At 49.3% G+C, this 71453-nt stretch overlaps 6 protein-coding genes across 6 annotated transcripts in view; 3 read left to right on the top strand and 3 right to left on the bottom strand.

Moving 5' to 3' along the window:
* The window catches only part of N7446_012167 (type I polyketide synthase), a gene marked incomplete at both ends in the record, with an annotated part of 8406 nt that extends 4305 nt beyond the window's left edge, over positions 1-4101 (top strand). The window contains 9 exons of the mRNA XM_058520909.1: positions 29-241; positions 300-2164; positions 2229-2312; positions 2365-2417; positions 2472-2614; positions 2680-3091; positions 3155-3296; positions 3358-3837; positions 3911-4101. Of these exons, the coding sequence (XP_058366275.1) occupies positions 29-241; positions 300-2164; positions 2229-2312; positions 2365-2417; positions 2472-2614; positions 2680-3091; positions 3155-3296; positions 3358-3837; positions 3911-4101 (3583 nt within the window). The remainder of the gene's footprint in view (positions 1-28; positions 242-299; positions 2165-2228; positions 2313-2364; positions 2418-2471; positions 2615-2679; positions 3092-3154; positions 3297-3357; positions 3838-3910) is intronic.
* Positions 4102-11818: 7717 nt separating this feature from the next.
* N7446_012166 (SDR family oxidoreductase) lies at positions 11819-13200 on the bottom strand (the record flags this gene model as incomplete). Its single annotated transcript, XM_058520908.1, has 4 exons — positions 11819-12397; positions 12449-12631; positions 12704-12831; positions 12900-13200. The coding sequence occupies 4 exons, from the start codon at positions 13198-13200 to the stop codon at positions 11819-11821; spliced, it is 1191 nt and encodes a 396-aa protein (XP_058366274.1).
* Positions 13201-33529: 20329 nt separating this feature from the next.
* N7446_012165 (uncharacterized protein) lies at positions 33530-35899 on the top strand (the record flags this gene model as incomplete). Its single annotated transcript, XM_058520907.1, has 1 exon — positions 33530-35899. One exon carries the CDS (start codon positions 33530-33532, stop codon positions 35897-35899), a length of 2370 nt encoding a protein of 789 aa, XP_058366273.1.
* A 310-nt stretch (positions 35900-36209) lies between these two features.
* Positions 36210-38927, bottom strand: N7446_012164 (ATP-binding protein; the record flags this gene model as incomplete). Its single annotated transcript, XM_058520906.1, has 8 exons — positions 36210-36359; positions 36408-36827; positions 36875-36947; positions 36997-37183; positions 37235-38072; positions 38122-38240; positions 38293-38396; positions 38455-38927. 8 exons carry the CDS (start codon positions 38925-38927, stop codon positions 36210-36212), a joined length of 2364 nt encoding a protein of 787 aa, XP_058366272.1.
* A 569-nt stretch (positions 38928-39496) lies between these two features.
* N7446_012163 (uncharacterized protein) lies at positions 39497-40174 on the top strand (the record flags this gene model as incomplete). Its single annotated transcript, XM_058520905.1, has 1 exon — positions 39497-40174. One exon carries the CDS (start codon positions 39497-39499, stop codon positions 40172-40174), a length of 678 nt encoding a protein of 225 aa, XP_058366271.1.
* Positions 40175-40583: 409 nt separating this feature from the next.
* N7446_012162 (uncharacterized protein) lies at positions 40584-40889 on the bottom strand (the record flags this gene model as incomplete). Its single annotated transcript, XM_058520904.1, has 2 exons — positions 40584-40823; positions 40884-40889. The coding sequence occupies 2 exons, from the start codon at positions 40887-40889 to the stop codon at positions 40584-40586; spliced, it is 246 nt and encodes an 81-aa protein (XP_058366270.1).
* Between the last annotated feature and the right edge of the window lie 30564 nt (positions 40890-71453).

Below are 71453 nucleotides of genomic sequence, written 5' to 3'. Positions count from 1 at the left end.
CTTCAAACTCTACTATGAATGGATGCAGGATATCATCCAGCAATTCCCCCCATTGCCCACCCCCTGCCGCCAGTCTAAACGCAGCAATCCAGGAGGCGCGAGATAGCTGCATTCTGTCCAAGTCGGGGGATATCACAGTGCAGATGGTGGACCGCATCGGACAGAATTTGGAAAGGATCTTCATGCAAGAGATTGAGCCGTTGCAGGTGATGCTCGAAGGCGACCTCCTTTACGATTTTTAGTAAGTCATTCCCTACTGAGTGCTGTACAGGTTGAGCTCTAACCCAGATTGCCAACAGCCGTGGTGCTTTCGGAGCGAGCTTTAACACCAACGTCGCCGAGTACGTCGGTCTGATCGCGGACAAATCCCCCGGTCTTCGAATCCTAGAAATCGGTGCCGGAACTGGTGGTACCACCTACCATGTCCTCGAAAGACTGCGAAATCCCGATGGGACAAGCAAGGCGCGAAACTATACCTTCACCGACATTAGTCCTGGTTTCCTGGCCAAAGCCGCGGAACGGTTCTCCGAGGACGCAGCAATCCTAGAATTTTCGGCGCTGAATATTGAAGAGGATCCCCTGGCGCATGGGTTCCAGACCGAGTCGTTTGACCTGATCGTGTGTGCAAATGTCCTGCACGCCACGCGGTCGATACAGGAGACTTTGGCCCACTGCCGCTGGCTCCTAAAGCCGGAAGGGAAGCTCGTACTATCAGAGGTCACGATCAAGCGGATTTTCTCAGGATTCATCATGGGACCGTTGCCGGGGTGGTGGCTCGGGGAGGACGATGGCCGCAAGGGGGGTCCTCTTCTCAATGCCGAGGAGTGGGATCTGGCCTTGAAACAGGCGGGTTTCTCCGGCGTTGATCTGGATGTTCGAGGAGACTGTGACACCTCTTTAGAACCAGTTTCTTTGCTCGCCTCAACAAAGACATCTGGCCGGCCTAACCCATCGCAGGCATTTGCGATTATCAAACCAGCTGGGGATCCATCGAACAAGCTCGCAGCACATATTGAGACCGCTTTCCAGTACCTCAAATTGGAGGTTTCCGTTTTCGACTGGACTTCGGTGACTGAGTCTGATATCAAAGGCAAATACTGTGTATGCCTGTCCGAGTGGGCAGAGCCTCTGTTAGCAATGATCAGCGACGAAGACTGGAACAAGTTCCGTACGTTAGTCTCGACTGCCAGTGGCGCACTGTGGGTGACAGGTGGAGCGGCAATGGAGTGTTCTAACCCACATGGTGGTTTGATGGTTGGGTTGTCCCGAGCAATACGCAACGAGAACTCAAACTGCTTGCTCGCAACCTTGGATATCGACCCACAGGACTCTACGGTTGATCTCGCAAATTCCGCCTTGGCGATTCGCAATGTCGCCGTCCGCCATAGTTACGGTGATTTGGTTGACCATGAGTTTGCTGCACGTGGACAGACCGTCTACATCCCTCGTGTGGAAAGGGCGCCTCAACTGGACTCTCGCGTACGGCTGTACCAGTCCAAGGGTGAGCCCGAAGAGGTCAACTTTGTCGCATGCCAGCGCCCGTTGAAGCTTACCATCAAAAGCCCCGGTCTTCTGGATTCATTCTTGTTCGAGGAAGACATGGAGTATTATGAGGCTCTACCCGAGGACTGGGTGGAGATCCAAGTGAAGGCCGTGGGACTGAATTTCAAAGATGTGCTGGTCGCTTTGGGCAACCTGAACGAGAACAAGCTTGGCGTCGATGTCAGCGGAGTGGTGACGCGCGTGGGATCCGCCGTGTCCAACATCAGCGTTGGCGATCGTGTCATGACATCTTCGTGCAACACGTTTGCGACATTCGTCCGGTTCCCAATGCAGGGTGTCATTCCTATCCCAGACGATATGAGCTTCGAAGATGCCGCTTCTATGCCACTGATCTTCCTGACGGCTTACTATGCCCTAGTTACCGTCGGTAGACTGCAGCCAGGCGAGACGGTCTTGATCCATGCTGCTGCTGGTGGTGTCGGACAAGCCGCAATTGCCGTCGCCCAGCACATCGGAGCTGAAATCTACGCTACAGTTGGCTCCCCAGAGAAAAGACAGCTCCTCATCGACCAGTATGGTATTCCAGATGACAACATCTTCAGCAGTCGTGATACGAGCTTTGCAAAAGGAGTTATGAGAGCGACAAATGGATCGGGTGTTGGTCAGTACAGTCATTATGATATTTGCTGGGGAAAAAATCGACACTAACAGGAATTGACGAATAGATGTCGTGCTGAATTCTTTAGCCGGCGAGGCACTTCGCCTCTCCTGGAACTGTCTTGCCAAGTTCGGGCGTTTCTTGGAAATTGGTAGGTGATGGTTCGTCCTACAACGCCAGAGTGGGTTCTGACTGTAACACAGGAAAAGCGGATCTCTTTGCAAACACAGGGCTAGACATGTTGCCTTTCCTCGAGGTGAGATCTCCTTTATATCCACGGATTCAGACCCTTCCGCTCACACTTCGACAGAACAAGAGCTACTGTGGTGTGAACCTGATCGACTTCGAGAACAATCCAACACCTCGTGCCGTCGCGCTCTTCCAGAGTGTCGCAGAGCTGATCAAGGATCGTGTCATCAAGCCGGTGAAGCCGGTTCAAGTCTTTTCATTCTCGTAATACCCCCCTTCTCACAAGTGGTATTCGTATCTTTGAAAGATAGCTAATTCTTCATGTGCAGTGAAATTGAAAAAGCCTTCCGTTACATGCAAACCGGCAAACATATGGGCAAAATCGTGGTGCGTGTCGATGAAAATGACCTCGTCCCTGCCATCCCGCTCGTACCAGAAGCACGGATCACCCCTGAAGCCACATATATCCTCGCCGGCGGTCTCGGCGGTATCTGCCGGGAGATCAGTCGCTGGTTAGCGGAGAAGGGTGCGAAGCATCTCGTTTTTCTTTCCAGGTCTGCAGCGACGGGTGACGCAAATATTGCATTTATGAAGAATCTTCGTGAGACGTATGGAGTGAACGCGATTGCGTTTGATTGCGATGTAGCAGATCGGGCTTCCCTGGAGCGTGCTCTTGACGGGTGTAAGGAGCAAGGTCTCCCACCAGTGCGTGGTTGTGTGACAGGAGCAATGGTGCTCAGGGTAAGTGTTCTTGCTTTGCTTTTTACGGTATCCTTTCTCAAATATTGACTCGAATGCACGCAGGATACCCTATTTGACGGCATGACCATCGACCACCTCCGCACGACCGTTGGACCCAAAGTACACGGAACGTGGAATTTGCACGACATGCTTCCCAAGGACCTGGATTTCTTCGTCATGCTAAGTTCATTGGCTGGTGTTATGGGTTCGTACACTCTTCCTTCCCCGGCCGTCCCACTAAAACAATACTCTAATCATTGGTATAGGTCATCGCGGTCAAGGCAACTACGGCGCGGGTAATATTTTCCAAGACTACTTCGCCAGTTTCCGGCGCAGCCAGGGCTTGCGTGCGATGACGATCGATATTGGGTACCTCCTCAGTGTTGGGTTTGTCGCGGAACATGACGAATACGTGGATCATGTCAAGAGTATGGGTCTGAAAGTAATGCAAAACAGCGACCTCCATGCCCTCATGTCCATCGCCATGGAGGACACCCCTGCGCATCCCGCACAAGTGATGTGCGGACTTCCAACGAACGAGTATTCTGAGGCATGGTACTGGATCCAAGACGGGAAATTTGCCTCGCTACTGAATACTGCCCAGGGCGGCAATACCGCAATGGGTTCCTCGATCTCGTTGGGCGTAGAACTCGCCCGTATGACAGATATGACAGCCGCCGTGGATCTTATTCATAAGAGTTTGGTGGAGAAGCTGGCGAAGCTTATGATGGTACCGATGGTGGACAGTAAGTTTGCTCTGTTTGATGTTGCTTGTGACTCCATTATGTTCATGACTAATGAGGTGACTTATTTGCATAGTTGACCCCGGAAAACCACTGAGTGCGTACGGTGTTGACAGTCTTGTTGCCGTAGAGGTGAGGAATTGGATCGCCAAGGAGATTCAGGTAGAGTTGAGCGTGTTTGATATTATGGCTCTTGTGCCAATGAGGCAGCTCGCTGCGGATCTAGCGGCGAAGAGCAAGCTGCTATCACGGGAGGGGATCATGTAGTTATTGAGCGTCAGGCTTCATAGGCCACGATGGTGCGTGGTACGCTCGCTTCGTTGGAGGTGGTGGGACACAATGGATTACTCACTGGATATTGCCGCCAGCCTTCTTGAATATCCGTGATAATCTCCTACCCACAACTTTATGATTTGATAACTACGGCGAATTCCAGATATACTGTCCTTTTGGATCCGATTATCGCAATAGAAAGCAGCATCCTTAAGCTAGCTAAGGCAATATTGAACTGGCATGCTATTTCGTATTTTCCAAGGGGATCGAAATCTTTCTGTAAGTCTACCAACTAGATAGATATAAATTTCTATCTACCACGTTTAAGGTGATATTCGGGGATTTCTTGGTACACCTTCCTTGTTGTGGAGATTCATAATGGGGTCTCTCTGTGTGAGACCCTATCTCAGGATCTCGGTCTCTATGTGGATTCGGGAAATAAACGGAGAAAGCAGTAGCATAGATTTATGCTGAACTAATCGCTAGAGTCTACGACTCTAGCTCCTAGCTATACTTATACTACTTATAGAGTTATATAGCGGGTTAAGCGAGATAATATGATAAGATATATCGTATTTGTCACGGATAACCTTCCTAACAATATAGGAACATAATGTCAGGTGACCTATAGGGATCTATCCCGCCTATCCTTATCTTAGGAATTGTCTGTGAAGCTACCTCGAGTTATCCTCGGAGTATCTCTAAGTCGAGGGCGAATCGCCCTTAGGTTAGAGATCTTACTCCGACCTATCCTCTAGTGTTATAAATAGCCTAGGGCCCCTAGGTCCAAGGATAGTTTTAATAAGATTAGTCTTATATATTACGAGCTAAGTCTTGATAAAAATAAGAGTGTATTTAACGAGAATTCTAAATATAGAAAAGGAAGAGAAAGAGAGTGTTGAAACTTGTGTTGTGATATGAGGCTGGTGCAGATCAGGAACCAAGCCGAACCATCGGAATTAATTCCGAGATATGTATACGAAGAACCAAGTTGATTGGAAATCAACTTGTTCTTCTCGTTGTATATATAGTCTCAAGTTTCCCACCGAATAATAGCTGAATCAATCTTCCTTTTGAATTACAACAACTTGGGATGTCTAATGGTAGGAGATGAATAAAGCATGCAAACAGTCTATTCCAGAGAGGTGTTTAAGTCTGATCTTCCATAGTATGAAAGATCTGCTATATATACGGTCGCACTAGTACTGAACTGGGAGGTGTCAATGTTGACCTAAAGAGATGTGAGGCATCTGAATTGATGCATCAGAATGATGCCTTAAACGCAAGGCATCATACGATGGATCTTGCATCCATCTCAACATATTCATTGGTTGGCCCTCGCAAAGATATATTGTGTGTAAGATATATCGAGAAATATCGCCAATTTCCATAACAGTATACCACTCTCCCTTAGGTTTTTTACCACTACTCGCAGTTCGACGTGAATGACGACGAATCGAAAGGAAAAATAAAAATAAAAGCTTGATTGTTGGTTGGTGGTGAATGAGACAGCAACCAAACGTAGGGATGCACGCCGGCCAAGTCGCGCATTGACCCGACGCTCTGTCTCTAATCAACTCACATTCTACATGCCTCCTCATTCTGGACCATACCATATAACATGCCGATGCTGACATTAAAACCGATCTGTGGGCTCCGTCCAGCCGGAAACACTTCCCCAGGCTCTGCTCTACTGTTACTATTCCTTTCGAGGCCCTCGGCTAGCGCCACGTGACACCCGCCATCGCGAACACGAAAGATTCACAGACCCTGTCGCGCCCAGCCTTGCCGAATTCGGGGACTTATCATAAGCCACAATATCGGCAATAGGGGCCCTAGGTCCCTGAACGGATAACGACTGAGCATGTCGCGTAGGAACGTTAACCTCCTCCCGGTCGGTCATCGAAGAAACGTGTGAAGAACCATCTGAAGCAGCCCTTAATGCGCGAGCGCACCGAGTCTCATATCAAAACGCTCGAGCAGCACCGAGGCCTCACGTCACAAAAGTCCGCGCACTACCACCAGGCTGTTCTCTGGCACAACGAGCAACTCCAGTCAGAGAATAGAGAGCTCCGCCAAGGGTGCGAATATCATACAACTTCCATTTCAGTAAGGACTTCTCGTATTGCGTTTTCTAATCTGAATGTTACACATATCGAATCGATTTCTAGAATAACCAATGAAAGGTAATAGGCCTGTGGTTGAGTGAAACATAGCTTCACAGCACAAAAGCGAGTAGGCCAAGAGGAAAGAGACAATATGCAACTGCAGTGAAGCCTATACCATTGCTTCTCATCTTTGGTAACAGAAAGTGGAAGAACAGTGGAAATCTGGTGCCACTGTACATCTCAAGCACCAGATCAGTCATGGCGAGCATGGTCAAGTGGCCAGCCTTCAGGCGTTAGCTGCCCACAGAACTCAGGGTTATAGACGGTGCTTGTCTTGTCTAGGGGTTTGCCGTGTGTTTTATAGTGGTCATTGAGGTTGTCGCGCCGCGAGAAACTGCGTTGGCACCCAAGGACCCAGCAGACATGAGGTCTCGCTCCTGAATGGCTTGCCAGGTGGCGGTTCAAGGTCTTTTGGCGTTTGAATTGGCGCTTGCATCCCGAAAGCGTGCAATTGAATTGCCGCCCTGGGGTGCTTGCTTGTGAATCTCCGAGACCGAAATCGGAGGGATCTTCCGTGCGGATGGGATTGGGGGATTGTCGGAAGACTTGACAGGCCTCTGCAACCTGCGTATCTTGTCCAATGTGCTGCCCTCCAAGCCGCTCTATCCACGAATCATCGGTATTCTGTGGGGCTGGGAAGGGACCGGTTCCGAATAAATTAGGCACGAGGTCAAAATGGCCAGGGGAAGCCTCCAAGGGTGAGTACGATGGCTCCCAGATAGGCTGGTATCGAAACCAACAGACCACAGGCCGCCATACGGAATGATTCGAACCTGGAATTGAGCAACTCATTTGTTGACAAAGATGACCATGGTCTCTGGTTTGGCTGATGTGCAATGGGTGTGTCGAGCCATGAGAGGTAGAGTCGCCCTTTTCGTGCTGGTGGAACTCCATGCCAAGCTGTTCGATGGGTATGAGATCGGTCAGGTCTTTTTGTTCGCTTCTGTCACCGTAGAAGAGTAGTGTGTCGCTTGGGAACATCATGTCCGTCTTACATGCTTCTGTTTGCGAGGATGTTGTCGTAGCTTGTTGTACTATTTGTGAACTGTCGTCCACACTAAGCATGGATCGGGATTTCTGTGCCGAAAATGAGGCGAAAGTAGGAGGCACTAACCCCACTGTCGAGCGCGATGACTGAGTACGAAAATCGATCAGTCTTTAGAAGGAGTGGCCCATTGAAATAACACGGACGAAACAAAAGGTAGAAAAAGTCAGCAAAACTCGCACAGAAACCTAGAATACCTGAATCATCGCTGCTTGCCCACCCAAGTTACTGAGTTGACCCTCCCTTAACAAATGCTATCGAAAACGAAGTCTTGCCATTTGCTGCGCACGGTTTGATTTCAACGTGATCCTGGACTGTTGAAAAAAATACATGAACGACATATAAAGACGCCTGTTTGTGAGGCGAGATGGTCGTTGAATCAACGCTGACCAGGCACATCCTGTGAGGCTAGTTCAATCCGGGATTTTGCCGCTGACAACTAGGAATCAAGCAGACACGAGTGCTCGGCTTGATACGGAATTCCTAGTCTTTCACCAGTCGCTGACATGGCTGTATCAGTTGTTGCTCACCGGTCGTGGCCAGCCAAATGCTTTCAAATTGAGAAATATAGGGCTTTGAATTTATGTAGTCATTGAAGTTGCGTGACATGATTCAACGCTGCTTGAACAACTTATTTGGCTACTAACATATTTATCAGCATGGGAATAGGGGTGCTCAACGACCGTAAATACCAAATAGCCATCAGAATCAAATAAACGACTGCGTTGAGACCCATACCTCTGTCGTAACACTAACAAGGTGACTACGTGTCTCCAGGTGGACTATAAGAGAGGCTATCATCCTGTGCAGACTAATTTCTTTGAAATCATTTCTTTGCCTATCACGAAATGGATGCTCCAAGGAACGTACTGGACCAAAATAGTGAAGGAGATCATCGGCCGAGTGGACTGCCAATTCAGGTTGATAAAGGCTACCCAAAGGACGCTTCTGATCCCAAGCCACGACAGGTAAGTTAGGTGCATCCCATACAGTATCAGGTCTTTTGGCTGACTACTGGCATTCTCCCTCCCGTAGCTGGAAACCAACCAGAAAGAAACCCTGACGATCGAGCACTTTCAACCCATCTTGGCGACACTAGCAAATCTCGATCGCGACGATCCGAAACTAGCATTTCAAGCGGCTCGGTCCGTGGGGCTCTATCGACGTCTATGTGCATCATGTATGCCTAGGCACCTCAGTGGCGAGGATGTCGACCAGAAGAGTCAATTCTCGAAGGAGGCTAGCAATAACCCGAGCAAAGAGAGGAATGGACCTCAGCTTCCTCATGATGAGCAGCGATTACGACTGCTTTCCTTTGAGCAAGCTTTGGAATCATCGTGGGAACGAATGACTGTCGTGCTCAATGGCTGGAATCAATGCTCGAAAAGTAGTCTGGGCATGTTGGTGGATGCCAAAAGAACCGAGTGAGGGGTTGCCAGTGGGAAGTGTGCCATGTATTCTTTACTGCCATGTAATGAACCAAACAGAGAACAAGTGAAGCCCGCACTCAAACGTAGTGTCAATCCTTTGACGAGGCTTTGTTTTATTTAGAGAATGTCGTACAAAGCACATTGCCATTACCTGACAATTGACGACCTTGCGGACGTTCAGAAAACAATGGAAACACAAGTACAGTCACATGCGTGCGTCACATTCATTTGTAGTTTTCCAGGAGATTATGTACAAAGAACGATGGATCCAGGGATGGCGTCGTGGGTAGTGTCGCTAGCGGGGACAGAGTAGAGTGACCGGAAAACGGTAGAGGTTCTGTGCGCGGCCACAAAGACAATCGGAAGGAAGGACGTATCGCTCCTACAGTGACTAGTGATATGATGTCCAGGATCTGTCGACGCACCCGGCATAGATTCCCCATGGCCGTTTCAACACGGGGCAGGAAGAACAGATGCTCACCCACTGTCTCGCCGGTTAAGTGATCAAATCTTGCAAGCCTCAACTCCACCCAGTAGACCTCTTCAAAAAGAAAGAAAGCTGACATGTAAAGGAAAAGGTCATCAGCTTGAGTGGCGAACGACAGAGGATCTGGACCCGTCCACTTGAAGCCCGACTGGTTATCGTTGTTGGGGTGGAAGAAGCATTCCACCAAGGGGGATCCTTGTCCCTCGTGTGCTACAGACTTTAATCCATTCGGAAAGTCTAGCGCAATATCTTCGTGATCTGCGCAAAGACAAGGAGGCGGCGCCGGTATACAAGAGGATTCTCGCCATATTGCGTGAAGGTCCAGATCGAAGTCGATATCTAGTCTGTTGTGAGCACAGGCATGCGGTGGAGTAAAGTTATGCGAATCACCTTGACCAGGTTTGTCTATCTGCTTCGGAAGTTTCCCGGTATAGTAGTTGTGGTGGAAGTGGCAGCAGCGTTTGAACTGGCAGTGACGGGTTGCTGGAGGTTTAATATAATGGCGGCGGCCAATCATTCTTTCCAATGTGGCAGACAGAGGACCAATAAATCAAACGGCTAATTTACTAAGTCTTCGTGAAGCGTTGATCTTTCACCAGGATAAACGAAATGTCACCGTCGGCCGTATGGCCGCTTCACCGGGTATCCATAAACGCTGAGATATCCTCGGTGAGATGTACCCGTCTACCATCCCACAACACCGGCATTTATATGCACTCGAGGGAGAGATCTCTTTCATCTAACAGCCATCTCTTCACTCTTGAAGCTGTCGACACAGCGACGTGGTGTTGTACCGTAGAACTGGCCCTAGCTACATTGGAAGGAGACCAGCCGGGATGAAGGGTATCTACTCAGGCTACTTAGTTTCGTTCGTTTGTTACCTGAAAGAATCAGAATTGATTTCCAATCTTGCGCAAAGTTATGGTTGCTGAGGCTTAGCTTCAGATAGGGGGCAAGTAGGTGCTGGAAATCCGAGTGGGCGCCCGTCAAACGACAGCTGGCCACGGAAATCTGGATCGTAGTCGGGGCTCGTCTCGTCGAGGGTGGCAACATAACGGTTGCGACCACCCGGTCTCGCATGTGTCTTTGTACAATGGACTTGGAGGTTGTCGCGGCGTGAAAAGGCACGGTGGCATCCAGTCACCCAGCAGACATAGGGCTTTTCCTTCGAGTGACTCCTCGTATGGCGCTCGAGGTGGTCTTGACGCTTGAAGCCCATTCTGCAGCCAATGATGTTGCACTTGAATTTTCGCTTATGCATATCAAATTCCTGGTCCTTAACTTCCGGCTTATGATCAGGCTGCTTGTCATGAACATGACAGTCAGGCAGTGAAAGATCGTTTATGCACGCGCTCTTGTCATGTACTATCTGGGAGTGCCCTGGTGGTTGATCAAGAAACCAAGGGGAGATACCGGTATCAGCGGGGACAGGACGGACTTCAGCAGTCTCGCCAAGATTTGCCGTAAAGCTCAAGGGCTCAGGAGTAGTTGTAAAAGTATTTGGAAAAACCAGTGCAGGGTCGATATTCTGCATTGTCGAGAAATCAGCACCCGGCAGCCGTTCAGCTACATTGGACATTGGGATCGAGTCAATCCGTCGCAACTGACAAAGCCTCAATGGTGGCGGGCAAAATATGGAGGTCGATTCAAGGGAGTGGTCTGCTTCCCGAGGAAGATAGAGGCTGGGAATGCCATGGTCCCTGAGCAAGATTGGCGTATGATGATGAGAAACCGGGGAACAGTAGTAGACCTGGATGACTCCATGCTCTGCCCGATTGCCAGGTTGCAGCGAAGCAGCGTCAGTGCGGTTAGCCTTCCAGATGCTGTCATCGAGGTAGGGCCAGGTTGGCAGGACCTGTGAGTCCAGATAATGGAAAGGATTGGTCGCTAGGGTCGGCGGCTTGACGGTTGAGAATATTCTATCACCATGCTGAACATGTAGCTCAGGAAAAGGCTGAGCCGGCAACAACGGGGGAAGAGGTTTTCTATGTTTCCGAGACATATTACCGGCTGCGATTGGTTATGGTCGATGTATTTTCAAGGAGCTTGTAGAGAACCGGCGCTGCGTAGAAATTTATTGAGAACGACAGAATCTCCTAGGCTCAATTTGAACTGAAAGTAGACCATAATTAACCATGGACTACTAAATAAAGCCAATTGCGCATGTGTACTTTGGCATTGGCCATGATCTTCGCATGATCAAGATGCAAGTAAGTAAGACGCAGAAAGCTGCGTCAATACAGACTACCTTTATAACAGGAATATCCTGTATAGCTAGGGAAATACAATGGATGTACTAGGCGATTGGCGCAACGGAATCAAAAAGGGGAACTACCCAAAATGATGAGATCAAAAGAGTGTTGATTCCTGTCTCCTATCTACTGGGATCGAGGGGGTTAAAATAGCCTCGAGAATACCTGGTATCGAATCCTCTAGAATCCCAGAGGTACCGTTTGGGTCAATACGATGCTGATCACCATTTTCCTGACATAATATATCCATAGAGGGGTTAAACTTAAAGTTATCCAATACTTTCAAATAGACTAAAAGTCTTCATAGACTATACCCAATGGATGTATGACTACAGCATGATCTTCGTATCTCGCACTCGATCAAAAGCGGTATACCACGATTCCTTAGTGGTGAATACTTCTTCAAACCCGATAGACCTCGCTCTACCAAGATCGAAAGGGCGATCGAAATCCATCAGGCGTAGACTGACCATCCGCGACCCAGTGTTGTGCATACTCTTGTAGATGATATCCTCACGAAGGCCCCTCTGACGACAAAGAGCCTGGAGCTCGTCCCGGTGTTGATCAATATACTTCGTGGGGTGTAGGCTTGCATCATCTGGCCCCACGCCCTCCAACCCAAAGTATGCTGCCAAAATTGGCCAGCGCTCAGACCATGAGACAGGGGTTGCACTGTCAGCGATGTTGAAAGCACGTGCATGGACCTTTTCGCGAGACTGCAAGGAAGAAAATATGCAGAATCGGGCAATGATATCTTGGTTAGAATCTGTGGACAAAAGGCGCCATGTAGTGTCGTTTCCAGGGAATGCAACACGAGCCCCTGCTCCTTCAAGAGCTCGGTAGAGTCCAAGGTAAATACCCATTGTCTGAGCCATGCAGTTAGCATTACCAAAAGGAGCGACCCCGACCTAACACAGTTAGACATTTTCTTAGATCAGTAGGGTTGTGACACAACATACAATAACGTCTGGGCGGACTTCACACCATGACCAAGGTTTACCAGCAGATAGCTCGTGAAGAAGGTCTACCTCATGATAGTAGAAAAGGTCTTTGGCATACTCTGCTGGGACGCGTGGGAGATCTTCTTTCAGTGGCACCTGTCCTCGGAAAGGGAACTTATCGAGGAGGTAGACACCATATGCCTAATAAGACAAGAGGGAAGGGTCAGTTTCAAGGATGTTTTTTTTACAGATTGAATATATGTTCTGCTTCACCTTTGTTCCTGTGATCAAGACCACGAAAGCTAATCTGGAGGAGAGGGTCTCTAGCGATTGAACCGCAGCACGCAGCATCTCCTTGTTAAGACGACATTCCTCGGCGGCATGATCACTGGCTCGATACGCTATCAACCAAAAATGAGCATGCGCCGTAAAGATCAGGAAGAGTGGGTACAATCTTTCGGTTCATTACCAGCATAATATACGTGACTTATTGTCTCCACTGAAAGAACTTTTTGTGAAAGGGTCTTTTGCAAAGTAGTGTCATCGCCGCCCAGGAGATCGATCCCAGAGACGATCTGCAGACGATCATCGCGTGGCCATTTAGCCTCTTCAGAAGTAAAAAGCCGATTAGCAACGGCCGTGATCTTCGAAAATGTGTTGGGCGAGGGATATCCCGAGAGCAGTTGATTCACTAAAGCCCAGCCATTGATCCCAGAGCAGCCAAAAACCACAGCATGATTCCCTGCCTGATCTTGGAACTTCTCGGTCATTGTTAAGTAGGGTTCACCAGCTTGCAGGAATAAAATTGCAAGGAATAGAATAACCTATAAAGAAGAAAAGGGGTACAATGAGTGCCAATAAGAGATAGGGGGATTTTCCGATATTTTCCGATAGTACGCGGAATTGTACAGTAACGCAGCAAAAGTTTTTGTCGATTCCAAGAGATACGGTACGCGCTAGTTCTACAACAGACCATTGGTCGGCCTTGATATCATAGAATGAGTGTAAATTCTAGGACAAGCTGATGCTGCGCTATTTAACCAATGCTCATGAAGCGGTGAATGGCTTGGCGAAGTAGCCATTTATACTGTAGCAAATGAGTAAGCAAAAATGGGTGCTGCTAAAACTCGAGTAAGCTAGTACTGTAAGGACCGCTTTTCTTGACACACCCCCTCAGCAGCCATTCTGCTTCTCTTTCATGCCACTTTGTCCTCCACCAAGTGCTTAATGTCGACCAATCCTAGTGTCTGAATGAATTGCGCATGGGACTGTGATGGAAGCAGCTTAGTGAGTCCATCGGCGGCCATTTCGGCTGTGGGAACCCATTTGATTGAGATAGTGCCGGCTTCAACTTCTTGACGAAGCCAGTTATTGTGGATATCGACGTGGCGAAGCTTGGTGCGAAGCTGAGGTTGCTCCTTAGTGAGAAGATCGACGGTTTGCTGATTGTCGCAGTGGATGTCTAGTCCTGATTGATAGTCGAGATTGACTGCGTGAAGTAGCCTTTTCCACCACATAGCTGACTTGCCAGCCTCAGATATAGCTAGCAGCTCGGCTTCAGTTGTCGACGTTGTGACGGTTCGTTGCTTGCTGGCTTTCCAGTCGACTGCTGCTCCAAACAGCTTACAGAGGAAGCCTTCTGAGCTTTTCCGATCAACGTGATCTCCGAATGATGCATCGCTAAAGAAGTGGAGTGCAGACTCCGTGAGAGTTGGATGATACTCGAGAGCAAGGAACCTTGTTTGGTAGAGATACTGGATAAGGCGGTTTGCTGCTTCTCGGTGTTCGGGTCCGGGGTTCGTGAGGAACTCGGCCAAGTGATTTGCTGCTTTGGCAGCATCTGGACGTGTGATGACTGTTGGATAGATGACTGATCCTACCTTCTGCTGGTATTCGTGAATCTGCTCCTTAGTTGCTTGTCCCGTATACCGAGTCATGCGATTGACTGGTAGAGGTGTTGTAACCTTTCGTCCGTTGGTAAGACCATACTTGGCGGCCATTGATGCGATATAGGAATCCTGGCAAAGCCATAGCTTATGCTGCTTAGTATCCCGGAGGATGCGAATGCCGAGAAACCAGCTTGCTTCTCCTATGTCCCGAAGTTCCCAGTGCTCTTTAAGCTGTTGGCGCAGCGTTAAAGCTTCCTGGTATCTCGCTCGGTGGTAGACGATAATTATATCGTCCACATAAAAGAACACAATGACTCCATTTCTCGTGAATAGGCATATATCCTCTGGTACGTGCTGAAATCCAAGCTTTCTAAGAACGCGTGTGGCTTCTTGCTGCCATAGTTTCGGAGACTTGCGTAAGCCATAAAGTGCTTTAAGGAGCTTCCAGACGCTTGTTGAATCGTGGAAACCTTCAGGCATATACGTATACACCTCTTCGTCGAGATCACTATTGAGAAATGCGTTAACAGCGTCGAGTTGGAAGGTTCCTAGGTCAAATGCAGCAACGAGTGCGAATATTGCACGGGCTGTACGGGCAGCAAGCGTGGCGGCTCGCTTGTCGTCTGAGCTAATGGTTTGTAGGTCGCCTCGAACACAGATTCGTGCTTTAAGCTTGGTGAGGAAACCATTGCTGTCATACTTATAGTTGAAAACCCACTTGAGTGGTAGGACCTGAATGCTGCGGTCCTGAGGGCGTGGTTCAACTTTGAATGTTTGACGGAGCTTGATAGATTCCACTTCGAGGCCTGCTGCGGCCATGAAACCGTCCCGAAACGGATGATTAATCATTTCCTTCCAGCTTTGGGGTTCAGGAGTAAGATCATCGCGATGGTAGCGAGGTTCTGGGCGAGTGGATGAGAGCGCGGAAGCAAATGCAGCTAGTACGCCTTCATGGTCATCTTGGTCATCGTACGTGAAGTAACTCGCAAGGTATGGGTCCTTTCTCACTGTCCTTCTTCGAGTGCCTTGGATAACGTTGTCTGTAGAGACGTCTCCGTTAATATCTCGAATGGCTTGGTGACCTTGTGAAGCTGTGGGGAAGCTTCCCGGAACTTGCTGATCTGGAGAGGAGGCCGGTGCTGGACTTGACGGAGTGTAGACAATTGGTCGTACTGGAACTACGTCCACTTGCTTGAATGCTGTTCGTTCTGGTGCTTGCGGATAAGCTGGACGAAGCGCTTGATCCGGTGTAACAGGCTCATATGGAATGGCCGTGAGTGGTGCCGGTAATGGCGAGTTTGGTACGCTGGTCGGCAGCGGCACCTCGCTTGGTATCGGACTTGGCGGAAGACTCGCTGGCAGCGGAGTCATTCGTGGAGTGAGTGACGGGGTCACTTGTTGCCATTGTGGCGAAGTGGATTGTTGAAGTTTTGACACTTGTTGTGATGCTTCGGCTTGTTCAATTGGCATTTGTTGAGATCGGGTCTCAATTGCTTCTTGCGGATCTTGTGGCTCATTTTGTATGATTGGTGATGTAGCAAGTCGGCGTAGGGCCTGCTCAAGCTCTGCTTCAAGCTCTTCCTGATCGAAAACCTCTGTGTAGGGTATCTGGCTGATGATTGGAGCTTCTTTCGGCTGGTGTGAATAGTTCATATTCTCATCGAACACTGCGTCTCGGACGTACTTGCTGGTATTAGACCTAGGAAACCAGATTTTCCAGATGTTGCCTGTTTTATATCCGACCAAGTAGCCAATTTCAGCTCGGCGATGCATTTTATCGGATTGAGGGATCCCCTGAATTCTGACGTAGGTGCGACAACCGTATACTCGAAGATTTGATAGGTTGATCGGAACCCATGTGCTAGTTCCTTGCTGGTGAAACTCCTGTTGTGGGATGATCCAGCGGCCATCATTGAGCTTGGTGGGCGATCTGTTTAGTATATAGATAGCTGCTTGCGCTGCTTCCGGCCAGAGATTCTTAGGGAGCTTAGAGTCTTCGAGAAGTGATCTCATCCTTGCTATTATCACCCCCCCAGATCGCTCGGCAAACGAATTCATTTCAGGAGTGCCGGGGATGCTGTGTTGGATGACGATACCGCAGTGAGTGAGGAAATCCTCGACAGCTCTGCCTGCTGATCTCTCATTATCATAATGAAAGGCACGGATCGGCAAGTTGAACCAAGTCTTCATTTGTGACACGAAGCTAGTGACTGCTTCCTGACAGCCGTTCTTTTGTGGGTGCGTTGCAGCCCAATGGTAGCGGATGCCATCAATATAGAAATGAGTTATCCACCTGTCGCCGTTATAGGCTTCTTGGATCGGAATTAGATCGAAGTGAATTCGACCAAGCGGTCCGAATGTGGCTCCTTGAGCTCTTCGAGACACTTGGCGATGCGCTTTTGTCAACTGACACACTTCGCAGTGCTCAGGATTGTCTTGTTGTGCTTGACCAGTAGGTTTTGTGACTTCGATGCCATCTACCATATCGGCAAGCTTCTCGATACGTTGATCATGCATATGACCAAGTCGGCGATGCCATGTTTCAGCGGTTGCTTTTGAGACAAGCGGTACGGTAGAACGCTTAGTGGTTGAAGCAAATGCAGTTGTTGCGAATGAGGCAGGAAACAGTATGTCTACCTCTGAGAGTGCGAAGAGGTTACCAATTTCCTCTATCTTTGCAATACACTTGCCGGACTGCTTGCTAACGATCGTTAAGTTGTCAAAGTCCGCTATAAAACCTCGCTTCTTGATGATTCCAAGTGAGATCAGGTTTGTGTGAAATCCTGGTGAGTACTCGACGTCGTCAAGCGTAATTGTCACTGGCTTCCCTGTGGTAGGACTAAGTGCCTTGATGCTGACTTTTCCACTTCCTTGAAGGGTGCAGTAGGTGTCTCCGACCTTGATAGTGCCGTTTGATTCCTTAAAATCAGTGAATAGGCTTCGTTTGTTTGAGATATGCCTTGTAGAAGCCGTATCAATTAGCCATCTGTCTTTGATTGATGCTTGCTGTGTGGTAGGGAATGCTGTTATCGGCTTATCATCCCATGTTAGGAAGCTAAAGGGAGATTCGTCCTCTCGAAATTCAGCGAAGTGCGCTTGTGTATCGCTTGCGGTGCTTTCAGCTAGCTTGGCAGTGAGGTCTTTGACTTTTCTTTGAGCTGCTGAAGATAACTTTTCCGTGTTTTGGCTGATCTTCTTCTTGATGCTAGGATCAGGCTTCCATCCTGATGGTCGGACAGCTTTGACGAGATATGGGCAAGCTTGGTAGAGATGCTTATCCTCGCAGACGCAAGTAGGATTGCTAGGCAGTTTCTTTCGGTCATTTCCGCTACCAGCTTTGCGCTGAGGTTGCGGCTTTCCGGCTTCTTCCTGGCCATTTAGCGTAGCGAATGAAGCGTGAGTTGCCTTGAGACCCTTTTTCGGCCGAAAAACGGTCCTCTCCGTTCGGAACGCATTTAGCATGCTCGTGAAGCTTACGTTGCCTTCCTCCCTGAAAGTCTTCTGATACCAAGTGTAGGAGAACTGAGGATCCACTTGCTTGATAGCAGTAAGGAAGTCGTAGATAGCATCATCAGCATCCTTCGTGAATGAGACCTCTGCAGCCTTGCATTCCTGGTATAGGTTTTCCCATCTCATGATCATTGCGTCAAGTCCAGAGTCTTTGACTGGTGTTGAAGCTAGAGCATTCCACTGGGTGCGTAGCTCTTGCTTCCTTTCTCTTTCAGCAAGTGAGAAACGGTCTCGAAGTGCGATAAGGAGGGTATGTACGTCGAATACGTCAACGGTAAGTTGCTGGAGCTCTGGCGCAAGTGAGTTTCGAATTCGCTCGGTGACTCGGTCTATGGCTCGCTTGATAGTGTTGTACTCGGCTAGGTCGGTATCATACTCCTTTCTGTCTTCTTGGTATTCCCGGCGACCCTCCTTCGTGAGCTTATCGCTTGTTTCTGACTCTCTTTCGTAGTCGAATTTGCTCGGTCTCACTGGCTTCGTCGGTAGGGCCGGTGGGTGTTGGTCCTCGGGATCGAGGTATTCCCAGACGTCATTGCCCTTAGCAACTGTCTGGATTTGGCTGTACCAAGTCCTCCACTGGGCGGAGGAGTGTAGCACAATGCTCGCTCGGACTAGGCCGAAGCGTTGAGCGTCGGCGGGCTCATGTCTGTAGAGCTCGTCGTATGGGAGTGACATCTCGGCGTGTTCTCTTGTTTGAATTCGGAGGGAGTTTGTGATGGCTTCAGCGTGCTTGCTCGGAAGCGACTTTGCTGGAAGCGACTTGCTCAGGGGCTCGAAGGCTTGCTCGGAAGGCTTCGAGGTTTGCGATCTCGAATACTGATTTATTCAATGATACGCTTGCTAACCGGGCTCATAACTGTCGATTCCAAGAGATACGGTACGCGCTAGTTCTACAACAGACCATTGGTCGGCCTTGATATCATAGAATGAGTGTAAATTCTAGGACAAGCTGATGCTGCGCTATTTAACCAATGCTCATGAAGCGGTGAATGGCTTGGCGAAGTAGCCATTTATACTGTAGCAAATGAGTAAGCAAAAATGGGTGCTGCTAAAACTCGAGTAAGCTAGTACTGTAAGGACCGCTTTTCTTGACAATAAGTAATTGCTCCCCACTTGGCCCCACTTTATACACCGCCCAATATAGCTAATACCGCCTTCCTAAATGGATCAGCGATCTAACAAAGAAGGGGTTGGTAATTAGCTTCTGTTCAGCGGGCATGGGATTATTGAGTTGTAAAGCATTTGGAGCATCTCTCAGAGATGATGCCGTATTGCCAGGGCTGGTATACACCTTTCCAGTTTAATTACATGAGGTTTATGGCCGGCAGAATGTTATGTAATAAGGAGGTGTGGGGAGGGGGAGCAATTACTTATGTCCAGTCACTGTAAATATAGGAAGATAACCTTGAGTTAGATATTTACTCATGGGGGTCTCATATTAGTGCTAGGGGGTGTCTTTATAGTTATCTAACACTATTGATGGAGATTGCCTCCCTTCAGATGGCTGTTACTGCGGGTTTCTCCAGGACCAGCGTTTGCTGGGTGTTTCCTGTTTCTTTCCAGCGGCCTATATTAGGTTTCTTTCTTGCTCTTCCTCTCGTTCTCTCCTAAAAAGATAGAATTCTCGTGTGTGTTTTCTCTCCTGCTTCCTTTGCGTAGCCACCCATCAACTATTTAGCTAAAAGACTAAAACTCTAAGGCAAGTGAAAGGGAAAAGAGAGAAAGTGTGGTTATATAAGAGCGCCGAAGTACGCTTGGCGAGCGACCACACACAGAATCCCCACTAGTCCCGATCTGGATGCGTCATGTGACCTCGGTCAGGGTGAGCCGTCACAGAACAAACTGGGTCACTTTAAATACATCATCATCATAGACATGATCAGTTGTATCTCCATGCACATAATAACAATGCGCACTAAAAGTGTCCCCCGGATTAAAGAGTCCCAGATCATCAACTCCAGGTCCACCTTGTGCCTTGCAATTTTGGTCGAGCCATTCATGAACATATTTATATGTACATCTGACGTCATTTCTCGACCAGCAGTAACCGACGTACTCCATTGCGCGTGGAGAGCCGTGTTTAGCGAGAACCGTAGAGATAAGGAAAGCGAAGGAGAAATTTTTGATATGCACTATTCATTAAGTTAGTATTAAGTTTTATTTTAAATGAAAAAGATTATTACTTCTCGCAGATTTCGATAGAAACGCAGCTGTAACAGTTTGGAAGTTATTTTATGGTATAAAATATAAGAAGAAAGATAGAGAAATAGATCTACATACCTACTTATATAAATATTTTTTAAAAGGGCAATGTAATCGCACTCTAATCCTAATATCCGGCGCTTCCGATAGTCCCCTTTCATTGGTTTTATAGCCTCGCACCGCCCTTCCGCTAGGACGTCGTGGGAATGTTTCGAGGTACCTTACTATAGAACTGCGCGAGTTATGGCAAATTCGGAGTTTTCAATTCTATGCAATTGACTCTAAAGAATCCGTCTACGTCGGTATTTCTTCAATAATACAGTAGTAGCTCGACGGTTTTGTCTTGCGCCCAGATCGCCTAGATTTTCGACGCAACGTTGTGGCGTCAACTCGGTGATCGAGAGACCATTAACCAAACTTACTGTTTAAAAGCGCATTTGACCCTCCAAATATTCACTTTAGGACCCACTGCCAAGAATTTTTCTTTGATACTGTGGCGATGGAAAGGAGCAAATAGCGTACTGCTTAGGGAGTCAAATTTTAATCTAGGTTTCAACTGGGAATCATTTCTTCCTATTGTGAGACTTGAGAAATTGGGACTGGTGAAGAAAAATAAGCGAAGTAGGTACCTTCGCCCCTATATAATCAGCGTCTCCGAAGCAAACCGGACACATAGCCGTGTCACGAGACACCCTCACCCTCTCGGGTAGGAAGCCGTCATGATTCTGGATATCTTCCACCCCATGCTGTTGAAATATTGACATCTTGTAAGAACCTTGGAGGATTTGGAACTTTCTACTGTAGGACGCTAGCTGTCTCCAGATCACCCTCCAAAAACTACTTATGTGTCACTGGTGCAGGGAATACCTTACTGCAACAATAGCAAAATGCGTATGTGTGAACATTCGTCCTCAATATATACGTGTCTTTCCCAGAACACGTGCCGTCGAAGATGTGAGTGTATATTCGGGATCTTGAAGGAGAGGAACAACATGCCCCTGGCAGACATCTTCGAAACTCTTGAAATGACGCGGGCTAAGCTGGTATGACGTATGTACTATACTGTATCACCAATTTAGGTCTAGTGGCACTCTGAACTACACAGAGAGAGAGGCTAGCCGGATTGTGCAAATCCGACTGGATGCGTCTAACGATATCCATTAGGAACAAAGCTTATGTCTACCACCCACACAGCTACCATACAAATCCCGGGGTATCGACAATCCGGAGATGCCTAAGGTAAAAGGTGGCTCCCGTCTAGTTAGTTACTGCGAAACAGGTCTGGCAGCCAATTAATTTATTCTTCGAGAAGCTCTATTAGATAGTAAGTCGGGCATTGTCGAATCCAATAGATGGTACATTAAGTATGCTTTATATTTGAAGATCACGTGGAAATTTCGGTGCGGCGTAATAATGGCATGCGATAGCGATGACACAGGGATAACAAACAAAGTGTTGCCTATTTTGGTCTAGCGGCACTCTTAGCGAGAGTAAGAGATACGCTAACCACATTTTGACATCACAATTCTCCAACTTGTACTGACTGCCTTGACGCTTGACACGAATTCTTATAACCGACATTAAATAGGGGTTTACGCTCATTTATAAGGACATCTAAGACGACGTTTACTAGGTACAATCTGTAGTGTTAAAAAGCTGACCAGGGAAGCAAGCAGACAATCACGCGGATAATACGTTCGTCGTATACAATACTAGTGAACCACTGCAGAGGAGGATACAATAGTTCAACTTCTCCGGTCTAGCCCGGGGTCTCGGAATGGAGCGGAGGCCGTTCCAGCAGGTTGAAATAATTTCTTGTCAAAGACCCGGGGGGGTACGAAGGTATTATGAAATGCACGGACCCGCGCTTTCGATGGAAAAGGTTAGCCATCTTTTCAGCCCAGCTATATTCCAACTACGATGTACCCAATTTTTGCACAACTCTCTGTAGCACGCATGGTTAATTGAAGGCTCGATCACAGTTTCAGCGCCTGCCGCTTTCCTCACGTTGACAGTTGAACCCTCGCATGAATGGTGAACGATCAATTTCGTTTCCCTACAGTTTTATGATCTAATTGCGTCAGATCGGTCAATTTTCGTTTCCAATTTGAACCAGGGAACTCTTTCTTGGCAAAAACGTTTTCTTGAAATATCTCGTCAACCGGAGGTCGCACGACCTCGTAAATTAGTTCATCGTAGTCGCAACTCCCAGCGCTACTGTCTGATACCTATTTTATAGGTGTTATGGCAGCGAGAGTTGCGACCGGTGCGAACGCACAGAAAATGCCCCCTGACAAGAGAGGAACACCAAAACCCGCCGCACCCAATGGCCGCCACATATCGATGGTCGACATCACAGAGGGGGCATGCCTGGTGCTAGATCACATCGAAAACACTGGCACGGAGGACAAATATGTCACGGGATATATCCGGGCTGTCCGCCAGTACGCATTGAACGCCCAACGGGGCGACGGACAGGGGATGACCAAGGTGCTCGAAGCGCTGACCAAGATCAACGCCGACATCGAACATCTGAACCACCGAACGGGCGCAATTGAAAATATAACAAGCACTTTGTCAAAAACTTTGTCCTCCACCGCAGCTGATTCCGCGGCAGCGTGGCGCGACTTCCGAGCCAGAGACTGGCAGCGCGGCTTGGCTAAGGCGGCCGTGCCCAACACCCGAAGCAACGGCACATCCTCCCCTGGGGTGCCAGAAATTGAACTTCGCGAGGACCGAGAGGTGATTGTTAAGGTCGGGCCCAATCGCGAACAGATCCGCGGACTCTCGCCACGGGAGCTGGTCGAGCGGGCGGAACGTCAACGGGTGGCAATCTCTCGACAGAAGAAATCCGCGGCCTTAGCTGAAGGAACCGCCCTCATTGCAGCTCGAACATTACCGTCGGGCGATGTCGCCATGCTAGCAAACAGTGCTGCTGGAGCAGAGCTTCTCCGTAAGCATACCGGATGGCTGAAAGCATTTGGGCCTGGCTCCGTGGTTCAAGAGCCGTCATGGGGAGTGGTGGCGTATCATGTCCCTGTAAAGTCAATGAGACTTACCCCGGAGACGATGGGTGACGTCGCAGCTGAGCTGCTGAGGCAGAACGACTGGGGCGACGACGTCCGGATCCAGTACCTTGGCTGGCTGACGCGACCGGGCATACGCGCCGAGGGCTCGATCCTGATCGAGTTCACCAGCCCCGTCGTGGCCAACCGTGCGATCATTACTGGCGTGGTGTGGGGAAAGCAGATCCACAATGCTTCGCGCTTCTGTCGTGAGGGACGGACAAAGCTATGCAGAAAATGCCAAAAACCGGGGCATATCCAATCACACTGTTCCAACGTTTTTAAATGTGGCCACTGTGCCGACGAGCACCCGACCTGGGAGTGTCCGTCGACACGGGGGCAGGTGATACCAGTAAAGTGTGCCAATTGGGGCAAAGGACATCGGCCTACCAGTCGAGAATGTCCGGTGAAGATAAAGGCACTGGACGAGGCAAAACAGGCACTGGCCGACTGCCCTGCATACCACCGCATCCCACTGCACTTCCGAAACACCGTGAGTAGTGATACCGTGTTAGCCCAGACCGGACCGATGCCCGCCGGGAGGAACGACGTAGATGCATCGATACACATACCAGAGGGGCAGCAGGAGGCGGGCCCCGCCCAGCGCTCTCAGCAGGTCGTAAATGGCCCAGAAGCAGAACAAACGAGAACAGAGATATCATTCAAGGAGCTCATCGAATCCGCAAGATCCAGAAGAGGCCCGGGTCGTCCGAAGGGCTCAAAGACCAAGCCCAAAACTCACACCCCATCATCCCCGGTTCAGCCGGCAAGTCAGCGCTTAACACGATCCCAAGCAGCCGCTCAGGGAACCGGGTCTGAGCATACTCGGCCTAAGAAGCGCCGTGTGGGCGACCCCGGGGACATCATGGATGAGCAGCCAGATGACAGCGACTGGTTAAGACCTCCCAGCTCGTTGTCAAGTGAATCCCCTCCGGTGACTATCCCCGATGCATCTGTGACTGAGACCCTAGACGATGACATATGGTATGATGTCGGCGAGCGGAGCGAAGAGGAACAGTGATAGTGGTAGATTCCTCGCACTCCATCCACACAACCCCTCTCTAGAGGTGTGGAAAGAGACGAAAGAATGGTCCCAAAGGAGAGTGTGATGGAAGAAGAAGGATGGCGCCCGTGAGGGCTGCAGTGCCAGATCCGCTATACTCCCTTAATTCAAGCGAGCACACGAGCGGCAGCCGACGAGTTGGATGGTTGCGCAAAATGGGGCGAGGCCGCATGGAGGGATAGAGAGTGAGAAGGGGCGTGTGTCCTTTTCCTGAACGGAGATAGGACGATGACATTCGTTGTGGGGCAGTTTCCTTTGTGTTTACTGTTTTACATTACTATATTCGAGGATGACCGATCAGAATTCCGCATTGCGATTTTCATGAAACGGGAATCCAGTGGGCTGGCATCCATTTTCAGCTGTCGGCAGGCCAGACAGCACTCCCGCATAGCAGCATATATTTAGGGCGAGCTACATCGGGCAAATGAATTCATCATCATCATCAGCATACAAGATGAACGGAGATACTGTATGATCACGTAATACCTGTAGGAATGCCCTCCAAATAAATATATCAATGACGCATAATGTCGAAATAAATCTTTCGTTCCCCGAGAATTTTTCAAAATCGACTGTTTACTCTGACGATCCAGTCATCGGTGCTTTTGCTGCGCCGTTGTCAATCCTAAAATTCGGAGAAATTATACTAGTGTGAGCAAGCTATGAAAATTCTCATCGTGATACAACGATCTATTAAATTAATAGCTTGCCATCAAATTCATCCAACTCGCTATGAGCTGGATTATCGGGACCGAGAAAATTCGATATGCTACTATCTGCTATTCAGAATTCACAGCTTCGTGCAATACATCCTCATCCAGTTTTGGCCTGAACACAACCTGCAATCAGTCCTCTTTCCATCGTTGAAAGATCCCACCATTGGCGAAAGCATCAATAGCTTCCTGAGTGCACTCGTGGCAGCGGCGAAATAATCGCACGACGCCCAATCTATCCTTCGGTCAGAGAGCTTCCTTCCTCTTTCGTTTTTCCATCTGCACAACTCATTTCTCTTGCTGGAGCCGTGACAGGAAATCGATAATCTTCACAAAGTCAGCAACTTCGATAGTTTCATCCAAGTCTATCTTAGATCCCTCACCTGACCAACGCTCAACGTAATTCATTACTTCAGCATAGCGACCATATACAATCTTGCGTCGTGTGCTGGCCCCCAGTGAGCTCGCACTGGGCAGCAGTCCTAGCCAGGCTGCTGGGACAATGGATTCATACCTTCTCGTGGTGTCCGGTGTTAATCCTCGTGGAGGAGACCAAATTGAATCCGCCGTGGTTGTGCGGTTCGGCCCGGTGCGGGAAGCGACCGCACAACCACACCAAAATCAGGGGACAACGGGATACGAAAACCATCCGACTTCTTTTTACCCGACTCGCACTCGGGCCCTGAAGCTGGTCTTGCATTACCAGTGGAAGTGGTGTCGCCCTAGAAAGAAGACAGGACACCCCTGAGCTTGCATACGGTCTGGGACTGAGGACAACTCTTTCTTGGCAAAAACGTTTTCTTGAAATATCTAGCCAATCAGAGGTCTCACAGCCTCGTGAATTAGTTCATCGTAATCGTAACCTCAAGCGCTACGACCTGATACCCTTTTTATAGGGGAGATGGCAGCGATGGTTGGGACGGGTGCGAACGCACAGATTTTGCCCCCTGACAGGAGAGGAACACCAAAAACCACGGCCCTCGCGGATCCGCCCCGATCCATGGACGACATCGCGGAAGGGGCCCGCAGGGTGCTCAACCACATCGAAAACAATGGCACGGAGGACCGATATGTCACTGGGTATATTCGCGCCGTCCGCCAGTACGCACTCAACGCCCAACGGGGAGACGGCCAGGGGATGGCCAAGGTGCTTGAGGCGCTGACCAAGATCAACGCCGACACCGAACGTCTGAACCAGCGAATGGATACCATTGAAAAGACAACGAGCACATTATCGACGGCACTATCTACCCCCGCGGCGAACTCTGCGGCAGCGTGGCGCAACTTCCGGGCCAAAGAATGGCAGCGCGACTTGGCTACGGCTGCGGCTCCTATCACCCGGAGCGGCGGCACATCGTCACCAGGAGTACCGGAAATGGAACTTCGCGAGGACCGAGAGGTCATCGTCAAGGTCGGAATGAACCGCGAGCAAATCCGTGGATTGACACCAAAAGATTTGGTCGAGAGGGCTGAACGACAGAGGGTATCAAATGCCCGTCAGAAGAATTCAGGGGTACTGGCCGGACAGGCTTTCTTTGTCGCTGCTCGAAAATTGCCGTCGGGGGATGTGGCAATGATCGCCAACAGTGCGGCAGGGGCAGAGGTCCTCCGCAAACATGCTGCGTGGCTGAGAGCCTTTGGACCAGGCTCGGTGGTCCAAGAACCGTCATGGGGAGTGGTGGCGTACCATATTCCCGTGAGGTCCATGAAGGTTACTCCGGAGACGATGGCTGACGTTGCGGCTGAGCTGCTCAGGCAGAACAACTGGGGCGAAGGCGCTAAGATTCAGTATCTAGGATGGATGACCCGTCCGGGTGAGAGGGCGGAGGGCTCCATCCTGATCGAGTTCACCAGCCCAGTCGTGGCTAATCGCGCGATCATCTCGGGAGTCGTGTGGGGGAAGCAAATTCACAATGCATCACGATTCTGTCGTGAGGGGCGGATAAAGCTATGCAGAAAATGCCAAAAGCCGGGGCATATCCAGTCACACTGTTCCAACTTATTCAAATGCGGTCACTGCGCCAACGGACACCCGACCTGGGAGTGTCCGTCGACGAAGGGGCAAGCGATACCAGTCAAGTGCGCCAACTGTGGTGAAGGGCATCGCCCTACAAGTCGGGAATGTCCGGTGAAGGTTGCAGCGATGAACGAAGCCAAGCAAGCGCTGGCCAACTGCCCTGCATATCACCGCGTTCCTCTGCACCTCCGAGTGACGGCAAGCACTGGCAAAGAAGCAACTTCGACCAGGGCAGACCCCATGGCCACGAATGGACTCGAAGCGTCGATACACGCTCCAGAGGAGCAACGGGGGGAAGAGCCCCGGCGGAACCCCCAGGATGCTGTAATCGACGTGGAGGCTGCAGCAATAGAAGTAGAAACATCACCAGAGGAAAACACTGAGCCTATTCAGCCTACTCAGCTCAAAAGAGGTCCTGGTCGCCCAAAAGGCTCAAGAACGAGGCCAAAGAATCCGAAACCAGCAATGATACCACTAGCATGCCAAGGGTCAACAAGGCTCCAAGCGGCCTCGAAAAGGCGCCGCACAGGCGAGCCGGACGACACCATGGACGAGCAACCAGACGACAATGAATGGCTCAGCATTCAACCCACTCCGGCCGATCTCCCTCAACCTGACACTCCGCAGGATAGCCGGGAACACCGACTTACCCAATTCATTAACGAGTTCACCTCTGTCAACATGGCCGGTAACACGTCCGAGCCTGATGACGAGGACGAACTGGACCCGGAGAGCCCCGAATACCGCAAATTGGTGGTTCTGAAATACAAGCAGCGACAAGCGATACCAATCGGATCTTCTCCGCCGATTTTTACGACGGATGCACCAACAATCGAAGACCCAAATGATGAAGTATGGCACGAGGCCAGCGAACGAAGCGATGACGAACAAACTCATCAATGAAATCGTTTGAGATTCTTCAATACAACGTACACAAATCGTGGCCAGTGATGGCAACGTTCCTCAGAGACAGAAATGTCCTCGCGGCGGACGTCGTCGCGGTGCAGGAGCCATGGAAGAACGAAATGCAACACACAACACACCAACCAGCGACGGCAACATTCCAGCTAATTTACCCACCAAAAGCAGCTGCCGACGGAACAACCCAAGGCCAGGACAATCAAGTCCAAGCCTCGGATCTCTCCCAACCGGGCGTATGCCTGTTTGTGTCTAAAAGGCTTGACCCGAGCACTTGGTCGTGTCAACTCGTCTCACAGGACTACCAGTTACTGAAACTTAGAAAGGCTCATCAGGGCAGAGACTGGACAGATCTCTTCATACACAACATATACAATAGGCCGGGCAGCAATACTCTTAGACATCTGAGAAATGAGCTGTCAAAACGACCTCATGGAGAACACATCATCCTTGGAGATATGAACGCGCATCACCCGAGATGGGGAGGAACAGGGACCAGGCTCGATCAGGAGGCCGAGCAACTCCTAGAAATCGCTAATGAATGGGGACTCGAGTTGACGACCCAACAAGGCAGACCTACCTGGTCTCGAAACGATCAGTCGTCGGTGATTGACCTCACCTTCATCACATCCAACCTTGTCAACAGGCTTATCAATTGCGAGAGGGCGGATGACATCGAACACGCATCCGACCATTTCCCGATCAGGACTGTGCTTGATATTATTACACCCATTGCAGTACAACAGAAGAGAAGAAACTGGAACGCAACCGATGATCAGAAACTCATCCAGAAGATCGAAGGAGGTCTACGGACAGGAGGCCTATACCGGGCAAATCCGCAAAGGATAGAAGCCAAATGCCAGGAGCTGATGGGAGCGATCCAAACAGCAATCGAGGAATCAACCCCATGGGCAAAACCATCCGCGTGGTCGAACCCCGACTTTGACGACGAGTGTAAAGTTGCGGTCAAAGAGGTTCGTCGCCTCCGTCGCAAACATACGAGAACTCAAGACCCCTACGACTGGATGTGCTACTCTGAAGCACGCAACAGAAAAACACGACTCGTCAAGAGAACCTTGTCAAGGGCGCACCGGCGCCGAGTCCAGCAGGTCATTGAAGATGGCCCACAGGGTATGTGGCGATTGGCTAAATGGGCAAGAAACCGAGATGGGGCCTACGAGAAGGGTATCACCCCTTCGCTGAAAATACAGGATCCCCAAATGCCTGGAACTCTCGCAGAAACAGTTGATCAAAAGGCAGAGGCATTCCGGATTGCCTTCTTCCCCAAACCGCCGCCAGCCGATCTATCCGACACGGACTCATTCCAGTACCCACAGCAAATCGAGTTTCCAGCAGTCACCGCTCAAGAGATACAGGAGGCGGTGCGAGGAGCGAAAGCAGGGAAAGCACCCGGAGAAGACGGTATACCAAACTCTCTCTGGCACAAGCTTATCGAGATACCGGTGGTTCTAGCAACAATGGTCCAGTTTTTCAACGCATGCATAAACACGGGATACAACCCGTCACATTTCCAGCGCTCAATCACGGTGGTGCTCCGGAAGCAAGGCAAAAGTGACTACCAGCTCGCAAAATCCTACAGACCCGTCGCGTTGCTGAACACGCTCGGAAAGTTTCTGGAGGCAGTTGTCGCGCGACGGATCAGCTACGCAGCAGAAACCAACGGTTTACTCCCACGAAACCATCTAGGCGGGCGAAAGGGCATATCCACCGATCATGCTATCCACACTATCATCGACCGAATCAAGACTGCATGGGGAAAGGGCAAGCCAGTGGTATCTCTGCTAATGCTGGACGTGTCCGGAGCGTACGACAATGTCTCCCATGAACGTCTACTACACAACCTCAAGAAACGTCGCTTGGGACATTTCGTTCCCTGGGTGAGGGCCTTCTTGACCAATCGAAGCACAAGGATCCGCATGCCCGAGGGCACATCCGATCGAATCCTGACACCTACAGGCATCCCTCAAGGATCACCGATCTCACCCATTCTATATCTCATCTACAACGCAGACCTCGTTGAGAACTGCAGCAACGGTGTGACAAGCAACGGGTGGGTCGACGATGTTTGCTTCATGACAAAGGGAGACAGCGAACGCGAAACCATCAAGAAACTCAGAGCGGCATGCCGCAAAGCCGACCAATGGGCCGAGAAACATGCATCAGTTTTTGACCCGAAGAAGTATGCACTCGTGCATTTTGTAAACACCAGGGAAGTCGACCCACAACACACATCGCTTTCTCTACGAGGACACACGGTGACAGCGACGAGGACGGCTGAGCGGTACCTAGGCTATTGGCTGGATCCGGGTCTGGAATTCCACCATCACCGCGAGAAAGCGGTGGCCAAGGCCGGTGTCTCTCTCCACGCACTACGAAGCCTGGCAGGATCAACGTGGGGAGCCTCACTCTATGCAATGCGAAAGATCTACCAAGCGGTGATAATCCCGCAGATGCTCTTTGGGGTTTCCGCGTGGTATCAACCTATGCTCATCAGTCACTCCAAGGCACGCATAATCAGTCGGCCTTTCGTGGCAATCCAGAAGCAGGCAGCATGTCTCATCAGTGGAGCTTTCAGAACTACGGCAGCAGAGGCACTGAATGCAGAGCTTCACCTACCGCCTATTTCTGTTCACATGAATCGACTGGTGAAAGAAACGGCCCTTCGACTACGGACAGGACCAAAGTTCGCTGTCCCGCCAACGATGTTACGTCGACGACCGGCAGATGAGAGAGACTGGGCTGGATGGTCACCGATGGAGGCGCAAGCTTGGAAGGCGGGCGGATGTCTTATGGCTCCCCCGGATACTTTGACGAGGAAATGGGAGAGTCGAAAGGCATTCGTCCTGGCACCATGGCAAGCGCCACCAGAGGTAATCATCGAGGACAGAGAAGCTGCGGTGAACAATCACAACCAGATCCTGATGAAAGACCCAAGAGAAAGACCCTTGATTCTGTACACCGACGGGAGCGGAATTGATGGAAGGATCGGAGCGGCAGCGGTCGTGGACCTTGAGGATCAACATGCTCATAGCCAGATGGGAGATGATAATACGTCCACCGTATATGCGGCAGAGCTTCGAGCCATTGAGATGGCACTTGAAATGGTTCTGGAAAGCACAGAGCCATGGGCTAAGCAGGCGAAAAACGGGGTAGTCATCTTTGTAGACAGCCAAGCAGCGCTGAAGGCGCTGAGACGACCGCGGATGCCGTCAGGACAGGTCTATCTAGCAGGATGCCTCAACCTGATCCGACAACTTGCGGGCAGAAGCATTCGGACAGAACTCAGATGGATTCCTGCGCACCAAGGAGTCATTGGCAACGAGATCGTGGACCAACACGCAAAAGAAGCGGCGCAGGAACAGGACGGGCTGCATAACCCCCTCAACCGAGACATATGTCTCGCAGCCGCAGCGAGACGACGAATTCGCAGAGAAGCGAAGCTGGAGTGGGACAGAACGTGGGCCAAGGAAGCGACCAGTCGTCCGACGAAACGCTTGATTGAAGCACCAACAAAGAAGACGCTGGAATACTGGACGGGCTTGCGCAAAGCGACGACATCGATTCTGATGCAGCTTAGAACTGGGCGAATTGGCCTAGGGGCTTACCTGAATCGTATCAACCGACGCGAAACAGCGCGGTGTGATTGCGATCTTGGCAGCCAAACAGTAACACACGTCCTACTGGAATGCCCCTTGCACCAGGACGAGCGAGACTGGATGAGAAGCGCTCTCTCATACCAGGGAGTCGCTCTCCACCGGGACGAACTCCTCACACGACCGGAGGCCCGCACAGTTGTGGCCGAATTCATGGTCAAGACCGGCCTCCTAGGCCAATTTCAGACAGTCGACCCTACGGCTCTGGGCGAGGAAGGGGACCACAAAGGAGCGGAGACAATGATCCCTTAGACAGTGTGACGGAAGAAGAAGGATGGCGCCCATTAGGAGTGCAGTGCCAGGTCCACTGTACTCCCTTGATCCAAGCGAGCGCGCAAGCGGCAGCCGACAAGACTGGACAGTTGGAGAGAAGAGGGCGTGGGAATGGTGTGTTGAAGCGGGGCCCTGGTCCTACCCGCGACCAGGGGTGAATGACGTTCATTTTGGCTTTGTGTTTATCATGTTTGCATCCGTGCATTTCTTTTGTTTAGTCTACGTCTTTCGATTCGAGGGCGATTGATCAGAAATTCGCAAGGCGAGTTCCCTGACGGTCGCCCAGTGGGCTGGCGACCACCTTCCAGCTGTCGGCAGGCCTGACAGCACTCCCGCATAGCAGCATATATATAGAGCGAGCTACATCGGGCAAATGAATACATCATCATCATATCGGTTATAGAATTCGTGTTAAACATCAAGGCAGACACAGTACGAGCTGGAGAATTGTGATGTGAAATGTGGTTAGCGTATCTCTTACTCTCGCTGAGAGTGCCACTAGACCAAAATAGGCAATACGGTGTGTGTTATCCCCCTCAGTCATTGCTATCTCCTCCCATGATTCTGCCGCACCAAAATTTCCACGTGATCTTCAAATACAATCAATACTTAATGTACCATCAAGTGACGGGAGACACCTGAATCCGACGGAGGTCCGGAATTTGAAGATGATGTCACAAATTTATGGAATTACTCCTTTATATCTGTTAGCGAGAATGGCGCTTCCTTTGCTATTCGAGTACATTTAGGTGGCGTCCCCTTTAATATGTAAGAATGGGTCTTTTTCGCAGGAATCGGCAATGAAGATTGAGGGCATGAATATTAAAATATGAGGTATCTAATACGGCGGATATAACCCGTGGCGTATCTACGCAAGCTTCAAGTGTGGTAATGAAGACCTTTTTTTGATGTGAGTGATATGTCCTCCGCATTTTTGATATATTCCTGCGGGGATCCTTGATTCTGCCCTTACACTTTTGCCATCAACCTGCTCAAAACTGCGGATACTGTCAGAGACCAACAGGACCAAGCAAGGCTTGCCCCTATAAATACCTCGTAACCGTCGGCCCTCCTGGCATTTTCTAACTAATGATCATTGCAGGTTGTGCGAGCGAACGAAGTTCAGTTTGCCTCATGCACAGATCCTATTCCTTACAAGGGACTTAACTACCCAGATAGGTGAGATACGTTTTTTACTTTTCCATGAGGTCCCTTGGAATGACTGCATGACGTCTAACCCCCAAAGCCTAGAGCATCCAGAAGCGTGTTTCGCAAACAGACGAACAACCAGAGATGTAAGCCTATTCTCTCCTCATCACAAGGACATTCGCTGACACTAGCTTCGTGTTCACTATACTCATAGCGACATCACGAGACATATTTTATGCAGGGCACGTTTTTGACTGGGTAACGGAAAGCGGGGCCTTCTGACTGTCGCAATTGAGATAATGATCCTCTACACGGTGACTGTACTTAATGCATTGCTCCAAGAAGAACTCAACAAATTCACTGACGAGGCCAGTCTAGGCACCACAATTGAATCGACACACAGAGTACAGTCTGCAACGAGGGACTTAAAAGTCTGCGCGAAAGGTCAAAGCGTGTTAGTGCCTGAGGCAGCAAAAGCTCGACCCACAGGGTGAGTAAGCTGGCAAACATCCAGGTGCGCATTCCCTTGTAACAGTTCGTTCCACGTGTCAGACGGCGGCCGCTTTGCTCCGTTGACTTCGATTCCGGGTCATTCGATTATCTGCTGAAACTGCTTTCGACAAGGGATGGAAGACACAATCGCCGAGTTACGACGTCAACTTGAAGAAGAGAGGCAGGCGCGAGAAGAAGACAGAAAAGCGCGAGAAGACGCAGAGCGCCGAGAAGAGGAAGAGAGACAGGCGCGAGAAGAAGAGAGAAAAGCGCGAGAAGACGCAGAGCGCCGAGAAGAGGAAGAGAGACAGGCGCGAGAAGAAGAGAGAAAAGCGCGAGAAGAGGCAGAAGAGCAACTGCAACCCAACACACTTCTACGTCTCCTCGATCGCTGCCACCATTCTCTGTCTCAAGCGATCAAAGTTGAGACGGATGCGACCCTCACAACCCAGGGCGACGCGACCGACCCAGTAAACCGACTCTACCCCAAGCACATCATCCCTTGGCTTGACTTTCCGCAACTACAGGAACAAGTCTGGGAGAAATTCGACCGCACCGCTGCGTTTACCTCGCGCCCGCTATTCCCTTCTGATACCCAAATCGACTATGTTGTTACGAATATCCAGAACGGATCGATCTATTCGGAAGCGTCACTTCGGAATTTTGAGCGAGACACGGTGGATAACTTTGTCGAAAAGGTCATTAAGGCTTTGCGAGACGATGAACCCCTTCGACATGAGTTTGGAATCCAAGGCCGAGTCACCTTCTACGATCGCGCAAACCCATCGGAAACCTCGCTGGAGAACAGCCTGGAGCAAATGAACCTTCAGGACGCGCGGACACCCCAACGACCGGCGAACACTAGGCATGGTAGAGGCAGAGGAGGGGGAAGAGGAGCGGTGCAGAGACAGAAGAGGGATGGCACTGCACGAAGACGCAATCGGCGAGCCGACCAGTTCTGCGTGCACCTTGTGGCTGATGAACGACAAATACCAGTGTATGCAGTGGAGTTCAAAGCGCCGCACAAAGTGACAATCCCCGAATTAGTGGCGGGTCTACACCAGATGGATCTGGATCGCGATGTCATCGACCAAGAAGGTGACACATTTGAATTTTATGCCACCCGTCTTGTCGCCGCCGTGGTCACTCAAATATTCTCATACATGATCGACAGTGGAGTTCGATACGGCTACATCTGCACAGGGGAGGCCTTTGTTTTCCTGCATATCCCGGAAGATGACCCCACGATTGTTCAATATTTCTTGTGTATCCCGAATCAAGACGTGCAGCCGGACGATGAATTGCGCCTCCACCGGACCGCCATCGGGCAGGTGCTTGCGTTCACCCTTCAAGCGCTGGCCGCAGAAACTCCCCCTCAAGAGTGGCACGACATGGCACACGACAAGCTAACGACCTGGGAGGTTGAATACCTCGACGTGTTGAAGGAAATTCCCGAAACTCTCCGTAAAGACCCGAGGTCCTCTAATTATCGGCCCTCGCATTGGAAACGAGATCGGAAAGTACACAACACACGCTCTCGCGCTCGCTGTCAGCCGGATTCATCTACACCAAAGCACTCGTCGCCCGAAGGCAGTGGCAGCGATCAAGAATCGCAATCGCCATCCGCCGCAGCAGCGTCGCGTAGCCGATTGAGCCGCAGCCGAGGTAACAACCGTCAATCAACTAAGGGAAGTGAAAGGACACGAGCCGGCCGGGACAAAAAACAGACTTCTCGAAAAGACGGGCATTCTACTCGACCATACTGCACCATTGCCTGCATCCGTGGCATGGTCAACCGTGAACCTCTGGATAAAAAATGCCCCAACTGGAAACTCCACGGTGGTCAGAGACATTCTATGGGACCGCAAGAGTTCACACGCCAGCTTCACCGTCAACTTGTCCGAAATCGAGACCTAGGCTTCGAACAATTGCACATCTGTGGTCGGACAGGCTACCTCATGAAAGCTACCCTTCTATCACACGGATACACTGTGATCATTAAAGCTACCACAGCGGAGAAGGAGCATCGCCTTCAAACGGAGGTGGACAATTATCGTTACCTCAGGAGCTTGCAAGGGCATCAGATTCCCGTCTATCTTGGAGTCTTTCAGCCACGGATCGCATATTGGTACCATGGTGAATTAATGGCGCAGATGATGATCCTGAGCTGGTCTGGAACGCGGCTTCAGCATTTTATCAACGATGAGAATTCTAGCTTCTTTTACCAAGAGCGCGACAAATCTCTGGCCGTGCTCCGATCGCACGGAGTTGTCCACAGCGACGGTGAGTGGCGCAATATGCTATGGGATGATCTGGGTGGCCGTTTGATTGTCATTGACTTGGAGGACATGAGACGGTTGAAGCGTCCTCGAACTCTAGAACCAATATCTGGAAACACGCGGCGTGCTCATCACGTTGGGACGGAGGAAAAGCAGGCAAAGCCTCCTGTCCAACTCAACTGTCTGCACATGACGGTCCACGGATCCATGGGTCGACTGCGTTAGGTGACTCGGTTGGTATCTGCCCCGTCAGATCATGGAGTCGAAGGGAAAATTTTTCTTCCATTTTGGCGCTACCACTGAATGGGCCGCTGTGGGATTAGCGCCTGAAACCCTTTGCGCATCGTGTCTACTTGGGATCGGCCAGGGAGGACAATATCTACTATAATTTAACAATCGCCAAGATACTCTTAAAGCTGGGCATGAAAAACTTCTTAGAGTTATATTCCATTATGTGAGTTGAAGACCCCTTGAAACTATCGTCGTGTACTGAACTATAATGCGTGGAAAGATCACAAAGACCAATTCGTATGCCCTAGAGAAACATGTTCTCAACGCATTGTGCTCGACGAAACTCTTCCGAAAGTCTTTCATTCGATTCCGCGGCAATTTCCAGACATCTGTAGGTCACCGGCTCTTCCTCGACCGTGGCGAGTGCGTGTGCAATGGAAATAAGATTCTTGATCTAATAACGGTCAGCCGGTGAACAATAACTAACGTCCTGGAGACTCACATCTCTTCCATTTAGAGAAAACTTGTCTAACTGCTGCAGCTCATCTTGTCCAACAACAGGAGGACCCTGGGCCGTATGTGCTTTGGATAATAGATTCGTCCAGATCTCCCGACGAAACTTCGCTGTCAAGCCATCGTATTTAATGGTCAAGTGAATCCCGCTCAAGATCGCCTCGTCGAAATCTATCATCCGATTCGTGGTCAAGAAGAGGACGCCCTGGTAATACTCCAGTTTTCGGCGAAAAACGGTCACAAGACGATTATGAGTATCATGGTAAGATTTGCGCTGCTCCATGAACGCATCTGCCTCGTCCAAGAGAAGAACGGCGTCGAAGTGCTTGGCAATCTTGAATATGCTTTCGATTCTTTGCTCGAGCACACTAGAATCGGCGGAGGCGACGACAAGGTCTCCGGCCGATATCTAGGCATGTTAGCAAGCCCACAACCGAGACAACGGGTAATGCTTACAGAATACAGAGGACGGTTGAAGCGCTCCGAAGTTGCCTCAACAGTGAATGTCTTTCCGACGCCTGGTGGACCACTAGAACAATTCAGATACCAAGTGAGTAATGGAGGGTTTATCAACGTACTGCAAAAGAATGTTGAGCCCACGGCCCTTTCCGTTAATTACATCGTCAAATGGCACAGTGGGTGCTAGCCCCAAGCGAGTTTTTGCCAGTGACGAGAGGAGAGTCTTTTTCTCCGACGGTATCTTCAGACAGTCAAAGGTTTCCGGGGTCCATGTCACCTCGCGAAGAGCACCAACCGCACACTCCACTATCCCATATTAGACATCATATCATCCAGTCCTGATCACGTAATACTCACAGAACTGCTTATCCTGAAAGCTGAAGCAACAAACTGTAGGACAGCTGATCAAAAAGTCGTCCTCTCCCATTTGTTGTACATCTACGCTGCCTTCCTGCATTCCTTCCTTCTCCCTTTCCCGGTCCCTTTTGAACAGTGCGCCTATATCGATAACTGCGATGCCATCATTCTTCTTTGGCCAGTTGTCTTGGAGTCGGGGCCGGGAATAATTGGGCAACATTTGACGGAAAAATGCTGCATCAACTCCCACTTGACCATTGATTTTCACTTCGACAGCAGCGCCGTTTTTCATAAAGAACGCGCTGCCGTCACAGTGTTGGATGTGTCTCCCAGCCATGCCACAGAATTTCCGACCTCTTTTTACCAGGTCTTTGCGGACTCCATCGTAATCTGGATGATGGTGGAGAGGGAAGGCTTGGAGAGCTTCGATTGGCCGTGATCCCCGGAATTTCGTGACCCCGAGAAAGATGCCGGCTTCGCCAAATTTCTGTCCATCATAGTCGAGGTATCGACATTCGAGTCTATAATACGTGACGTCGTCTTCGGTGGTCTCTTCGCCCGCATCGAATATAACACATCGCGGTTCTCCTGTTCCGAAGCACCTTCCGTACACGTGGGAACCAGGCTTGAAAAGTGCCCAAAGAAGGTCGTATGTGATGTGGCCATGCAGTAGCATTGAATCAAGACGTTGCGAGGTCGCCGCATACGTGTGCTTGAGATGGTCGATGAGCAAGTGGAGATTCTTCACATGTGCAGATCCACGGTCCGGATTGTTGTTCAAGCTCTCCGCATATTTTTCCAGCTCTGAGAGGAAATGAAATAGCACATTTTGCTCGATCTAAACTCAAGTCAGCATTCTCCCTAAAGGTAATATCTGTTTCAATTACCGATGGCTTATCTTCCATCATGCTAACAGCCTTGATTTCGTGCAGCACCTCACGCAGAATGTCGCGCAAGCCTTCCGATTTGATATCTACGTATGATATCACCTCCTCGGACTTCCGGTCTAATCCTATCATTAGTAGACTTTCGGCTCTGTATGCAAAGGTATCGCCTACCAATACGTTCGCGGACAACGAACACATACTCGGCATAGTTGTCCTGATCAGTGCTGGTCTCCGTCGGCTCAGCAATCTTGTATTTGCATGCCTCTTTGTCCCAACTGCACCCCTGTCAGCCAGTTTTTAAAAGAAATGGAAAGCGGAGTTGGTGGCTCATACGTTTCCACGACCGTCTTGAATTCGGGTGTCGAGGCCCATTTTTCGAACGACTTGGAGTCATCAGGGGTAGTACAGATCGGACTGTTGAGATCAATTTCATCTGCTACCTGAACGCCCTCCTGTTCATTGCTTGCTGGACAAGACTGGGCGGGCTTAGTTGCCACAGACAGTTTAGCTGAAGCACATTCATCGCCGGTGAGCTTCACCAGCAACTGATTCAGTCGAACCATGTCGAGATCGGGTCGGGACTTGCCCTGGGAGACAGGAGTGTTTGGAGGTTCTCCGCTGGAAAGATCGAGCAGCGCCTTCTCAAGGAATACTCCAAAGAGACTCTGCAGATCCTTCACGATAGCTTGAACCGTAGCTGTCCCCTTCGTTGGGCTGTCTGGGGGCGTCAGGCCTTGGTGAGACGGAGAAATCCTCTTCAATGCCATACCCTCGGAGGAAGGCATATCTGGGCTACTGTGTGCCATGTTGTCTGATCCAGAACTTGTTGGTATGATAGAGAAGAGAGTTTGAATCAGCAAGATCAAAAGCTGATGTGAATGCCAACAGAAAATTCCAACGACCCGGGGAATTTCTCCCATTTATATCTTCGTTATCGACCCTTTGCCCCTTTTAACAAAAGTACGCTTCAGATGCGAAAACTTGGATGCACGATCTGAGAAGGATCTAAAGCTTTCTTGTCGGACGCCTCTCCCCCCATACTGTCTCATCCAGGGGGCCATCAACGAGCTCCAAAAGATCGTATGTGACCGTCATTGTCGTTTAGCGCTGCTGGACGCCACGCCATTTGGCCCCATTTTACCCCGCGGTGTCGACAAATCAGAGATCGTGCAGCCTCTCACAGCGGCGATACTTTTGCGAACCTGCATAAGTTGATAATCCGCACAACTTTTTCCTCGTGACTACCCCTCCTCAAGTCAAGTTCCTTCCTCTACTTATTGAGAACACCGCTATCTTCCCTCCTTCCTTCCTTTCTCTCTTTATTTTCTTCGGTCTTCCATGTGACCAGTTACTTTCCACTTCGAATTACCGAATCATGTCTGCAGCTGCTGTCGTCTCCCAGCTACGAGGACTTTTGGAAAAAGCCAACTTGTTGATACCCAAAGTATCGAAAATTTACCCTAATGAGGAGCAATGGGAAGCTCTTGGCGACATAAGCAAGAGTCTTACAACAACTGCGACCAGAATGGAAAACAAGATTCGAGAGTCAAAAGAATCGCGTGCAGAAAGAGCATGGAAAGAAAGTGAAAAGCTTCGGTCTCATGCTTTGGCATGTAAAGGGGAGCTATTGACTAACGGCCGGTTGAAGCAACCACCAGTGTTCAGGCGAAATATTATCACTATATTCGAAGGCCCGAAAGACTCCAAATTCGACTCCGAGGACGTCAAAGTCCGAAAAGCCTTGACCCGACAAAGATGTGAGCAGATTCGACAACTCAGTCCCAGCGGTGTGATTTCATGGGCAATGGCCTACGCGCCAAGTCTTTGGGCGGCAGGCTCGATGTCAATGGAGATCTTTACCTGTCTTCTTGACGACATCGAACCTAACCAACGTCCGCCATGGCCATCGATCGTTGGGGAAACTTTACACATGCTCTTAGACGATGAAGAGTTTTTGTCGGCATCGTTAGAATACCGTGAATTTCTGAAAGGTCCTTCAACCACAATAGTTACCTTTTATGGAGCAGATATTGATTCCTTCTGCAGCATATGACTGTTTACCAGAAGTCTGCCTGGACCGTCGAAGAAAACGGAAACGATTGGACAATGGGCACAATGGATGCGGAGCTCAGACGAGCCAAATTTCCCCTTTTGATGGAAAACGAGGTACGATGGCTTTATAAGCATTTGTCGCATAGCTAATAATATAATATAGAAATGAAGCATATGTACACAAATCCCGACTATGTCTGCATAGACAGACTGCCAGAGCCATTTCAGACCGCTGTCAGAGGAAGCCGGCTCTGGAAGTGGGAAAGGAGCCAGGGTATGAAGACAACAGGTTGTCTAAGCACACTGTTTCCATTGGATAACACACAGGATGTCTCTTTGACCATCTGGTGCGGAAATGCGGAATCGTACAACATCATCGATGAATTTGAGTTAGAGCTTGCACACTCATCTCAGCATTTGAAATAAACGGTTCCACCTCTGATGAAGGTTGTGTAGCCTCCGGGCACCAGATACTCGCAGAATTCAGTCGTCGGTGTCTCGTTGTTAATATGTGCTTTGTAGTCATCCGTCTGCTGGTTGTAGATGGAAAGGTAGTAGCCCTTGAAAAAAATATATCTGTCATGGTCGACCGGCGGGAACAGATGACCTGAAACGGCTTCTTCTCGACCAGCGAGTGCGTCGTCTCCTCTCTAAATACGAAGCGGTGTGTTAGTTATCGGCAATGTGAACTTAAGAGAAGGAATTCTGACCGCCATGACTTGAAATGAATGCGCCCTTTTTTGACTGAAAGCTGACTGTCGTTTGACTGTCGACAGTGAAAAACTTGAGAAGCAAAATTTGTTGGCTGCGACGACTTAAGAAAGTCCCCGGCGGCACCTTAGAGAATCGTTGATAAGTTCGGAAGTATAGAATAAGCGTTCCATAGAAGAAAACGGGTATCTGGTTCGATATTAGAGATAGAGAAGGCACGATGTTGGGTATCAAAGCGAGGGGTAACGAGGAAGTCAGGCGTGGCACCAAATGCGACCGATCCGGCCCCCACCATCCAGTGGGAGCCAACTAATTCAGGCAGAAAATTTTCGTCCTAATGAGAACTCATCTGAGATCCTTAATTGGGTTTCCACCTGTGAAAAGTCCATACAACAACTATGTAGCCTATCTATCACCTTTCAAAAGAAGGGCGGTAAATCATCGACTTTTCGAAGACTGGATGGTCACCCAAACACATTACGTTTGGTTTCCAGATGCCCAACCACATGCGATGCAGCTGTCAGATCTTTCTTGAATCATCGCGTGAAGTTGCATACGAGCACTTCTGGGCAAGTATGCGCGAAACGGAGTGTGGAAGGAAGTAGGGAAGAAAGTGAGTACATACAAAAGAGTGAGGAAAGAGGAGGGGGAAAATTAGACCAACCTCCTGCTCAAATGCTGGCTTGACAAGATCCTCACCACTAGTAGGGAAGAAAGCCGTTGTCGCTAACTCACCAGTTACGTCGACTTCACGACGTGCCTCAAAAAATTGATGGTCTGAAGTTCCTCACAATACTGTGAAGCGCTAATGCTAGTTAAAAGCAAGACATCACACTTGCTGCGGTCTTACATGATCTTTCCCGTGTGCCTCCCTTACTTGACCAGACAAGAGTAGAGAAGTTTGCTGCTCCTTCGATTTATGCAGGTTCGCAGAAATACCTCAAGCTAAGAAGGGGACAGGCCATCAGTGTCGTGTACGATTGGTGGCTCGAGGTGCGTGAGGCTGCAAGGCCCTGCCACATTGGCCCACTGCCTCGCAGTGCGAACAAATCAGGAGCACCAGCCGTACGCCGCTCCATGCCAACCAGCATAGTCGTTGCGTGAGAAAGTTACACAGCCTTGCGCTAATGCATCGTATCCTCTTTAAGGTATGCGCAATGTCCCGTTTCTTAGACCTGGCCTCCGCATTCGCCTTAGCAAGGCTAATCTGTTGTTCCTCTGTCCAGACAGTCTCGGCTTGTTCATTCTTTGGGCGTGCTTTAAGTCGGTGAAGTAGTTGGTTCAGACTTAATTGGATGACATGAGCGAGACAGGGGACCCGGATGACGTTAAAACCAGTAGCCGAAGCCGAAGGCTCTTGTTGTAAAGACTGTTGTAGTGCCTTAACCAGAGTCTCATTATTCGATGCGTTATCGGTGGTTATTCCAAAGACTCGGTCCTTAATGCCATGTTCGGTAAGCGTCTCCATCAGAATAGCACTTAGGTTTGCACCTGTATGCGAACTATGAAGGGGTTTAAAGCCGAGTAGCACCTCACGGTAGACCCATTCGGCATCGATGAAATAGCCAGTAATAGCCATAAATGCCTGCTGAAATGGAGATGTCCAACAGTCTAACGCAATCGAGATCTTTGCATGTTCTGGAAGCATTCTGAGTGTATCATGCTGTCGTTCTTTAACACGGCCAGACAGGCGACGTCGAATTGTATCAGCGGAGGGCACGATCGGAGGGCTTAGGGCGGATTGTGCCTAGATTCAAGACTTAAGATTTAGTTAGGTGACGAGGCAAATAGAGGCTGATTGGTAAAGACGGCGGATTTGGAGGATTTGGGCGATTTGACGCCTACGGACTGGCGTCTGACGGACTTACCTCTGCGATGAGCTCACGAAATGCTGGATTTTCAACGATTTGGAATGGAAGCCGGTTAGTAGTAATAAACTCCAAGATTTTACTCTCAAAACCTTCTTGCGAGAATGTCTGGCTATGACTACCCTGATCATGATGCTAGTTAGTAGGGTCTAGTAGAGCTAGGTATGATAGTATACCGTTTGAAGGAACCTCGTCAATTCAGCCCTCTGCCGGCGTCCACTTGTAGCCTTTTGGCAGGCTGAGGTCTGAAGATGACGGGTAATTGTTGTCGTGCCATGACGACCAACCCTCCCATTGGCATCCTTCTTAGTAGTATAAGGGTGCTCAAGAATTGCATCGCAACGCTTACACAAGACCTTTGGGTTTCCAGTCGCCGTATGGGCCACTTGCTCAAACTGTTTCCAGGTCTCCGAAGCGGAGCCATGCTGTGACTCCCAAGCGATCTTGTTTTTAGATCCATAGTCAGTCTCCAACCACCAGTTGACCCAATCAGTGTGATTCATCGCGTCGTAAAGGAAAAACTGGCCTCCTCTCCTACCAGGACCGACACGTTGGAAGCGTTCAAGGGGATCTAGGGCGATAGACGAAGGAACAGACGGCTCAACGAACGAGAAGCTATCAACCTGCCGAGAGGTGGACGGAGTAGCTGGGCAAAGAGAAGGCGTAGCAATTGACGAATTGTCGGGCTCAGTGTCGAACAGGCCCAACTGGGAGGATCTAAACTCCTGGCTTTGCGACATGATCAGGATGACAACTTGATAGTAGGTTCAAAATTGGATGAAGGGCTTCAGGGGAATAGCTTCAGGAGGAAGAAATCGACATACCTTCTTAGTGAGAGAACTGTCGACGTATCGACGCCGTAGCAAACAGATATTGTAAACAGAGATCACCGTAGCAGTCGACATTAAAACGGAATATCTTGATTCTAGCATCTGATTGGCTAGATCATGCATATGCAGTGAATTCAGCCCATCCAAAGCCCAAGAAAAGTCCATGGATAACCCATCTCCCCGCCCATTTTACAATTTGTTCGCCCAAAACATTTCACCCCATGGCTCATGAGATATCTTCAAACCTCTCTCATCTCTGTAATCCCCAGAATATTACGTTTCTGTGAAGACAGACGTTAAGTCTGAGAGATTGGCTATCTTTTGGTATAAATTTCAACTCTATAAACCTATAATTCATAGATTTGACCCTTGAATCTACAGTTCAACAGAAACATGCACCTACTTCTAATTATATGAGATATATATCTCTACATGTTGACACTTTGGAACTCTCTAAGTACTAGAATACTACGAAAACTTGGTGAAATTGGATTGTTTTTTGGATGACGCCGGTAAACTATAGTGCCTACTGTAGCTGGCTTCATCTACGACCTTAATTACTATGTCGTCGCCGTTGGATCTTGAGATCTTGATTCTTGGGGGAGTTGAACCCCCGGATTGGGAGTTGAAATACTAGATCAGGCCTGGTAAAACGTCGGGCCGATGTATGCCTTGTAAAGGCTTACAGACTGGAACATGCGTAAAAAACAGGCATTAATCAGCGGTTTTATGAGCGCCAAGATCGTAGTTATGCATAGAAATGGGCTATATTGGGGGCCTCATGGGCCCCCACTCATGGGCTATGGGTTGGGGCGGGCTATAGAGGTTAGGCCCACAGCCCACTGCTGGTTGGGCTATGGGCCTAAAGGTCGGGCCCATTTATGGGCTTTGCGGAGGTCTAATCACCTCTTATTTACGTTGCCGGCCTTTATTACCCGCATATTTATTTGTATTCCTAATATTGATGGCCTATTCCAGATCCCGCTTTGAACCTCGTAGGTGAATTTGAAAATAGAAAAACCAAGACTTCTAACCACGCCAGGACCCCCTTGCGTCTCACCTCGGCTAAAAGTAGGTCAGACGAACTGCATCATCAACGTAACTGTACCTCGATGCTGAGAGTCTCGACTTGTTTACATAGCTAAAACAGATACGTATCTATGACAGTCCATGTTTTAGATAGGACATAAGAGGACAAAGAAAGGGATTCGAAGTCAGGAGGAATCACTTTAGCATGTTGCATCTGAATGAAAAGGGAAAATAAGGAAAAGAGAATCAAAAAGGAATTAAAAGAGATGAAATAGTCGGTTTCATGATTCACTGAGTTAATCAGGGGATCGCTCCCCGGTATTTCCTGGCCACGTCTCCTCCAAGATAATCTGCGTCCGGCTCGATTGGCTGCTCACTTCCCAGTCCTGCGTAAAGAGGATCTCGTCGTGGCGAAGCGAACTCATCTTATAGTTATAAGTAGTCGTGTCTCCCGCGCCTTGGATCTTGAATCCGTTAGAGCGCATCCACGAAAGGAACGGGTTGAGTTGTCCCCAGCAGGCGGTCACAATACTCAGGCACTGAATGATCACTTCGAAGATGGTGACCTCGCACAGGGTATAGGTCGGGTTAGTGGTGCCCTTTTTGATGTAGGTGAGCTCGGTGATTGTGGCGACCACCACTCTAAAGAGAGGGCCACCGGTGGTTAGTTTTCTGGGGAACGTCTGCGATAGTTCGAGGACAGGACACTCACAGGAGTCGAGGCAAAAAGATACCCGCGAAGATTAGGCGCCTCTGCAGCGATGTTTGAATGCTCGAGATCAGGACCATCGCCTGCGCGAAGATCAACAGGTCAGTGACAATAATAGAGCCGCAGAGGAAGTAGCGCCATGCCAGCTAGATTGTATCAGAATTCGTTAGGATTATTCATCATTTAACTCAGAAAATCGCTCTTACAATATCCAAGCATCGGCCATTCCAGAAATCCCAGGTGCGCGGCACTTCACATTGGAAAGCAGAGCCAAAGAACACAACCACCGCCGAGACATAGATTATGCCTTTGACCACATGGGCGACGAATTTGTCTCGGGCGGACGGAGTGAGACTCCGGATGAACACCACCAGAGAGAGTTTGGACAGAGTCAGGTTCACGATGTACAGGAGACTCGCCGCATACAGGTACTATGTCCATGGCATTGCCAGTCAGCCTTGGAAAGAGAAATATGGACGATCGACCAACCTTCATCACATCCTCAAATTGATCGTTGGAGACATCTTTGAAAGGTTTCCCATAGCCGGATCCGACAGCAAGGTTGACCATAATATTCTGAGCGATGCCGAATGCCTTTGTTCCTCTCGTTAGTACAACGGATCATCACCCCCCATAGATCGTCGGGGGCGAACCCTACCATGGATGTCACGATCAGGACATCGTCGGCAGTCAATTTATGAAACAACCGCCACTTCGTCCCAAGTCGGGCTGAGACACTGAGGATGGTCGTGACCAGGAGGACCCATGTTGTGACATTGACTGCTGGGTCTTTGGTGTCGCCTTTGAATCGTCCACCCATCAACGCTAGATGTCAAGGAACGGATGGAGGGATGGAAGCAACGAACTTGACAGCAGTTGTAGAAAACTAGCCAGAAAGAGCTACAGCACGGAGATTATAAAATTCAAGCTTGCAGGGAGCGTCTGTAACCTGCGTGCTCGTGGTTGCATTTTTATTTTCTTGGACGGCCGTTTGTGTGAGATGCGGCCGTCGGGCCTGGCACGGCATTCATCTCCTCTTTCTCTCTTTCTCTATTTTTTAAACTTCTCCAGCATTTTGCGCAGGTTAGCGCCAACGTGACACAAGGATGTACATCACCTCACGGGCATGTTCAAAGTTCGTGCCTCGTATATTAGAGTTCGATAGTGCAAGCTTAGTGCTGGACAAGCAAATGACTAGACCTAGGGGTAGATTATCAGTTTTTAACAGACAATTTCTCAATTGGATATTGCATTACTAGTCAGTATGCATATGCCTCAACCAAACATCTTCAAGTGCTACTACCACCTGGGAACATCGATCATTACCCAACGATATGGAGCATAGGGATCCTTCAGAACCTCGTTGACACGTTAAAATGGGAACTGTAATTGATTGGCCCGTAGAGAGTAATCGGGGCACCGACTCACGAAAGTAAGCATAGCCCTAAGCCTTTAATACAGTAACAGGAGCTCCAATATCTAGTCGATAATGACAACTTCTAGATTCTTTAAAAGAGTACTGTACATTCTAAGTACAATCAATCGCAAAATCTACGAGTAAATACCCCTGGGGCCATACCTAACAGAAAGTTTCCAATACAGTAGCTCAAAATTGCACAATAGCATGAAAACGGGGTTAGCGGTCCGAATCGAGGCACTTGATGACTGTTTCCTTTTTCAGTGCTGCGTGCTACTTAGTCTTGCACTTTATCTTGCTCGGAAGGCCGGACTAGGGACTCGCGTGTTTCAGCTGGCGTTGTCTTTCCTCCCAGCAATTGTATATCAACTCTCAAGTCAGATATTACTACATGGGCCCACAATTTAACATACAAAGGAGTTCACATCTGCGTTTCGTTTCGACGCGACTATCAAGAGATACAGAGCTCCATATTACGGGCTCAGAGGGCAGAATGCCCCGTAAAACCAATTACAATCAGTAGTAGATCTCGACACGGCCCGCGGTTTAGGCGGGGCGCCTATCATTGGCGGCGCATGGTCGGCCCGCCTCGCACTTGCAGTAGCTTGAACTTTATGGCGGTCAGCGGCCTATGAACTCTCATTCTCGATATCAGCCTCTCAGTTCAATTACGCCCATCCGCGATTTCTGGTACGGTACGGCGTATTGCCATCTAGGTTCCATCGCGTTCTGTAGACTTGGGAAATACACAGGAGACTGATGTACGGTATATTACTCGCTACCAAAAAAGTTCTAGGAGAAAAGCCTATGTAATAATGCACCTTCCTCAATCTGGTGCCACCGTCCGCACATTCCAATCCTTATGTTAATATTTTCCTTTTGTGCTTTTGAATCGGTCCCATTCCTCTGTCGTCCATTTCGTCCCTTGGGTTCTCTTTTCTGTCCATCCCAACCTTGCCCGCAAAAGTTCAACGATTCATCATGGTGGCGTATGAGCTGAAAAACCAGGCCTGCGTAATCAGTCGGGGCGAAGCCCGGAGCGGCATGTCCATTCAGGACCGCGATAATGTGCAGCTCCGGCGCATGGGAAAGAAGCCTGTTCTTAAGGTAAGCGCGGAAACGTTCACTGTTCACGACGCAATGGAGTCCAAATCACTCACTTTTCTATCTGGTCAGCGTAACTTCGGGATTCTCTCGATTTTGGGCTTCAATTGTACTGTCCTCGGTACTTGGGAGGGTACGCTTGGGTGAGTCCGAGTCTGACGAAAAACTTGTCATGACTTGGAGAGGGGGATTGCTAACGGCTTGTCAAGGACCTTCCTGAGCCCTGTCACAAAGTAGGTGAATACCACCACGATTCTTCTGGTGCATATCGCTAACAGAACCCCAGTGGAGGCCCAGGAGGCGCGGTGTACGCCTTCATCTTCGCATGGATTGGGACTGTCTGCATTTTTGTGGTCTTGGCGGAATTAGCGTCGATGTAAGCTTGCTTACCTTCTCATGGTCTTCTCATTCCATTGACACCGGCAGAGCTAACCCTCCAACTAGGGCTCCCACTGCGGGTGGCCAACATCACTGGGCTGCCATGCTTGCCCCGATCAAATTCGAGAAATTCCTCGGCTACATCACAGGTTGGTTTACCATGATCGGCTGGCAGTGCGGGTTTGCCGCGAGTGCCTTTATTACCGGAACCATGATTCAAGGCACGGCGGTCCTGGCCCACTCCAAGTATGATGCCCTGCCGTGGCAGGGAACGTTGATTGTTTGGCTGGCTTTGCTGGTCGCAATGTTGGTGAACTTGGCTGGTGGAAAGCTTCTGCCCCGACTTGAGGCCGTCATCCTAGTTGTGCACGTCCTTGGATTCTTCGGCGTCATTATTCCCTTAGTGTACATGTCTGACCACGCGGCGCCCCATGATGTTTTCCTGTCGTTCCAGAACGGTGGTGAATTTGCCACCCAGGGGCTGTCCTGGTTTGTTGGGATGACGTGCCTAGGCTTTGCGTTCGCTGGAGGCGATGCCGCTGTCCACGTAAGTGTTGAGTTGCTCGGAAGCTGTTCGATGGCCGTAGCTAACCATCTTTGAACTAGATGGCCGAGGAGATCGCAAATGCGGCGCGCGTCGTCCCTCAGGCTCTCATGCTGAGTGTCAGTATCAACGGCTGCCTGGGGTTCGGCATGTTGATTGCGATGCTCTTCTGCGCCGGCGACCTGAAGTCCGCGCTGGACTCACCCACGGGATACCCGTTCATGGCGATCTTCTTCCAAGCAACTAATTCGCTGCCGGGGACTTTGGCCATGATTTCGATTGTCCTGATCATCTACTGCTGCGCGATCATGGGACTGCTGGCCGCCGCGTCCCGTCAGCTCTGGTCCTTTGCCCGAGACAGGGGTGTCCCCGGATGGAGGTGGTGGAGCAACGTAAGCAAACAAACAATGATTCTCTCTGCACAAGTCGTCCACTCAACTCACCGTCATCGTCTCTAGGTCTCTCCGTCCAATCACTTACCGATCTATGCTGTCATAGTTTCCGTCGCCCTCTCTACTCTCCTGGCCCTTATCAACGTTGGCTCCAGTGTGGCTCTGGGAGACATCCTGTCTATGTCCGTGTCTGGCCTGTACCTGTCGTACCTCACGATTTCTGTCCTCCTTCTCTTCCGCCGCGTCCGGGGAGACATTAGCCTCTACAACGACAACGAGGACGACATTATCAATATGCCTGGTTCAAAGCTGGTCTGGGGAACATTCCGTTGCCCTGGTGTCTTTGGTACTTTGGTGAATCTCTTTGCCGTCATCTATACAACTATGATCATTCTTTTCAGCTTCTGGCCGTCGAAAATGAACCCCGGGCTGAATGACATGGACTATAGCGTCGTCGGTATCGGCGGCTGCACCGTCCTTGCCACGCTGTATTACTTTGTGCGCGCCCGCAAGATTTACACTGGTCCTGTCGTGGAGACTTCGCACATGTCGATGTAATGCTTCCCGGGTGGCGTTGGAGGCTGAATGGGAAAGTCTGAGTACATAGATCTCTAAATGGGCCTAGGGATTCTCTTTACGCCCTTTTGCCATTTCAATTCTAATACACATCTCGAGACCGCCCGTTCTTCAGAGGTTAGACACTGACGCCCTACGGAAACGGATAGTGGCCACCTTTGGCAAGTGGTGTTTTTATTAAATTTCAACGGCAGAAATCCCTAGTAACGTAATCGGTAAGCGAGTGACGCATTTTATACAAAGTAAAGCTTTGATTGATAAAGCCTATCGACGTAGTTCTTTCTCTATAGTAGGGGGTTTTAGGGTGAAATTCCGGCTTCATTCACTACCCCGGCTAGGTTGGTGTTTTTGGGGGCGGTTTTGGGATGTGGTTGTTTGGATGTCGAATATCAAGCTTTAAAATCACTCTCTCCGGTGAAAAAGGGACTAAACCGGCTGCTCCGAAGCTTATTTTAATATTCTCCGATTTAAAAGCTTTAGTTCGTGTAGTAGGGTATGCTTCCAGGAAATCAAGGTTGTTAGTATGATTTATCCCGTTCCGCATTTTGAATTCAATAAGCCGACCGTACGAACGTTGTAACACCGTAAAATAGCCGCTATCGAGAGGTCATAAAAGGTAAGAGAAGTGTGGGGGCATATAGATTAGTATGGTTTTATTTTCTTTATAGATTTCGTCGAATTTCCCGGTTGCCCAGAGCTAGGTCTTACCAAGGAGAGTTTGATAAAGTCTCAGTCCTACAGATCAGCTTCAAATAAACCAAGAAATAGGAGATCGATTCTTGCTACCCGAGGCTCCGCGCTATCACCTATATGTATGCCAACCCACCAGAAGTACCAGATGGTTTGACAGAGAAACCAGCCGTTTTGTTTGCCAGAGATGGCTTTCCACACACGGCTTCAACCTTCACGGCTGGTCATACCTGATGAGTCAAAATTTCACTCTGTCCCACTAAAGCGTCCAGCGTTATTTGTCGTCGGGGTTGTTCATTTACCTTGTGTGCATATGCATATTTGTGTACATAACTCTCTGTGTTTCTGTGTCTTTGTTCTAGGGATTTCATGACAGTAATGCGTGTTACTGCTATTATTGAGTCTGTTCAAGAAACATAAATCTAGCTTTCTACCAAATTGCATATATTCTTCATTACTCCGGCGTGTATGTAAACTCCAAGGAGATGTTGGGGGGAGAGATCGAACTGCCTCTATTTTTAGTCCACATGAGGTCTAGGCCGTGGCTAGCAGAAATGAGACGGAAAGACGAAATTCTCTACCCTCAGCTAGAACTTGAGGAATGACCCATTTTAGTCGCTCGCACATCAAATTGAGGACATATTTTAATTGCAAACGTTCTGGTCCGGTGGAAGTTCCGCTTTTGACGTACAACTTCGTGTATGTTGTTCCGGTGTATCTTTATCAACCTGCTCCAGATCCTGGTCTGTTACTAGCAATGGGGATAGATAGTAGGAGTTATTGGTGGGTCAGTCGCCTTTTCATCGTACAGTCGGATGGATGCATGGATGATATCATTTACCCTGACCTCTCGCTTCTAGTTGGATTATAAACCATATCCTATTAGTCTGGGTACGGATTCGTATTTTAGTCTAGCTGGAAATCAACTGGTTATGAGCCCGGATTGCACGACTTTTGAGCGCGCCGGTTCTATCCTCACAGTTTGCGTTCTTGAGCATCCAGAGCCACCAGAAGGCGGCCTATGATTGGTTGCACAACCAGGCAACAGAGCTTCATACGCGCCCCCAGACAAGCCTCTATGGTTTACGGGGGAGAGTTGGATTATAAACCATATCCCACTAGTCTGGGTAGGGCTTGGTTCCTGATCTGCACCAGCCTCATATCGCAACACAAACTCTTGTACTTGTTAACTTGACTCTGGGAATCAAAATGTTGACCCAGGGGACCTCAAATCATTTCTAGGAGTGTGAGGGTCTCACGTATACATAGAGGTGGATAGTGTTTCAATATTAACAATCAATATTAAGAACAACTATAGTTGACTCTAGATACAAGACGTAGCGCGAGGAAGCAAAAGAAAGGTAGCTTCCTCACGTTCAGGGGAACCCATGTACACCATGTGGATCCCGTGCGGATCATATCTCCATCCGTTCCGCATGCTTCATCTATATCCCTGACATAGCTTCTGGGGTCTGGTATCCCCACCTCGGGGAATCAAAGCCGCGTTCCTGTTGACGATTTTTTTGATTCCTGGGGCTATAATTTGGCCTTCTAGGATTGACCGAATGACGCAGAATTGTGCGCAGCTTTGGTGAAGGTGTCTTGTGAGGGTTTCCGCGATCTCGGAAGGCAAGATAGTGACTCCAGGACCCTAAAGTAAGCTCCCAGGAGCTCCACAGCTCCCAGATCTAGCCAATGTAACGTTATATCCAAAGCCAGTTTCGTATTCAGTCAGGAACGTAAAGTGTAGATCCCAGGGCTAGATCCCATTTCCTTAGAAACTAGAATAGCCCTAGGAGCTAATTGAGGTTCCTAGGGGATAAACAGCTCCTAGAAATCCTTTTGAGGTTCCCAGGGCCAACATATTGGTTCCCAGAGTAAGTTAACAAGCACGAGAGTTTGTCAGTCTCTTGCCTGTGGCTTTTCTGCCAACAATCCCCGCCTTCACGCGCCACGGCTCCACTGAGATGAATCCTCTGTTTCTTTGGTCACCGCCGTTAGGTATCATGAAAACAGACCTTTTATCTACCACTACAGTTTCGAGCTCAGACATTTTCGGAATCACCTAGGGGTAGAGCTGTTAACGATACGATATCGGCACCGTCAACTTCGAAGTCTGCCGATATCGTATCGGCAATCGACATCGACAGTTTCAGAAACTGTCGATACGATATCGGCAAATGATATTATCGTCGGCGATATATCGTCACCGGTAATTGGACAATAAGAGAATAGCTCCTGGTCCTAGAAATAGAAGACTTTACTACAAAGAGAATGTAAGCTTAGATACTCGTTAATTAGGGCAATCCCATTTTATGGTTCAACTCTATTTAGACGCGACGCGTCTGAGAGACTGGGACGCGTGCCCCTACCTCTTCTTCGTTGGCAGTGAAGCTCTTCCAGAAACTAATCAACTCCACATATGACTCTCCAACCCTGGTTCTACTGAGCTACTGGGTCCGTATCAAAAGTGAGCTGTGATCAGCAATTTGTATTCATTCACACTGCACCAGTGGCCCGGTGTATCCAACACAAAATGCGTACCCGGCAGAAACGCCTCAACTACCGAGTTCTGAATGACGAGAGCGATGGAGAGTCTTTGCCCGAGGATCAAACCGACCAATCAAGCGAGTCAAGCGAGCCACCGAGCAATGCCACACATACTCTCCCAACCTGTCAAAAAGACGCGGTGATCCTCGCCAACATACCAGATTGCGAACTCCTACCTTCCGAGTCTGTGTCGCAAGTGCTAGTATCCCAAGAGAGCTCAACAGATGCTGGTACTTCAATCACAAGCCACGTATCCTCTCGTTGGTGTAAACGGCCAGCGCTGGCTACAGAGTGGATCTGGGGGTACTTCGAGACTACAGCCATTGATTGTCCATGGGTTATCAAGAGGACCAACAAGAGGCGGCTGGTCGACCGAGAGATTCGCTGTATGCATGTAGATGAAAAAACGGGAACACGCTGTGACTGGCATACGTCAGATTCTCAAAGGCAAAACACAACCAGCAACATGAAAACCCACTTGGCAAAGCATGGCATTTACTGCCCGACCTCCAGTATACAGCCAGCGAAGAAGGGACCAGACATTCGGAGTTTTATGGGTGGTAAACAGAGTCTCACCCATCAAGAGGTCTTGGAAAGGAATGCCATTCGCTGGATCGTGACTGATATGAAAGCCTTCACCACTGTCGAGTCTCCAGAGTTTCAGCAAATGTTCCGAGACATTCCTGGGATTGAGCCTCCATTCACTTCTCGCCACACCTTGCGGGATCGAATCATGCAAGAGTTCGCCATACAGCGCCCCAACCTGAAGAATGAGCTGACTTTGACTTGCAAAACCATTGCCTTATCACTGGATATCTGGACAAGCCAGAATAATCTTCCTATTTTAGGGATAATAGGTCATTGGCTGACTGACGAATTTGAGTCCCGCGAGAAATTACTCGAGTTCACCGAACTCCAGGGCATTCATAGTGGAGAAAATCTGGCAATTGCAGTGGAAAATATGCTTACTGAGTTGAGTCTCGAGGACAAGCTCATTTCCATTACAGGCGACAACGCCAGTAACAATGAGGCCATGGCATCGGAGTTGTACTTCTCCCTTTCCGACCGACCTAGGGGGAAGACGCCATGCCAGCACCACTCTATCGAGGTCTTGACAGCTACATCCGCTGCCTGGCTCATGTCCTCAATCTGATTGTGAAAGATATCCTCCGTAACGTGGGGTCGGGGACGATGGAACAAGCGCAAGTTGCCTGTGACTGTTTACAGACTGGTAACTCGATCACCGATCACTCAGCAATAGGGAGATTACGGGTCCTCGCTCTTTGGATTAACCGAAGTCCTCAGCGCCGACAGAAATGGAAGGAGATTTGCAGACTCAACAATCTTCCAGAAAAATTCGTAGCGTACGATGTTACGACACGATGGAACTCGACATTTCGCATGGTGGATGATGGTTTGAAGTCAAGGCAACAAGTCAACAAGTTCCTAAACCTTCAGGAGGAACTCCCGCCGTTCACTCTCCAGGATTGGTCACGGCTGGAACAGATTCACACAGTACTCCACAAATTCAATGAGCTTACTTTGTTCATTTCGAAACGCAATCCACAAATCAGCCTCGCAGTCCCGATTTACTATGAGCTACACGAACTGCTTGATGACGTGACGGAGGGCAATGGTGAATTCGCAAAACTGGATCGAGATATCATAGCTGCAGTGAAAGAAGGGATGAAGAAATACGAAAAGTACTATTCCATTATGGATGACTGCGATACCTACTACACTGCCCTCGTCTTGGATCCCCGAGTCAAAGGTGAAATGGTCTTACGGGAACTTCAAGATGGCAATGCAGGGACAATGGTTCTGGAAACGATCCGCACCAATCTACATCAGGTATACGCGGCTACTAACCCGGAGCATAATGCCGCTGCATCAAAATCGTCTTCCCTACAGCATAGTGATGTGGAGTCTAGAATGCAGAAGAAGTTGCAGGCGCGAGATCCACCGCTCTCAGATATTGATAAGTACTTCGACACCCCTCCGATCAGCGTCGCAGATACAACCGGCCAGAACTGGCTCTGTAATTGGTGGAAGATGCACAAGGGCGAGTATCCGCGGATGGCAGCAGCAGCCAGGGACTATCTAGCGATTCCTGCTTCTGAAGTTGCTGTTGAGAGAGTCTTTAGTACAGCGAGGGATGTGCTAGGCATCCGGAGATATTCTTTGAAAGGGGATACTTTAAGAATGCTGATGTTGATTCGCGATGGGTATAAGTGGTAGCGGTCCAGAGATTTGGTTAAATTATGCCATCGCGATAATCCGGTTCTGCATTCATAAAGGGAGAAGTTTTATTGGGGTTGCCTCACAATGCCCATAGCCTCACGTGATGTCTACACCGACATTTCTGAGGGCCTCTTCCTCCTACAACTGCCTCACGAGTTCAGTTGCTTGCCTCTGCGGGTAGCTCGTCATCTCTCACGCAGTCAAGTCTTGATTTTGTTTCACGTCCTTCTCCAGCACCGATAGGCCTTGACTATATCGCTCTCCACCATGACGTTCAGCCAGTCTAGCAGTGCCACTCCTGCCCCGCTCGACTCCGCTTGGCCGCCGGCCCACATTTGGGAAACCATGGGTGCGGCAGACCGTGCCAGCTGGCTAGGACAGATACAGAGAGACCGGGCTAGGCGCCTTGAATTGGATGTAGCGGAGACCGATCTCCGCCACAGAAGGCCTCGTGTGGACCTGCAAGATGACGATAATCTCGAAGAAAACCGTGAGCCACTCCCCGAAGTCAAACCACTCATCGACATATTTCCGGGTGTCTCCGCCGCCCTTCTTACTCGCGTCTTTGAGAAGAAGTTGAAGGCGACTGAACTCATACGCTCCAAAGAGAAGTCAGTCACCGAGCTAGATCAGGAGGACAGAGTCTTCGAGATGACAGAGTTGGGAGGCACAGTAGGCTTCAAGAAGGCAGCAGCGTCGCTTAAGGACTGGGGCCCCAACCCTCAAATATGGACGACCTGCTTTCTTGCCTATCTGGCCGTTGTAGGATATCTCTTCGGCGAAAAACATCCTAAAGCAGTTCCCAATCTACTCATGTTTATGAGGCAGATCCTGGACTTCGCTCAGACTTATCAGTGGTCGGAAGCAGTCCTCCCACTTGCCCTTAATTTCCACCAATACATGATGGATAAAGGAGAGTTATCGACGGACAACTACCTGGTCACAGGCCCATTTCGCGAGAAATACCTCCGCCACAATCTCACCCTGTCTGCGAAGTCACCAACAAACCCTCCAACCCGGCCTCGTCAAGCTAGGAATACCAGATCTTCGAATAATGAGACAGGAGTTTGCGATAAGTTCAATACGACAGGGTGCTCCTGGGAAGGCTGTAAGAGACGTCATGAGTGCACGGCATGTGGGCTAAGCGAGCGTGGCGCCTCCTCCTGCCGCAAGAAGAAATAGCAAGTGACAGCCCTTGAGAACTGCACTAGTGACACCGACAACGTTGTTCTCAATCCCCTATCCCTAAGCCTCAAAACACAGGGGCAACCACCCAGACCAAACACTGCTGTTCAATACCCTGTTTTCAACCCAGAGCTCCCAAGGCTACAGTCCTCTCCGTCGCCACTGCATGCGAAAGGCTGGAGCAATCTTCTACGCTACTACCCGGGCGATCTCGGGTCCACTATCGCTGGCATTCTGACCTACGGTGTTCAGGTCGGCTATAGGGGCAAGAAGCAGTTTCGCTATTCCTCCAACCATCACATACATGAACCCGGCATGATCACGGCCAAACTAGCAGAGGATCTCAGCCTCGGTCGTGTTAGACTAGCCTCTAGGCCCTCCTTCGTTTCACCGCTTGGGTTCGTCCCTAAGCACGACGGGGGATGGCGCCGCATCCATGATCTATCCTGGCCCCCTGGACAGGGCCTTAACCAGGGCATACCGGACTCCTGGTCAGCTATCGAATACATGACAATCGACGACATTTACGAGCAGGTCATACAAGCTGGCCCAGGTTGCACAATAATCAAGAGGGATATCAAGGACGCCTTCCGAATAGTCCCCGTTGCCGAGGATAACCAGCACCTCCTTGCCTTCCAGTGGACCGATTCCACTTATGTCGAATGCTGCCTCCCCTTTGGCCTCGCAACGGCCCCGTTTCTCTTCAACCTCTTCGCCGAGGCACTCCATTGGATACTCCAATGCCTCCTCCCTGCATTCCATATCAATCATTACCTAGATGACTTCATCACAATTACTCAGTCTCCCTCAGTGTCCGACCCCACGGGTCTTTTTGATGAGGTTTATAACAGAGTCACCGACTATCTACGTATTCCTCGCAATACAAAAAAGGACCAGCAAGGGACCTGTGTTACAGTCCTAGGTATCCAGATCGACTCTATTGCAATGGAAGCTCGTCTGCCGCCAGAAAAGTTGTGCCGCGCCACATTGGACGCCGCAGCTGCCCTGAACGTAGCGAGTCTCTCCGTCAAGCAAGCAGAGCGCCTCACAGGCTTATTAGCCTTTTGTTCAAGAGTTGTCCGACTTGGAAGAATAAGATTACAGTCTCTATACACCTTCCAAGCCGCTTTCCCACATGGGAGTAGTGCGCGCCGCCGTATCCCTTACGAGGTACGTGACGATTTGGAATGGTGGAGGGACTCCTTGTCTCTCTTCAACGGCGTACTCCTAATTGACCCCTGCCGCCGCCCCATCACGCATCTCTACACAGATGCCTCTAGTATAGGCCAGGGGCTCTTCTTCTTCTCATCCCAGTCTACATTAGACTGCTGGCTGGCCCATTGTCACCAGCTTCATCCAAGCAATGCTGCCACATTGGCCCTTGCTGAAGACGCACATGCGCACATCAATACCAACGAAGTAGACGCTATTCTACAAGGCTTCCTACTCTTCAGCCACCATTGGCTCCATCATACTCTCGTTATCCACACGGATAGCTCCACAGCGCACACGGGACTCAAGAAAGGCTTTCTTCATGGTCCGCCTAACGCACCTCTGAAGAGCCTGCTTATCCTAGCGGCGGCGAGAGACATCCACATCGTGCCACACTGGCTCCCCTCCGGGGAAAATACATTAGCAGACGCGCTCTCACGTAACAATCTTGAAGACATTGCTAACATTTGTCCCCATTGGCAGGACCTCTCGGTATTGAACCGCCCGCGTGGTTCTCTTCACGAGCTCCTCAGCTCAATGCCGGCCACCTAAAACTGCTCTGGAACGGACTCAGCGCCAACACCCGTTCCGTTTACCTCTCCGTTCAGCGCAGCTACGAAAAGCACTGCGCGCTACAAAATTTCTCCGCATGGCCAGTGTCAAGACATTCATTAACCTCATGGCTAAGCTCACGACTCCTTGGTAACGCCAGCCAAAAGGCCGTCAAGCCTGACACCGCACTCGCCGACCTAGCCGCTCTCCGAGCCTACCATATCGATAATTTCCTTGACGATAAACTCTTCGATAACAAGCATTTTCGACGTCTCATAGACGGTGCGAGAAGACTCAACCCCATCACAAAAGTACGGGTCAGAAAACCTATTTCGCGTGACACTATTACGAAACTATCCGCGGGCCTCGCCGCACTCCCGTCACGGCCCTTGGAGATGTCTGCGAACCTTCTAGACGACTTGAACTTCGCAACCGCGTGCCGGGTAGCATTTGCTGGATTCCTCCGCCTCGGCGAATTCACCTACAAGACTGAAGACCTTAGCACACATTCTATCTTCTCAGCCACAAAGTTAACTCGCTCCGACGTCAGATTCTCGTCCTCGTTAGACCACGCACAACTCACACTCAAGCGCAGTAAGACGGACCGCCGCCACGAAGGGGTGCAAATTGTTCTTGCAAAGACGGGAGACGGCGCTTGCCCTGTTGATGCCCTTCAGAAGCTGCTACTCCTCGATCCTAGAGGGCCCGACGCCCCATTGTTCTCCTTCCACAGAAGACCATTCAGTCGCAACAACTTCCTCTCGACCTTATCTACTAAGCTAAGAGCGCTTGGACTACGGACAGAGGGCTACTCGGGTCACAGTTTTCGGAAGGGCGCAGCTCAGCATGCGCACGATAGTGGGATACTCGACGACCAGATTCAGATGCTAGGGAGATGGGCCTCAGAGTCTTTCAGGGTGTATTTTACGGCGAACGCGTCAGTTTTGTACAAGCTCAATCACCAGTTCCAGACAGGCTCGCCAGCCCCGCTGTCTCTGCTGCTTCCACCACCGTCCCCTCCACCATCCTAGTTTGGCCGGGTCATTTGGGCCCTATCTGACGCTACGGTCTACGACCGCAGCGACAGGTGACCCGGTATGGCCATAGTACACTCTTCTTGCTCCTCTTGACTGCGTGAGGTCACCAATAAAGTGCTATTATTAACTTAGTCTAAAAAATAACTAATAAAGACACGTGACAAATGACAGAGTCACATAATATTTCCCTGACACGGCCCGTGTTTTGTCATTTTCAGAATAACTATCATTTACGCACTCCTAGGTTACTCTCGTCCAGTAAGAATCACTAGGCCGGTTAGTATGCGAATTATAGGGTCATTTAAAAAAACTTACACAGCAAAACTAACCGCAGAAAGAGTAAGCCAAGAGCATCCAAGTACACGAAATAATATTGAAATAAGGGGAGAAACGTACCATCCCATAAGAGCAATCACGGGAATAATCAGCGCAGCAGCATTCACCAGACGCGCATGCATCATCAGATGAGCAAGATTCCTAGATCACCGATACCCAGACTACGTCAGCTAACTCCTCGAAGAAGATAACACTACTTCGTGAAGTACACCGAACGACCACTCACACCGATAGATTTAGTACCAGGACCAGGAGTGGCAGATTGGGCTGCAAAGGCACTGTGAAACAATCACTAGATCAGCATAACATCGCATACGTACTTAGAGACATCAGATGACTTACAACAGAAGCAGACCGAAAACCGCAGTAACGAGCTTCATATTGAACGATGCGATTAGGGAAGATTATTTTGATTGCTGAGTTCAGTACGCAGATCGGATTACTTATAAATGTTAGTGTGGTACTTATATCTCTTGAAAGCGGTGAGAACTACCATAAAGCTTAACCTAATATAGTATTAGTTAAATGGCATGAGCTTTTAAAACCGGCAGAAAATTATCTAATAGCTGAGTGGGTCTAAGGAGGGTGTCCAAACTTATGGCCAGTCACTGTATGTACTAAAATCTTGGCGTGAGGGAAAAATAAGGAGTTTGAATGTTGGTGTGCTGTATTCCACTAGTTAAAAAAGAGGGAAAGAGTGGGCTTTTGTAAACTAATAGTGGCAGCTGGCTTCGCGTAGAAGGTCTACTACCTCGGCCTTAGACCCACTTTTCTATTACTGCGTGGCAGAAACTTCTCAGTTCAATTCAATTAATAGCTAGTATGCCACCCTCCATACTTAATAAGACCAGCTACCCCGTGAAGCCATGCCTTCTGATAGATGTTTAAATATTTCAATATCTAGGCCTTCCCATGCTTCCTGTGCAGCTTTTAGCGATAATTCAAACTTCCTAATTCAGTAGGCGGTATGGGAGACGGTCAGGTCAAAAGTGAATCCCGAAGTACCAGCGGTCAAATACTTTTGTTACACCACTGTACATTAGCCAAATCAAACAATCTAAGTTTGCTCCTTTTTTTATCTTTGGCTTTGCTTTTTCCCTGTGAGACCGTGTCAGCATGTTATTATTCGTCCTTGGATATATGAAAGGCCCCCTCACCACATGAGCGATCACATCTACCTAGACCTCCGCAAAGCCCATAAATGGGCCCGACCTTTAGGCCCATAGCCCAACCAGCAGTGGGCTGTGGGCCTAACCTCTATAGCCCGCCCCAACCCATAGCCCATGAGTGGGGGCCCATGAGGCCCCCAATATAGCCCATTTCTATGCATAACTACGATCTTGGCGCTCATAAAACCGCTGATTAATGCCTGTTTTTTACGCATGTTCCAGTCTGTAAGCCTTTACAAGGCATACATCGGCCCGACGTTTTACCAGGCCTGATCTAGTATTTCAACTCCCAATCCGGGGGTTCAACTCCCCCAAGAATCAAGATCTCAAGATCCAACGGCGACGACATAGTAATTAAGGTCGTAGATGAAGCCAGCTACAGTAGGCACTATAGTTTACCGGCGTCATCCAAAAAACAATCCAATTTCACCAAGTTTTCGTAGTATTCTAGTACTTAGAGAGTTCCAAAGTGTCAACATGTAGAGATATATATCTCATATAATTAGAAGTAGGTGCATGTTTCTGTTGAACTGTAGATTCAAGGGTCAAATCTATGAATTATAGGTTTATAGAGTTGAAATTTATACCAAAAGATAGCCAATCTCTCAGACTTAACGTCTGTCTTCACAGAAACGTAATATTCTGGGGATTACAGAGATGAGAGAGGTTTGAAGATATCTCATGAGCCATGGGGTGAAATGTTTTGGGCGAACAAATTGTAAAATGGGCGGGGAGATGGGTTATCCATGGACTTTTCTTGGGCTTTGGATGGGCTGAATTCACTGCATATGCATGATCTAGCCAATCAGATGCTAGAATCAAGATATTCCGTTTTAATGTCGACTGCTACGGTGATCTCTGTTTACAATATCTGTTTGCTACGGCGTCGATACGTCGACAGTTCTCTCACTAAGAAGGTATGTCGATTTCTTCCTCCTGAAGCTATTCCCCTGAAGCCCTTCATCCAATTTTGAACCTACTATCAAGTTGTCATCCTGATCATGTCGCAAAGCCAGGAGTTTAGATCCTCCCAGTTGGGCCTGTTCGACACTGAGCCCGACAATTCGTCAATTGCTACGCCTTCTCTTTGCCCAGCTACTCCGTCCACCTCTCGGCAGGTTGATAGCTTCTCGTTCGTTGAGCCGTCTGTTCCTTCGTCTATCGCCCTAGATCCCCTTGAACGCTTCCAACGTGTCGGTCCTGGTAGGAGAGGAGGCCAGTTTTTCCTTTACGACGCGATGAATCACACTGATTGGGTCAACTGGTGGTTGGAGACTGACTATGGATCTAAAAACAAGATCGCTTGGGAGTCACAGCATGGCTCCGCTTCGGAGACCTGGAAACAGTTTGAGCAAGTGGCCCATACGGCGACTGGAAACCCAAAGGTCTTGTGTAAGCGTTGCGATGCAATTCTTGAGCACCCTTATACTACTAAGAAGGATGCCAATGGGAGGGTTGGTCGTCATGGCACGACAACAATTACCCGTCATCTTCAGACCTCAGCCTGCCAAAAGGCTACAAGTGGACGCCGGCAGAGGGCTGAATTGACGAGGTTCCTTCAAACGGTATACTATCATACCTAGCTCTACTAGACCCTACTAACTAGCATCATGATCAGGGTAGTCATAGCCAGACATTCTCGCAAGAAGGTTTTGAGAGTAAAATCTTGGAGTTTATTACTACTAACCGGCTTCCATTCCAAATCGTTGAAAATCCAGCATTTCGTGAGCTCATCGCAGAGGTAAGTCCGTCAGACGCCAGTCCGTAGGCGTCAAATCGCCCAAATCCTCCAAATCCGCCGTCTTTACCAATCAGCCTCTATTTGCCTCGTCACCTAACTAAATCTTAAGTCTTGAATCTAGGCACAATCCGCCCTAAGCCCTCCGATCGTGCCCTCCGCTGATACAATTCGACGTCGCCTGTCTGGCCGTGTTAAAGAACGACAGCATGATACACTCAGAATGCTTCCAGAACATGCAAAGATCTCGATTGCGTTAGACTGTTGGACATCTCCATTTCAGCAGGCATTTATGGCTATTACTGGCTATTTCATCGATGCCGAATGGGTCTACCGTGAGGTGCTACTCGGCTTTAAACCCCTTCATAGTTCGCATACAGGTGCAAACCTAAGTGCTATTCTGATGGAGACGCTTACCGAACATGGCATTAAGGACCGAGTCTTTGGAATAACCACCGATAACGCATCGAATAATGAGACTCTGGTTAAGGCACTACAACAGTCTTTACAACAAGAGCCTTCGGCTTCGGCTACTGGTTTTAACGTCATCCGGGTCCCCTGTCTCGCTCATGTCATCCAATTAAGTCTGAACCAACTACTTCACCGACTTAAAGCACGCCCAAAGAATGAACAAGCCGAGACTGTCTGGACAGAGGAACAACAGATTAGCCTTGCTAAGGCGAATGCGGAGGCCAGGTCTAAGAAACGGGACATTGCGCATACCTTAAAGAGGATACGATCTCTTGCTGTTTATATCCGCGGGAGCCCTCGGCGTCGAGATCACTTCCTCAAAGTCCAACACGACCTCGACAAAGGCCAAGGCAAAGTTCCAGGGCAAGGACTTATGCCGATCCAGGACGTCAAAACTCGATGGAATTCAACGTTTCTGATGCTACGCCGGGCGAAGAGACTCCGTACTGCTATCAATGAATACTGTCGTCAGTTCAACTGTACAGAATTCGAACTTGATGATGAACAATGGCGCCAAATTGACTATCTGATCTATCTCACAAAGCCATTCTTTGACTTTACGCTCGCCCTTTCGAAGACACGAGAGGCGACGTCGTTTCTTGTCTTCAGGATCTATAACCAGCTCTTTGAACACCTTGAGAAGTGCAAGTCGCAGCTACAACGAAAACGTGTTCCATGGAAACAGCAGATGCTTACCTCCCTCGGAGCAAGCCATTCAAAACTGTCGGAGTACTATAAGAAGACGGATCATATGCGCGGGCATATCTATGCGGTTTGTACGATGCTATCGCCGGATAGTAGATTCCAGTTCTTTTTATCTGATAACTGGGAGGATGCCAAAGAGATCCGTGAGCAGTATCGAGTGGCTTTCCGTGAGGCACTTACTCCTATCCAGGAGCGTCTTACTACTTTAAATAGCCCGCAAGTGTCTTCCTCTGGATCGATGCCAAGATCCTTCCTTCTTGGCCTGATGGCTCCCCCGAAGTCTCTCTCCAAACGCAAAGGCAAAGCTGGTAAAGCAACGCTAGGCCCGACTAAAGATGATGAGATGACGCAGTATCTCGACGGCAGTAAGTTAATCTCTATGTTTATTCTTTCTTGAGAGATGGTTTTTCGGCCGAAAACCCATCCCTATCTTCATGATACTAATTTCTTACAGGTTTAACTATATCTGATGAGCCGCTCTCCTTTTGGAGAGAGAATCAATATCGCTTCCCTGCTATTGCCGCACTTGCAAGAGATTACCTTGCAATTCCAGCCACAGGTGCTGGAGTTGAACGTCTGTTTAACACTGCACGCGATATCTGCCACTATCGCCGGGGCTCTTTGAAGGCGCAAACTATCGAAGAGCTGATGTTGTACCTCTGTACGTCAAGGTTTGATCTTGAAGTGCAAGAGGCGAAGGAATTTGAGCAGTTCTTTGGCTCTGATGAGATTCAGATCCTGGTGGAGGAGGCTCAGGCGGCTCAAAAGCCAGGTGATGATGCCGAGGAGCCAGCTGAGGTGCTAGCTGTCGTCGACGTTGATGCGATCAGTGATGCTGAAGAGCAGGGTGATAGATCCGGTGATCTGATAGATGTTGACGATGACGATGACGATGCTACTATCGCTGCGGCACCGTCTCATGCGGCACCGTCTCATGCGGCACCGTCTCATGCGGCACCGTCTCATGCGGCACCGTCTCATGCGGCACCGTCTCATGCGGCACCGTCTCATGCGGCACCGTCTCATGCGGCACCGTCTCATGCGGCACCGTCTCAAGTGCGGACATCAGGGAGGAAGAGGAGGCATGTTGAGGATGATTTGTATGAGCATTATTAGCATGTAGATAGTTTTACCTCTTGGGATCTAATCAATCGATCTCATCAGTTGATCTCATCAGTTAATCTCATCAATCTCATAAAACAGTGAATTGCGTCGATTTCCATGAGATCCCAGTCAATTAGGGGCCTCAGGTGGTAATTGTAATACTCAAAATTACTAGGAAGGTCTACATAACTTATGCAAATGCCAAGAATTGGCATGTTTGCAATGTTTGGGGCCCATTTGGGGGCCCATTAAACCATATTGGGCTTCTACCTTAGGCCCATAGCCTACCAGTGGGCCTAATGCCAGGCCCAAAACCCGCCCCATTTATGGGCTGGGGTGGGTTGGGCTATGGGCTTTGTGGGCCGGTGCGGAGGTCTAGAGGTGATTAACTAGGCAGACTTATGGTACAGAGACACCATTTGAGGAGAGAGATGTTGATGAATGACAAAGTACCACACTTATTTGGGAGTTGACTCAACGATACTTCCATCACACATATCAGTAGAATAAAGAGACATCATCGACTAGTCGATGAGTGAGAGAACATTAGGATTAACAGCCAAGCAAACGTGCGGTGATTAAACGTACCGGACCAAAATAGTGAAGGAGATCAGCAGCCGAGTAGGCTGCCAATTCAGGTTGACAAAGGCCACCCAAAGGACGCTTCTGATCCCAAACCACAACAGGTAAGTTAGGTGCATCCCATACAGTATCCGGGAATGCTACGTCGTCAAATCTGCCGAGAAGATGCGACTTGAGGATGAGCAGCGTCAGCTTCAAGATTTGAATGAGTGGCTAGCAAGCGACAACGACATCCTTCTGCAGCTTTGCGAGGAACAGAAATTGGTATTGTGGGATCGGGAACGAGCAGTTCAGGCCCTTTGTAACGGTGTGGTTTCAGCCTTGCAAGCGAGCGATCCTCAAGCCTATCACGTTGATGGGAATTGATAAGGTCTCAGTATTGTTGGGCGCGCTTGGGTAGGGACACATTTGGATATTTCTGCTATGTACATGGGCGTTCAAAAGTATTTACCCCACTCCCACTTTTTTCGGGTCCCCATGCAAAATATATATATCACTTTCATAGTATATAGCACCACCATTTTATGGTCTATAATGCTGTAATTAAATTTGAAGCTTGCTTAATAATAGCACAATATAATTTTCGCTTAATATTTTGTATAATACCCCTTAGCCTTCCGTACTGCCTTCAAACGTCTTCCCATGCTTAATATCAGCGCATCTATCTTTGCCTGATCTAATGCCTTCCAAGCTTCCACTAGGCATTTTTTAAAATAATGCCAGTCTGCCACCGACCTTCCCATGCCAATAAGCTCCGGAAATAATGCGAAAAGCTTCACTTTTAACCAGCGCCATACCGGTTCAATTGGGTTCAAATCGGGTGAGTGAGTGGGCCAATCCTCGACGTATACTCCGTGAGTTTCAGACCACTCTTTCGTGTCCTTCGCTAAATGAATCCTCGCGTTATCTTGCTGAAATACTAAATCAGGGGTGTAGATTGATATCAGACCTTTTTCGAGCGTCGAAATATACGACTTCGCAGTATAACCCCTCCCCGAACCCGAGTCTTCGTCTCTTTCCATAATAATTAGATCTGTCCGACCTCCGAGCCAGATTCCAGCCCAAACCATTTGTGAAATATCTTTAACGTGAGCCTTAGCATTCACAAGATCTTTACGAAGTCCCTCCGAGGTCGTACGGAAGCACCATTGTGGTCCAAATTTCGAGGTTCGCTGCACCGAACACTCGTCCGAAAAGATCCACGATTGAAAGCTTTCCCGCCGCCATTTTCTTGCAAAATATAGCCGCCTCCTTACGAGAGAGGGCTTAATTGGTATCTTCTGCTTTGAGCGCTGTTTCGACAATCCGAATTGCTTCAAAACTCGCTATATAATAGACCGAGACGGATGACCGGGTGTCGCAGCACTAAGCTGTTTATAAGTCCAAAACGGGTGCCGGCGCGCTTATAAATAGAGAAATAAGCAAGCTCGAGAGTCTAGCTTTGAAGGACGGCCGGTTCAAGAAAGGGACTGGGTCGATTCATGCTCCTCGAAGCGCTTAAGCGTATTGTAAATAGTCTTGCGGGTGCAGCTAAAATTATCAGCTAGTTTTGACTGCGAAATACCATTCTTGTAAGCATAGATAATAGCTGACGTTTGCTCAGGGATTAATTCTGCCTTTTTCCTACGTTTTGGGCCTATTGCCATTAGAATCGGATGCGTAGGGGTGGTGTACTGTAGGAAGAAAAATAAAATGGTGCGTTGGTTGCCGGGTCAAAATTGAAGTGGGGTAGTGGGTAAATACTTTTGACCAATATCTGTATTTGTGTTCTGTACCAGCTATTTTCGCTGATTATAGAGAATGCGATTGCATTGCGGATGAAATTAATCGGGTTCTGTGACGAAGTGTCAACGTTTTACAGCTGTTGATATTTCCAGCGCTTGGTTACGAGACCTTAGGGTCTGGCCGTAAAGCTCTCCTAACGTGCCCTGGTCTTTTATAATTGAAGATAAATAACATCTCTGCTCAGCTTGCGGCATCTTGTCCCTCCCAACCCGTTAAACGCTACTTTATACACTTCTGTAATTTCCCACCAGCAGATCCTGAATTTTAAATGGACGAAATGAGTGAGTATTTTCCGTATATGTTTCTTCAATGCGTGATTTGTGCTAAAGTTAGTGACTGTGATTTCGATCTTGACCTTCACGCTATCTGGTAGAAGTCTTCTGGTATATTGACAACGCCCTCATGTCTTGCCGCGGATCTGGATCCGCGACATATTATCTAGGATGAAACCGAGCCTGCAGAATATCTCCGGCTTCAAGTAGACGGGTCCAGATTCTCCATTCATTTCTACTCAGGCTAGCGATAATTTCTACATGTCAGCGTTCGCTTTTTTTTCCCCCGAAGAGGTGCAATAGATAGAGCGTCGACTAGCTCGGTTTGGTTCGACATCTGGCGAGACTATAGGAGAGCATATATTCTTTGTTTCCCTGGGTTGAAACGGCACTGGGGAATCTGTGTCGGGTACGCAGGCAGGCAGTTGCTAGACACAGTCGCCCGACATAGGATTGGTGAAATAGCCATTAGCTTCCGCATGACCCTATGGCCTAGTATGGAGCCTTTACCGCATTCCTCGACGGCTATTCATGCCCTTCTTCTGTAAATACGTGCCAAATATAGAATGCTTCCACGCGGTAATTCTTTTTCAATTGCGGCTCTGTCGTATTATCTCCAAGTTGTTAAAGTAAGACATAGGACAGATATAAATGTGCAATGCTTCACTCTTCTCTTGCGTTGTCCAAGAACCCTGGTAGATTGAGTCTGCAAGGGTGATCCCAGTCATCGAGGATCCTAGTCAATCGACCCCGAGATGGTTCCAGTGCCTGGTCAAAGAAGCGCAGCCAAGACAGCTGCTTGTCGTGGCGAAGCTGAAGTCCGTCCCTCTCTTTAGTCAGGTGTCTGCTAGCCTCCTTCAAGATCCGATTGCTCTGCTTTAGGTTCTGGCCATCGATGTGTTTGGACACGCACGACTCCCATAGGCGTCGATAGAGTCCGACAATTCGACCTGCTGGAAAGGCGAACTTGGGATCGAGGTCTCTTAGCGCCTTCAAAATAGGTTGAAAGGGCTCGGTCGCCAAGGTATGTCTTGTTTCTGCTTCCTGTTGCGAGGGAGAGAGCTGCGACGATCAGCAAGAGCATTGGAAGCTGAGCCGCTTTACTTACCAGTGGAGGGACATGATCAGAAGCCTCCTGCGAATTCTCTTTTTCAGAAACGATTGGCAATGCACTGGGCTGTTGTTCTCCTTCCCTTTCCTGGTCTGGCGTGCTATTAGGGGCATCCATCTTGATCGCAGGGGTAAGTCGAGTATCTGGGCAATAGTATGTCCACTAGTTCTTGGAGGCTTTTATAGACTAGAGGACATCGGTGGCTAGGTACTCAGTCTCATTTTCACCATGAAAGTCAATCAGCGTAGTCAGCTTTTCAATCTCAGCACTCTGTTAGCAGTCCGTTTAATGATGGTGCTGGTGATCAGTCTCGTGGTGTTGATGATAGGTGAATGTGCCTCATATTAGTGGCTTCCGGTGATGAACGGACTGGGAGATATATATTCAATCACAACGCATTTTCCACATTCGTTTGAGAGCTCAGAAATCCCAAACGTAAATAGAGTAAAATCTAGAGGACAGAAAAAGAAAATCGAAAAAAGGATATCTATCTCAACCAAGATCACAGGTTCAAAACCCCGTCAACAAGGACGGCCAAGCTTCAACGGGTTGACGGGTTGAGTACCCGTGCCCGCGCGACCACGGCCTGACGCTTTCCGCAGCCTAGACGGGCAGAACCACACACAGCTCAGATAATCAACACTCAAGCAAGGCCAGAAAAGTTTCATGTTCCTTGGATGAAAATGTGAGCGCTCTTGGTGAAATCAAAGAACGAACAGCTTCCATTGCCTCAGTATTAGGACCATAGATTCAACAGTGAGCCAACGTTTCTTAACCGACTCACTTTGACTCATTCTCAACAAGACTCTAGCATTTTTTTTCTCGGTGGGCATCTAACATGACACCAAAAATTCGGCTGCAATAGTTGCGGTAGAATGAAGGCATGGGTTGCAACAGGCCTCACTTAGGATAGACATCGTGTTCAACATTTGCTCTCTAGTAGAGCCCGCGTGCTACAGGAGCCGAGAACCTATAAATACGTCCTCTTCCCCCAGCAATTTGTTCTCCATTACCATCACTTGGCTATGCAGAGTCGAGCAGGTCTTCGATTCCTGATAAGTTCTTCCCTTTGACCTACTGGAATTTCACTGTATTGACATCTATAGTTACATCGTGGACCGACAAGCTAGAAAGTGCTTGTGAGACGCGACGACCACCAGGTCCACTATGTCACTCATACCAGCCGATCAAGAAGCAGATTTGGGTTAGCTAGTCAAAGTATCTATGCGAACATCTGTCCACCATAGCAGCCGACCACTGTCCGCTCCTGAATATATCGATGCAAAAGAGCGGTCGAGGTAAGTCTGTCTCAGCGCGACCCTATCCGAGACTAGACTGACTTCAAAGACGATGCGAAACAAAGATCCATCCGTCCAATGCACGCCCAAAGCCACGGAACCCTTTCCGGTGTCTTCTTTCAGAACATGTAAGTCACTTATTGTTTCGCCGACCGAAAAGCTAATGATGGACAGGAAACAGTTGACAGCGCGCCAAAGTGAGCCCGAACCAGCACTCCGTCAGTGCTCCACGCAGTCATGGCTTACACACCATTTCTGGCCCTGTCACTTCAAATCATGCAGCATGTCCTGAAATTCCCCAAACCAGGGATGTGGGTCAACGACAGGACGCATAAGCCCCAGGCGTTCGTTGTGCACGATGAGGTGAGTGGAATATCGCGCATCCTGCTGCGCCGGTTTTGATTTTGCGCCAAGTCTGTGCCCCAGACACGAACCCCACTGACATCTTCATGCTGTTGTAGGAGCAGCCCATCACCAACCTCGAAAAGTGCTGTGGCGAGTAACCTATTCCCGCCGAGTCAGATAAGACCAAGGGGCCGACGCGCTCCATCGCGTCTTACCCCCTCCACCTCACCGCCTTCACATCCTCAACAACAGAGTGCCTCTACACGGAGCAGTCTCCCAATAGGGGACTCTGCAATTTCTTGTCACAAGTGGGCTCGTCACGCGCCTTTGCCGTCCTGTGAACTTGCCCGGTGCATCCAGCGCAACTTCTCGAAGCGACAGCCGGAGAGTGCGACGAGCCTGGATACAACATGGCATATTGGCGACTGCATTGCAGAACAGAATTGGCAGTGAACTAGTTGGTAAGCTGGTATGATGACGATCCTAATTGATCATCTGTCTCAACCGTACACTCGGGGAATTCTCCATGAACAACGTAAAGCACAACACCTCGTCCAACTGGATCAACACTTGCTGACTCGGATCTCACCACAGGAAGACACCCTCATATTCTCACACACGGATGCGAAGCGAGCAAATGTCTTGTCTGCTCAAACTCCCCTGCACCAACACCATCGCATGCTCTGTTTCTTCCACATGACTACCGGTGGTATCGACGCGTCGCTACCTCGAACTTGGCCCACTCGATTTGGTTCATCAGATCATGTGTTGGTATGTCTACCTAATGCAAGACCCAATGGAGCGCATAGTAGTGTCTGTTTCTCAGCATTTGAATACCCACATGGGGTAGCCTACTTGCGGCTTGAATCCCTGGCGTCCAGTGGGTGACCATCGTTGTCCTCAGATGGCGTCTGGCGTCTTTCGAGCCTGAAAATCTGAAGACACCGGGAGGAGCCGATGTTTCGTCTTGCTAAAGCGTATTTTCGTACACGGGTCGAGTCTGCTTGCAAGGAGAATGTAAGGCGAGTCCCGTCATCTCTAGCCGAATCAACTAACAATAGCCATGTCAGCTTCGAATCGATGGACAAGACCGAGGACGGCCAAACGAAAGAGAGAACTCATGACCCAAGAACCCCGTCTGATAGAGTCCCCCTGATCCCTCTTACTCTCCGCGTTGCCGAGCTTGTCGACATGTACGAGCGAGCGGGAACCACTCGGACATACACGGAGCTGCATGCTATCAGGATTGTTTGTCTCGTCCCTGTTAGACAGAAGCTTGGTGATTTGATTCCTAAGCCTGTGTTTTTCTATCCAGGCCCGAGCACTATGTGCAAACCCC

The sequence above is a fragment of the Penicillium canescens genome (genome assembly GCF_028828765.1).
Source record: "Penicillium canescens strain IBT 15451 chromosome Unknown utg000010l_segment0_segment0, whole genome shotgun sequence".
In the NCBI taxonomy this organism is placed as follows: domain Eukaryota; kingdom Fungi; phylum Ascomycota; class Eurotiomycetes; order Eurotiales; family Aspergillaceae; genus Penicillium; species Penicillium canescens.
Note: the sequence above shows the minus strand (reverse complement) of the source record. Positions and strands in the feature narration are given on the sequence as shown.